The 55,815-nt window shown below is 37.9% G+C and overlaps 3 protein-coding genes across 4 annotated transcripts in view; 2 read left to right on the forward strand and 1 right to left on the reverse strand.

The window, feature by feature from the left end:
* Nucleotides 1-3,053: 3,053 nt before the first annotated feature.
* LOC103510204 (alpha-mannosidase 2x) lies at nt 3,054-38,758 on the forward strand (the record flags this gene model as incomplete). Its single annotated transcript, XM_026824321.1, is given in 5 exon segments — nt 3,054-3,226; nt 17,616-17,749; nt 35,678-36,281; nt 36,284-36,624; nt 36,774-38,758. Coding segments are annotated over 5 exon segments (3,237 nt in total), but the record flags the coding sequence as incomplete, so codon positions are not given.
* A 1,295-nt stretch (nt 38,759-40,053) lies between these two features.
* LOC103510205 (alpha-mannosidase 2-like) lies at nt 40,054-44,072 on the forward strand (the record flags this gene model as incomplete). The annotated part of the gene is made up of 4 exons (XM_026824322.1): nt 40,054-40,493; nt 42,068-42,495; nt 42,651-42,914; nt 43,115-44,072. Coding segments are annotated over 4 exons (1,848 nt in total), but the record flags the coding sequence as incomplete, so codon positions are not given.
* Nucleotides 44,073-46,241: 2,169 nt separating this feature from the next.
* Nucleotides 46,242-55,815, reverse strand: part of LOC103510203 (proteasome subunit beta type-4) — a 19,337-nt gene continuing 9,763 nt past the window's right edge. The window contains exons 2-5 of one of the 2 annotated variants that reach the window (XM_026824324.1): nt 53,201-53,362; nt 48,578-48,637; nt 47,654-47,915; nt 46,242-46,695 (exon numbers count right to left, since the gene is read on the reverse strand). In XM_026824324.1, coding sequence (XP_026680125.1) covers nt 46,553-46,695; nt 47,654-47,915; nt 48,578-48,637; nt 53,201-53,362 — 627 coding nt within the window. In that variant the 3' untranslated portion in view covers nt 46,242-46,552. Of the gene's footprint in view, nt 46,696-47,653; nt 47,916-48,577; nt 48,638-53,200; nt 53,494-55,815 lie in introns of those variants that run through there. The other variant, XM_008474850.2, reaches the window with a different exon arrangement.

Consider the following 55,815-nt stretch of genomic DNA (forward strand, 5'->3'; position numbering starts at 1 on the left):
TCACACCAACGTCCCGACATCGATTGAACATTGAAGGAAAATTAATTGAGAATTGAGTTGATTTGGACTGATTTTGGATCCACATCATGTTTTTTTTTTTTTTTTTAATAAAAAATAATAAAACTAAAAATGAAAGTACCTATGTAAAATTCAAATTTTTGAGGTAGGCAATTAAACATTTCATAAGTCACGAATTTGGCCCTATTGTTAAAGGCCTATGCATAATTATTTTGCCCATAGACGTAGAGGGGATTACATTTGGCTTGTCCATAGCTTAAATTTTACGTGTAGGTAAGCTCAAGTAATCCGTATGTCGTCAGTGGCGACTTACATGAACGAACGACGCGAGGTCTAATTTTAAGTTTCAACTTGATGTTGTTGTTTCTGCTACATTAGACTTGTGTGATCTGTTTCTCAGTATACCATCAGATGGGTGAGAGAACTATCCATTTAGGTGTTGAGTCAACACGAAAACACCAGAATGTAACCCGTTAATTTTTTTGCAATCGAAAAAAGAGTAGGTACAATTTTTGTCGAAGGTAGACATCGAACCTGGGACCTTCTGAATGACAAGGAAGCGCTTTACCACTGGAATAACCGCACCCGCATAGTATTTACCCTGCCATCCGTGACTGAGTTGTAATACCTGCATACAGTATTACAAGGAGTACAAATTTAATTACTCACAAAGTGCTGATCTGATTTTAGTCGAGGATATCTTGGTTTTAGTCCAGGATTACGGATAACTTTGTTTGAATTCTATGAGAAAGATACGCTTTCTCTATTCAAGGTGTCTGTAGGGCCATTTACTTACATTCAGTTTTGCCCTATATCCCGTTCAGGAAAAACTGACCATGTGTGGCGGAAAAAGTTTACAGGTCTTTCCTCTGTTGCTATTTGTCATTTTTATATACGTACTTATTATGTTTGTATGACATTTGTTCTTCGGGAGTTGAAATATGCAGAAATGCAACAGCCAGTTTCAGGAGAATTTGTAAAAAAAAAAAAAAATCCAGAAGAAAAGCCCAGCTTATCTTGGGCCATTTTTTCCGAAACACCCTATAAGCTGGGTGGGATTCAAACGTTAAGAATATGTAGGTTATTGATGAAAGTTTATGTACAGAGAGCTCAAGCCAGTCTCAGGAGAATTTGTAAAAAAAAATCCAGAAGAAAAGCCCAGCTTATCTTGGGCAATTTTTTCCGAAACACCCTATAAGCTGGGTGGGATTCAAACGTTAAGAATATGTAGGTTATTGATGAAAGTTTATGTACAGAGAGCTCTGTTCACCCTCAGATTGCTTTCTGCTAGATTAAAAACCATCGGTTGTTCTACTTTTAGGACGGAATGAACATATCAGTTTTCACTCAATTGGGAATGTTTTTTTTTTCCTTCTCTCTAGGAGGGTCTTTGGATGAGATTTCTAGCGTGACCCGAGCTATCCATTTACAAAAAAAAAGTAAAACGTTCTGCAAGACTGGGATTTTTATCAAACGAAATAAAGACGGAAAAGGAAAATAAGTTGACACGAGGGGAAAAAACTACACATACGAACATTAAAACGTATGAAAATAACAACACAGCAAACACACAAAGTTAAAAACATTATCATTTGTTTAAATAAAAATAAAAACGCAACATTTTTCATCCTGGTACAACATACTATCACATACCTACAACATTGTGAAATTGTGAGAAAACCAAGAAAGAAGAAGGAGGCGAAAGAAAAAAAAAAAAAAAAAAAAAAAGAAAAAAAAAAGGGGAACAAAGCTGAAAGCTGGGTGCAAAGTTTTTGCTATCGCCACTTTACGAGTAACTTTGCACCTCTCTCTCTCTCTCTCTCTCTCTCTTAATATTGTATTCAAGTCGGACTTTTTCATCCTGCTATAGCCTGTGAAAGGACTGGGCTTTTTCCCTCTCTCCTCAGCTATAACCTGTAAAAGGCCTTTTCCCTTTGTCCCGTACTCACAAAATGTTACACGGATTTCGACTGAGTTTATAATGTGAAGAGAAAACTGTGTCTATGTGGTAATGGTAGGGGTTTTCTGTTTCAACACCACAGCCCAAACAGTAACAGAAAAAGTCAACTTCTATTTTTCCTCGGAGAGTATTGTGCAATCTGCTGTGGCCACGTAAAGTTCAAGTTTCTAAACCTATTGTATCCCTCAACACATGGAAGCTATTCTATTCTTTGTGCGTTTTTCAGCTGGGTGCAAAGTTTTTGCTATCACCACTTTACGAGTAACTTTGCACCTCTCTCTCTTAATATTGTATTCAGGTCGGACTTTTTCATCCTGCTATAACCTGTGAAAGGACTGGGTTTTTTCCCTCTCTCCTCAGCTATAACCTGTAAAAGGCCTTTTCCCTTTGTCCCGTACTCACAAAATGTTACACGGATTTCGACTGAGTTTATAATGTGAAGAGAAAACTGTGTCTATGTGGTAATGGTAGGGGTTTTCTGTTTCAACACCACAGCCCAAATAGTAACAGATGGCGACAAATTGATGGGAGCCATACGCTCTCTATAGTTGTCCTACCTCAAAAGATTATAAAAGTACAGACACGAATTTCAATTTTTGTCGCAAAACATGGTGAAAAAAGAACTACTAACTATAGTACATAATTATCACACAATGGTTTTTACCACAATCTGGGGTTAAACTTGGTTGAACTATTGGACTAAACAATGCTTGACAAGCAATTTGATTGGCTAAAAAGTTTAAAATCAATCAATCCGATTGCCAAGATTACCATGTGAATTTAAATTAGACAACTGATTTCTGAATGGTTAAATTCTAATCTGAAGTTAAAAATGATGCACTCAAATTGAATCTAGTAAATTTATCTGAAATCTAGTAAATTTATCTGAAAATAATTTGATACTGAGATTGTAGTCTCGGAAATGGATTCAATAGTTTACCTTAAACCATTTTTAAATCCAGATTTTGCCTCCGACTATCATTTGTAGTAATAGAAAGTAATAGTTTAACTTAAGCCAAATTTAAACCCAGAATTGGGTGCCGACCATTGAAGCCATCTTCTCTCTCTTCCTCAGGTGTTCCTCGTACCTCACTCACACAACGACCCCGGCTGGCTGAAGACATTCGAAAGCTACTACCACTCTCAAACCAGGATGATACTGAACAATATGGTAGAGAAACTAGTGCAACATCCGAACATGACATTCATCTGGTCGGAAATATCCTTCTTCTCGCAATGGTGGGAGAGGTAAGACCTATAGAATAGAGTACAATGGAATAGAATAGAATAAGAACAACTATCACTCTTGAAGTCTCAAACCAGAATAATTATACATACGTACTCAATAATGTTGGAAAAGGGTAAGTCGTTAATACCAAGTAGATTGTAGACAAACCACTATTCGGAAACCAAAATATGACCAAAAAACTGATCATCATTATTATTATTATTATTATTACTTTCCTTATCCTATAGGAAGGAAAGTAATGTAATCGGGTCAAAATTTCGATGGTCAGTTTTTAGTGCCACGCTCTCTATGGTTGTCCTACCTCAAAAGATTATAAAAGTACGGACACGAATTTCAATTTTCGTCGCAAAACATGGTGAAAAAAGAACTACTAACTATAGTACATGGAGGAGGAGAAGAAGAAGAAGAAGAAGAACTACTAACGTTTGGTAAAGTGGCATCTATTTACACCCTCCATTCAGCCATAAGCCACCCTCCTCACATGACATCATCCAGCCAGAGTGAGGCCGGGAAAGGCCAACAGCAATAGCCCAAATTGTCACCTATCCAGATACCAACCAAACACAACGTTACTCACCTTCAGTGATCCATAACTGGTGCATTCAACGTGCCACACGCTGGCAACTAATAGACACTAGACTAGACTAGAATATACCTTGCTATACTGCCAGAATGAGTCTGAAAAGTCCCTTTATTCTCGCAGTCTAAACAAGGTCTGAAGGTCTTACATATTTATTGAAACAAATACCTTCTTCACTTTTTATTGGCATTCGTGTCAATACAACCCAACAGTTAGAATGGACCTTCACAAAGTTACCGAGTATTCAATCAAGTATTTTACATATTTGACACACACAGCATAAAACCTAATAGTATTGTCAAAAGACATGTTGCTGTTCAAAATGCACTCGACCCCATCTAACTCATACAAGAGTGTTATCTTCCTTTACAAGAGTGCTATCTTCCTTTACAAGAGTGTTATCTTCCTTTACAAGAGTGCTATCTTCCTTTACAAGAGTGTTATCTTCCTTTACAAGAGTGCTATCTTCCTTTACAAGAGTGTTATCTTCCTTTACAAGAGTGCTATCTTCCTTTACAAGAGTGTTATCTTCCTTTACAAGAGTGCTATCTTCCTTTACAAGAGTGTTATCTTCCTTTACAAGAGTGCTATCTTCCTTTACAAGAGTGTTATCTTCCTTTACAAGAGTGCTATCTTCCTTTACAAGAGTGTTATCTTCCTTTACAAGAGTTGAATACATAAAACCTAATAGTATTATCAAAAGACATGTTGCTGTTCAAAATGCACTCGACCCCATCTAACTCATACAAGAGTGTTATATTCTTTTACAAGAGTGCTATCTTCCTTTACAAGAGTGTTATCTTCCTTTACATGTGCCAAGTGTATGCAGTATGCAGGTTGCATATACTAGATTGAGTACTACAAGCTAACGAGCACGAGTAGGTTATACGAGTACATATATATAATAACTAGGTGTTGTGGTTCTCGAGATAGATAATAGGTTATACGAGTTGTATATAATAGGTTTAACAGGCACGTGCGTACGTATTGTCTCATGCCTTTTGTTTCATTTGCATGTGTTGAGACGAGTGTGTATTCTGTGTTAACATCATCTATAGAATCTCCATTCTGTGGTAACATTGTTTCTTCTCATGGGAGATGGATATGTCTTAATTGAATAGAATCGATGGAGTAACACCTTATTTATCCTGTTGGGAAAAGGCTGAAAATCCCCTTACTGCATTTATCGTGCCCTTGACCCTTTCATTTATTTTCAAATACGGATTCAAATTACGAAGCTCTTCACTTGTACAATGTGGATATAGTAAATGAAATTGTTGTTTGTTACATGTATGTAAGGATTTTTTTTTTCTCGAGTGGAAAAAATCTGGTGTGAACATCACACGACTTTCCTTATCCTATTGAATGATGCTTATTTGAGTGTTCTTTTACCCTGAACTGTTTACCAATACACTCTAACCGTTTTAGTCGTCCCTCGATCGCTCATGCTGAAAAACCGCCAAAAAACGTCTGCGCCGAGCTGAAAACCGCCAAAAAACGGTCGAAATCTGTCCAAGAGCGGTCAAAATACCGCCAAGCGCAGCAACCATCTCAACCAAGCATTTTTTGTTGCATCCTTGTCACATTTGTGAACTACATACCAAATTTCAAGTCTCTAGCTCATACCGTTCCCGAGATATTGTTTAAATTACACCGAAAACCGCCAAAAAGCGGTAAAATTCCGCCAACCGTTGCACCGATCCTAACCAAAAGTTTCGTGTCGCATCCTTGTCACATTTGACATCTACATACCAAATTTCAAGTCTTTAGCTCTTACCGTTCTCGAGATATTTTGTTTACAGACAGACAGACAGACAGACAGACAGACAGACAGACAGACAGACACACACACGGACCAATGGCTGAAATTTTGGATTTAAGCTCTAGGGACCTCAAAACGTGTTTTGGCACTAAAAACTGACCATCGAAATTTTGACCCGATTACATTACTTTCCTTCCTATATAAGCAAAGTAAAAATCATATGAGCAAAGTTTGTAAAATTGCATAATTTAGGAGTCGACGCGACACGTACAATATTTGTACCCCAAAGTTTAGATAAGTTGGATAATATAAAAATCAAACTTTTAACAATACACATACATACCTACACCACACAGTGCACCGTGAGTTCATGTGGTTGCAATATTTATGCACACGTGCGGGGAAGAACTTTGCGCGAAACTTTTAATGGGTTAAAGAACAAAGAGCATCTTCAGGCCATTGAAACCCTCTTTATGGTTCCATGGTCGGTGGTACCATGATTTAAAATGTGTAACTGCTAAGGTCTTATCGTCCAGAAAACGAAGAGAGAAGAAAGACAGGATAGGAGAAAGACCGTTCATGAACCTTGACTGTTAAAATCCGCCGCAGAAAGGAATCAATCTCGCGACTTAACGCTAGCACTACTGTCGAAAAAAAACTGAATTCCTTGGAACAGAAGATGTCCTAAACCACGCTAGATTTTCTCCGCTATTGTAACTAAACATGTTACCTTTTGGTGGCATTTTTTTTTATTTATACTCCTGTACTTTTACCCTTGACTTGGTTAACTTAAAATAACTTCTATTTACAGTAACTTGTAATGCGACGTTACCTCCCTCTTTATGGTTCCTTTGTCAGTGGTATCATGATTTAAAATGTGTAAATGCTAAGGTCTTATCGTCCAGAAAACGAAGAGAGAACAAAGACAGGATAGGAGAAAGACGGTTCATGAACAAACCTTATCTGTTGATAAAATCCGCCGCAGAAAGGAATCAATCTCGCGACTTAACGCTAGCACTACTGTCGAAAAAAAAACTGAATTCCTTGGAACAGAAGATGTCCTAAACCACGCAAGATTTTCTTCACTATTGTAACTAAACATGTTACCTTTTGGTGGCATTTTTTATTTATACTCCTGTACTTTTACCCTTGACTTGGTTAACTTAAAATAACTTCTATTTACAGTAACTTGTAATGCGACGTTACCAAATTTATAACGGAGCTAATGTTTTTTAATGGTAACAAGTGTGTACAATTAGCACGCTAACCTCTATTTTCGAAATCTCTTATACTTATAGCTTAGGAAGGTATAATTTTAATGGTTGTTCCATGGAACTGTGAAATTCATTCGGAAAAGGCTCCAAAGGTCCCGTCCCGAAATCTAATCAGCAAATGTCTTTTAGGTTTTAAAACATTTCCAAATTCTCTTAAGAGTTACAGTGAGACAAAGAGGCGAACTAAAGTAAATATCTTGTTCTCGGAACGGCTGGCTTTCTCCTATCCTGTCTTCCTTCTCTCTTCTCTTTCGGGACGATAAGACCTTACAGTTCCCTCTATCAAACCTCTTTAAAAAAAGAGCCGAAAGTTGGAATTCACTTCGTTCCATGGTCACCCTGTTAGGTGATAATGAGGGTAATTATAATTCTTGTACTAACATTGTTCACTCCCGTGTCAAATGGCCATAACCATTTTCATAAATTGGAACTTTAGCGTCCAAAGTGGGTATGTTTACCAATAACTACTAGAACTGTTTCAGTCACCTAACCTGCTAAATTATGCGACCACTGCAGCATAATGGAAAATACACACTTGTCCATAGCTCAAATTTTACGTGTAAGCTCAAGTAATCCGTATGTCGTCAGTGGCGGCTTACATGAACGAACGACGCGAGGTCTAATTTTAAGTTTTATGACAAGGAAGCGCTTTACCACTGAAATAACTGTGCCCGCTAGTATTTACCCTGCCATCCGTGACTGAGTTGTAATACCTGCATACAGTATTACAAGGAGTACAAATTTAATTACTCACAAAGTGCTGATGTTGGTACTTTGTACCTAATATTACTATACGTAGGTATGTTGGTAGATTGGTACTTAGTAGTACTTAGCTAAAAAAAAATACCTGTATATTATGTACAAAGCAAATAATTATGTTAATTTAATTTTGTGAAATATTTTCCAGTTAAATTATTACCTTTTAAATCAGCTGGGTTTTGTTGTACGTACGTACATACATACGTACAGACCATGGGCTAAAAATCACTTTTTTGTAATTACTCACAAAGTGCTGTGCCTCATGCAACGTGCATTAATTACAACACTTCTGTGAACGCGAGAAAACGTTTTTCGCGCCGCCATTTTGAATCCCCTCCTGGTACTCGAGTTGTTCTGCTTGTGTACACACGTCAGCGGTCTAGATACACTTGTAGGTAGGTAGATGTAGGTATAGGTAGGTATACCCTAGATACACTTGTAGGTACCTACCTACTGGAAACTGAAAAGGTGCTTTCTCTTTCATGTAAGAGCAAAGGGCAAGATACGAAAAGGATTTTTGTTTCTTCCTGTATACTATGTACAAAGCAAATAATTATGTTAATTTAATTTTGTGAAATATTTTCCAGTTAAATTATTACCTTTTAAATCAGCTGGGTTTTGTTGTACGCTAGTGTGTTAAGCCGTCAAAGGTCCAATAATTATTAAAATCACCATCACCATATTAAAGTCTACATATACAATTTAATTATTAAAATCTACATGTTACGTAGAATCAAAGTGTAAACGCTGCTTTAGTTTTTTCCACTTACCTACAATAGAAATCATGATTTTAATCGTTTGATTTTAAACGATTTCAATCGTTCCTTTTCCTCTTTTTTTTTCATCAGAATTTCCTCCATTTCCTTTTCTCTCTCCATCTCCCTCCTCCTCCTCCTCCTCCTCCTCCTCCTCCTCCTCCTCGCAACTATTTGTAAATCTGTTATTCTGTTTCAATCACAGCAGAAATCATGATTTTATTTCTTAGCGTTCCTTGTCCTTCTTTTTTTTTCCATCAGAATTTCCTCCATTTCCTCTTCTCTCTCCATCTCCCTCCTCCTCCTCGCAACTATTTGTAAATCTGTTATTCTGTTTCAATCACAGCAAACCCTTACAAATCCCTACTGACAATGTTTGCGAATTCCGCAAAATTGAAATTCCCCTATCTAAGAATAAAACCTAAAGAAGAACCAGTCAAATTCACTCCACCAGTAGTTTTTACTGATACCATCAGAATTTCCTCCATTTCCTCTTCTCTCTCCATCTCCCTCCTCCTCCTCGCAACTATTTGTAAATCTGTTATTTACATATACAATTTAATTATTAAAATCTACATGTTACGTAGAATCAAAGTGTAAACGCTGCTTTAGTTTTTTCCACTTACAATACTTAGAAATCATGATTTTATTTCTTAGCGTTCCTTTTCATTCTTTTTTTTTTCCATCAGAATTTCCTCCATTTCCTCTTCTCTCTCCATCTCCCTCCTCCTCCTCGCAACTATTTGTAAATCTGTTATTCTGTTTCAATCACAGCAAACCCTTACAAATCCCTACTGACAATGTTTGCAAATTCCGCAAAATTGAAATTCCCCTATCTAAGAATAAAACTTAAAGAAGAACCAGTCAAATTCACTCCACCAGTAGTTTTTTACTGATAGTTTCCGCAATTCTATTGGAACTTCTTTTTTTTCCAATTTCCCGGAAGACCCATGAAGTTAAAAAATCTTATCTCTTGACTACTGACTTGGAAGTTCTGAGAGCATTATTCGCAATTTGCATAAGTTTGTTGATTTCTTAAATTCCGCAAAATTGAAATTCCCCTATCTAAGAATAAAACCTAAAGAAGAACCAGTCAAATTCACTCCACCAGTAGTTTTTACTGATAGTTTCCGCAATTCTGTTGGAACTTCTTTTTTTTCCAATTTCCCGGAAGACTCATGAAGTTAAAAAATCTTAACTCTTGACTACTGACTTGGAAGTTCTGAGAGCATTATTCGCAATTTGCATAAGTTTGTTGACTAAAGAAGTCAGAAGTTCTTTGTCTGGAATTCGGTGAAAGCTTGAAAAACTTCCCCGTAATCGTTGGCAGCAGAGCAGGAATCTAAATGAGATTTAACTTTTTTCTCCTTTGTAATCCAAATATCCAATATTTTTCCAAATAATCAGGAAATGTCGATTAGAGCTTTTCTTTTTTTTATCCAGAAAAGTCATTTACATATTTTAATGAAATTGTTCTGAAGATTTTCTTCTTCGGAGTTTTTCTTTTGTTGCGTGTGATTACCCAGAAAAGTCATTTACATATTTTAATGAAATTGTTCTGAAGATTTTCTTCTTCGGAGTTTTTCTTTTGTTGCGTGTGAACAGCGGATAAGAAAAAAAGAAAATCGAGAAAGTGAGAGGAGTTCTGATAGAAAGAAGAGAAGAAGGAAATCGTAAAGGAGCAGAATGTGTATAAAAATAAAATTATAAAATAATCTCATTTTGTTAATATTGTTCAATAAAAGTAATATTATTACCATTTACCATTACCATAGAAGACGAGGACAACGCAATTTATTACTTGTCAATCGCCATCAATGTGAACCAACCATCCAACCTTTGCAGTTGTGTCCCATATTCCTGAGATATCCCGATTTCAGAGACATCTGTGAAAAGAAAGAAATTCGAGAAAGTGAGAGGAGTTCTGGTAGAAAGAAGAGAAGAAGGAAATCCTAAAGGAGCAGAATGTGTATAAAAATGGAAGACGAGGACAACGCAATCTATTACGTGTCAATCGCCATCAATGTGAACCAACCATCCAACCTTTGCAGTTGTGTCCCATATTCCTGAGATATCCCGATTTCAGAGACATCTGTGATTAAAAATAAATAAATGGAACCTCGATTAAAAATAAATAAATGGAACCTCTATTAAAAATAAAATAAATGAAGAAAAAAATGGCTGATGAGGTAACCTCTTAGGTTGTTTGTATCATTCAAATCTATCAAAAAACATCTTGGAAAGAGTACCTAGATTTGGGTTAGCGCTATTTGGTAGGGCATAAGGAAGGGTTACTATTATACTTGGATGTCAAACTTAACCCTTATTCAAGTCAATAGGAGAGATGAGTGAGAGAGAGAGAGAGAGAGAGGGGGGGGAAGAGGAGAGGGGACACGGAAAGAGACAAAACCAAACAGAGCTCCTCTTTTACTCTACTTTTTCCTTGATATTATTCCATGTATACTTATATTTACTCTATTTTCACGCTTCGTATTACGACGACATCTTTTGGGCATGCATTGTTCTACGAAGAGTAACAAAGGTGGAAAAAGCTTTTAGTTGTGCTCTCCTTATTTTCCCGTGATGTGACAAATTGCTTAATGGATATGTGTGTCAAGATGGGAACGAAATGAAAGCTAGTTACCTGATGCTGAATAATGTAACTCCGGAATAGCTAACCCCGAAACAGAACAAAGAGTTTTGTCTTCTGAAAAGTACATAAATACTACATACATTTTCTCTGAGAACTACATACATACTCTTACTACATAATATTCTCGTAGACTACTTGTATTAATTTTCTGAGTTGTAAATTTGGCCAGATATGGTGGTTTTGTTTTCATTCTCAAAAAAGTATCAAAAGATTGCCCACCTCTTACCAAGTAGGTGCTAGTATATCACCCAACGTCCCGACGTCGTATTGAACATTGAAGAAATGAATTGAGTATTGAGTTGAATTTTGACTGATTTTGATCCACCTAATATACCTACATCATGTAAAAAAAGGCTTTTTTTAAACAAAAAATAATAAAACGAAAAATTAAAGTACCTATGTAAAATTCAAATTTTTACTTTTTGAGGAGTGAGGTAGGCAATTAAACATTTCATAAGTCACGAATTTGGCCCTATTTTTAAAGGCCTATGCATAATTATTTTGCCCATAGACGTAGAGGGGATTACATTTGACTTGTCCACAGCTTAAATTTCACGTGTAAGCTCAAGTAATTCGTATGTCGTCAGTGGCGGCTTACATGAACGAACGACGCGAGGTCTAATTTTAAGTTTCAACCTTTCAACTCGATGTTGTTGATTTTTTTTTTTTTCTTTTTTAGTTTTAATTTCGTAGCAATGAAACAACAGTTGTTTCTGCTACATTAGACTTGTGTGGTCTGTTTCTCAGGTTAATATTAAGGTGTATTATGAGGTCCCAGATTCTTTCCGCTTAGGGCTTCAGGGCGTTTACAACCTGTAGGAAATATTCAAAACACGCCTGTCATACTGCCAAAAAGAAGCGGGAAACACATCCCCATCACAATATGACGGGAACTGAGAAGAAACGCATTGAAATTTTTTTTGGAGGTAAACACAAAATTTTCAAACAATGGAAATGTAAACAAAGTTTTCCCATGGAGCTTCTTAAGAATTTCTACCTGAAAATCATTTCTAGCAAGCAGGCTTTATAGAGTTTATAGGGACCTACCTCAACTCTTGTAACTTTTCCCCCTTTTGTACCTCTTCCCTCCACTCTTTCTTGTCTCCTACTACCGTTTCTTTATCACTCATTTCTCCACCTCCATCCTCCTCTTTACCATCCATTTCTACTACAGTTTCTTTATCACTCATTTCTCCACCTCCATCCTCCTCTTTACCATCCATTTCTACTACCGTTTCTTTATCACTCATTTCTCCACCTCCATCCTTCTCTTTACCATCCATTTCTACTACCGTTTCTTTATCACTAATTTCGTAATCTCTTCACCTCTCCTTTAACATTGCTTCTCGCTCAAATTTTCTCCCTTCATACCCAGAGAACTTTTGCCTCGTGTTCTAAACCTTTTTGTGCTGCTATTGTTTTGTTTTCTAATTATGAAAATTAAGACAATGATTTTTAGAGGGAGAGAGAAAGAGAGAGGGGGGAATTTTTAAATACTTACTTGATACTTAATTTCGTGCACCTGAATTTTAAGCTTTTTTTCAACGGACAAGGTGGAAAAGAAACATTGAACAGCGTTTGTTTTCTCTCGCTCTATCTCCTCTCTCTCTCTCCCTCTCCCTCCCTCTCTCCCTTCCTCCCTCTTCCTTTTGCCCTTTGTCCATTTTTCTTTTTCTCCTCTCTCCCTTCATGTTTCCTTCTTCCTCCCTCTTTCTCTATATCTATCTATTCTCCTCCTCCCCCTCCCTCCCCTATTTTCAATACCCTACAGTCCTAAGGGCCTCAATATTTCCAGGGAATCCTGATTTATCTGGAACACCTAATACAGTATAGCACCATCCATACCATCACCATTGGTACTCTGATAATCCTGGAAATTTCAATGCGTCAATACTTCTATTATGAATCTGCAGTTATGGAATTCTCTTTATATAGGAACATAAGGCTCACAGTAAAAGAAAAGTTCAGTAGTCAGGCGAAAGAGCTAATTCATCAGGATCAGATCCCTACCACTAATTCCATACCCTTTTTAAGGACAAAGGCGACAAAAAGCCTCTTTATTTAGTCCCACTTTTTCGGTCAGCGTTATTTTACGGCTGACGACCTGGCTACCCAAAATAGAAAAAAAATATTTTTTCCCTATTTATTTATTTTCTGCTTTTGAGTTGAATGAAAACTCCTTATTCCTTTGAATTTTCTGTAGGTAAACAAAATATTCAGCGAAAATCTGTTTGTAGTGCTTTTGTAAAAGTAAGAGGTACTTGTAAAATAGTAAAGTGCCTACTGTTGTATACTTATCGAAATATGAGTACCAGAACGGCTTAAAAAGGCCTTTTTCCTCTCTTTCTCCCGCTCTCTCCCTCCCTCTCTTAGCTCTCTCCAGCAGACTAGAATAGAAAAAGCCTCTTATTTGTGGAAAAATAAATGCACCAACTGCACAAAGTTGTTTTTTTTTCTAGACTGTCAAATTAGGACCAGTAGTCCGTTTATCTTTCAAAAGTTCCAAAGCGATCGACCCTGTTTAAAGTACGTCCAAACTTACATTTGACCCAACAAACAAACAAATGAAACATACAAACAAACGGAATGATAATCCAATTTGAATTATTTTTCCAGTGTACTTTGTATTAAGGGTCGATCTCTTCTGAAATACTTGTGTACACTACAACTTTTTTTTAATTCACCAAAATCCATTGATCCTATTTCCAGTCGATGTCGATCGGCTATGACGTTTTTTTTTAATTTTTTTTTTTTTAGAAGTAAGACAATCAGTCTGAAGATTCGAAGCCTTTGAATACCCTGCTCTTACCAGAATAATTTATTTAGTAACCAGATACCTGGGTATCTACTGCCCTAGTATGAACTACGAAGATCAAAATGGGCCCCAAACATCCTAAGATCCAATAGTCAATCCCTAGATGAGAACAGAAAGGGCTCCTGTAAATTTCCCAGGGATTAGAGAGAGAGACACAGGAGAAATCGAGAGAGACTAAGTAAATACTACCAAGAGTTGTATGGTAGACTTTATTGTGCAAATTCTCCTCCTACAAAAATCTTCAGACTCCTACCTCCCTTTACCATCGTCCTTTATCTCCTATTCCCCTTTGAAATCTCCAGTTCCCCTCTACTATCTCCAGTCCCCATTTGCGATCTCCAGTACCCCTTTGCAATCTCCATTTCCCCTTTGCAATATCTCCATTTCCCCTTTGCAATCTCCAGTCCTCCTTTGCAATCTCCAGTCCTCCTTTATGAAGTTTCTCCGAGAAATATTCTCGAGTAAATTGAAAAGTTTAAGAGAGTTCGTATTTATTTTCGTTTTTCCATCTTGTCTGATATCTAACAGAGTTCTGATAATGCTAGTATTGCTACTGACGTATAACTTCTCCATCTATTTTTAGATTTTTTAGTTCCTCATAAATTTGTAGGTACTGTCTAAGGCCAGCCGCTCACTATCAGGTAGACCTGGCAGGTACAACTGATCAGGTATACCTTACACCTGATTAGCACACACACACTATCAGGTCGACCTGACAGGCACGGCTGAAAAGGTCCATCTGTGTACGGCTGAAAAGGTCCATGATAGTGAGTGGCTAGCCTAATAGATCCTTGAGATTTTTGAATGGAGGTATGAGGGAAAATTAAAAGGAATCTGGAAAGTTTTTTTGATAAAATTCCACGATTTTCCCCCCACTGTTTTAATACACTTGATTTTTAAGTGTCTGTATTTAAATTAACTTCTATTCTTAAGAGCATTCGTATGCAGCACGCAATGTTAACATGATTGCAATAATTTCCACTCCTTGGCACTTCTCGCGATGTCTTCAATAATTCATGTTTCCAACATGATTGCAATAATTTCCACTCCTTGGCACTTCTCGCGATGTCTTCAATAATTCATGTTTCCAAGTTATTGTTTTTATATTTTTTCATTATCTAGGTTAATGCTTTTCCCTGTTCATATTTAACGAGCACTCGCTTGAACCATTTTCTCCCGGTACCCTCGTCTTTTCCTGTCGTTTTAAATACCGAACCGGAAAATATAACTTACTTCGACGCTACGAAGGGGATGCTCTTCTAGTTTTTAACCTATTTTTCAGCATTTTCCATTCATGACCATTATGCTCGGGTTATTTTCGATGAAAAAAACATCAAGTTTTACGGAAATTCCGAATTTTATGTTCACCGGCCAAGGACCCAAGGAGGGTATAGGGACAATTTATTGATTCCCTTTTTCTTGTCGCTAATTTAGTCATCCTCATCCTCTATCAAGGGCCATTGACCCATTTGTACTTATTGAGTTTACAGGAGACGCGACGTTATTATAAAAGCTAACGTCAAAGGAAGCAAAGGAAATGAAGGGGAAAAGAGAGAAATGTTGTGGAGGGTATAGGGACAATTTATTGATTCCCTTTTTCTTGTCGCTAATTTAGTCATCCTCATCCTCTATCAAGGGCCATTGACCCATTTTGTACTTATTGAGTTTACAGGAGACGCGACGTTATTATAAAAGCTAACGTCAAAGGGAGCAAAGGAAATGAAGGGGAAAAGAGAGAAATGTATTCGTGGATTTATTGGCTTGGGGATGTTTTTTATTTAATAATGTTCCATGGCAAAGCACATAATGTTATATCATATCATGATATTATCAAGGTTTTTCCCCTTTTCGTCATTGTACACCTTAGCTCCTTCTAAAAAAGCATGTAAACAGATCAGCTTCTACTTTGGTCAAAAAGCTGTTCATAGGAAAGGATAACAAGATTTCCTAGCATAAATTTCAACCTTTACAACGTATTATGTACCTCTGTATGTACATACATAGTATCAAAACCCTACCTTCTTTCTTGCATTTCAAAAGTTTAGGGTTTGGGTCAATACCTGACATTACCCTTGTAGGTATGTGCTCCTAAACTTTGAGTATCACAAAATTTTCAAACAATGGAAATGTAAACAAAGTTTTCCCATGGAGCTTCTTAAGAATTTCTACCTGAAAATCATTTCTAGCAAGCCGGCTTTATAGAGTTTATAGGGACCTACCTCAATTCTTTTGTAACTTTTTCCCCCTTTTGTACCTCTTCCCTCCACTCTTTCTTGTCTCCTACTACCCTGTCTTTATCACTCATTTCTCCACCTCCATCCTCCTCTTCGCGTTGCACTAGTTTGGACGTGTTTGCAAAGCATCGTGCAATGCAAATGATGTACCTACTATAGGCCATTACTAGTTGAGTATCGGTATTCTCGGATACATGAAAAACGTTCGCATTCGTCAGATTTGATTTTACGTGCAACGTGCAATGCAAATGCTTTGCACGTTGCTTTGGACGTTGCATTGCACAAGTCTGGACCCACCGAGACACTGAAGGTACATGAGTGTGAGTTATATTGGACACAAATGCTAAATGACTACTGAAATGGAAATTTAACTTGAATAAAAGTTACAGAATACAGAGGCATCCATCCAGATCTTATCACTCATTTCTCCACCTCCATCCTCCTCTTTACCATCCATTTCTACTACCGTTTCTTTATCACTCATTTCTCCACCTCCATCCTCCTCTTTACCATCCATTTCTACTTCCGTTTCTTTATCACTAATTTCGTAATTTCTTCACCTCTCCTTTAACATTGCTTTTTTTCTCGCTCAAATTTTCTCCCTTCATACTCAGAACTTTTGCCTCGTATTCTAAACCTTTTTGTGCTGCTATTGTTTTGTTTTCTAATTATGAAAATTAAGACAATGATTTTTTGAGAGAGAGAGAAAGAGAGAGGGAGAGAGGGGGGAATTTTTAAATACTTACTTGATACTTAATTTCGTGCACCTGAATTTTAAGCTTTTTTTCAACGGACAAGGTGGAAAAGAAACATTGAACAGCGTTTGTTTTCTCTCGCTCTATCTCCTCTCTCTCTCTCTCTCCCCCCCTCTCTCCCTTCCTCCCTCTTCCTTTTGCCCTTTGTCCATTTTTCTTTTTCTCCTCTCTCCCTTCATGTTTCCTTCTTCCTCCCTCTTTCTCTATATCTATCTATTCTCCTCCTCCCCCTCCCTCCATCTATCACACACGTAAAAATAATAACAGCAATTCCATGCAAAGTCCGTGCGGGCTTATTTTTCCAATAAAATAATAATAATAATAATAATAATAATAATAATAATAATAATAATAATAATAATAAAAATGATTTCTTGCGAATTGACGTTGATTAGAAACGATTTAAAGATTTTCTGTATGATGAACTTTAGGAGCAATGGCAGCAATTTGACTGCCTTTCTATTAAAAATAAGTTATTTTTTTCCTCTTATTTTAATTAGATTGTTTACGGAACATCACAAAATAATATAAAATTTCCCACATTTCTATGTCCGTTCCATTTCTAGCACTGTATAAATGCTAAGATCTTTAGCGACAGGTTTCACTCACAAATTTTTGTCGATGGTGGGATTCGAACCCGGGACCTTCTGCATGGCAAGCAAGCGCGTTACCACTGGACCAACCGTGCCCCACAAGTATAAATGCTAAGATCTTTAGCGACAGGTTTCATCCTTCATTTGGCTACCATCAAAATAATTTCTGCAATTATTAACATCCCATATTGTCTCTCATCTGTTACAGTGTTCATCCCACCAAGAGGAACATAGTGAAGAAGCTGATTGCTGAAGGTCGTCTAGAAATGGTCACTGGAGGCTGGGTTATGACGGATGAGGCTACGTCACATATCTTTGCCATGGTGGACCAACTTATTGAAGGTTCCCCCCAATTTTTTTTTTTTTTTTTTTTCAATTGGCGTGCAAAAAAAGAGACCTTCTCCACGTTCAGCGTTCAGTCTTCAAAAAGGCCTCCCTAACATCAGCCTCGGAATTAGTCGCTTCAAAAACAGAGTCACCATGAATAATAAATCCAGAAGTGAATTATTGCCCAAACGAGAGACTCGTGAAATTTATAAAGAGACAAAAAATATTACTGAAAAAAAATCTGGTGTGAACATCACACGACTTTCTATTACATTTACAGAATACGTAGGTGTTTGAAAAGAAACGAGAAAACGTTTTTCGCGCCGCCATTTTGAATCCCCTCCTGGTACTCGAGTTGTTCTGCTTGTGTGCACACGTCAGCGGTCTAGATACACTTGTAGGTAGGTAGATGTAGGTATAGGTAGGTATACCCTAGATACACTTGTACCCGAGAAAACGTTTTTCGCGCCGCCATTTTGAATCCCCTCCTGGTACTCGAGTTGTTCTGCTTGTGTGCACACGTCAGCGGTCTAGATATACTTGTAGGTAGGTAGATGTAGGTATAGGTAGGTATACCCTAGATACACTTGTATAGGTACCTACCTACTGGAAACTGAAAAGGTGCTTTCTCTTTCATGTAAGAGCAAAGGGCAAGATACAAAAAGGATTTTTGTTTCTTCTTTTGTGTGTTTTTACAATGGATACACTTGTAGGTACCTACCTACTGGAAACTGAAAAGGTGCTTTCTCTTTCATGTAAGAGCAAAGGGCAAGATACGAAAAGGATTTTTGTTTCTTCTTTTGTGTGTTTTTACTATGTTTTGATAGAAAAATGCGCGAAATGGTAAAAAAAAGTGCAAGATAAGAGAGATCGTAAAAAAAAAGTTTTCGTTTCTAATTCTAATGACTAATGACCAATGGTCGAAAGTTCTGACTTTGCCCCAAAATAAATAGCTTCTCCATAAGAGCATTTTGCTGAAAAGAAACGCTCTTCTCCTAGACGAGTGAGAGAGAGGGAGGAAGAAATATAAAGAGAGAGAAAAATAGGGAGAGAGAGAGAGAGCGACCAAGTCTACGCTATTTGAACTTCTTTCTCCCTCCTTTCACCCCCTCCTCCTCAATTTTTCTCGTTCTATTTATATTGTATTTCTTTATTTCCTTCCTCATTTGTGTCCCCCCTCTATATTTATTTTTCCCCTCCCCTCCCATAGTTACCTAGTACCTACCTTCCTATTTTACTACATCTCCTTCCACAAGGTTAGGTTGGTACGTAGGTAGGTACTCAGTAATAATAAAATACAGTACAAATTGTACATTTTGCATTAAAATTTAATGCGTTCTTCCCTCCCTCCCTCTTATCCTTTCCGCATTGCACAAGTCTGGACCCACCGAGACACTGAAGGTACATGAGTGTGAGTTATATTGGACACAAATGCTAAATGACTACTGAAATGAAAATTTAACTTGAATAAAAGTTACAGAATACAGAGGCATGCATCCAGATTCCAGATGTTAAATAAAAGTCTTTTAATTGAAGCTTAAGCCTTTAATGAACTGTTCACCAGTTAATTAACCAATCACAATATAAGCAGTCCTAAGACACTGCATTTTACCAGAAGAAAATTGGTCCGAAAAGTGATCTTTGACCATATCCAACTAAATTTGATCTTGACAAATCTAGAACAAAGCCAAGTTCCATTAGTCAACTATCAGGTTCTTCCTCACCTTACAGAGCTCCTCTTTTACTTTACTTCAATATTTTCCTTTATATTATTCCAAGTATACTTATATTTACTCTATTTTCATACTTCGTATTACTATACTTTTCCTTTATATTATTCCAAGTATACTTATATTTACTCTATTTTCATACTTCGTATTACTATACTTTTCCTTTATATTATTCCAAGTATACTTATATTTACTCTATTTTCATACTTCGTATTACTCTACTTTTCCTTTATATTATCCCAAGTATACTTATATTTTACTCTATTTTCATACTTCGTATTACTATACTTTTCCTTTATATTATTCCAAGTATACTTATATTTTACTCTATTTTAATTTTAAGCTTTTTTTCAACGGACAAGGTGGAAAAGAAACATTGAACAGCGTTTGTTTTCTCTCGCTCTATCTCCTCTCTCTCTCTCCCTCTCCCTCCCTCTCTCCCTTCCTCCCTCTTCCTTTTGCCCTTTGTCCATTTTTCTTTTTCTCCTCTCTCCCTTCATGTTTCCTTCTTCCTCCCTCTTTCTCTATATCTATCTATTCTCCTCCTCCCCCTCCCTCCATCTATCACACACGTAAAAATAATAACAGCAATTCATACCCTCAGAACTTTTGCCTCGTGTTCTAAACCTTTTTGTGCTGCTATTGTTTTGTTTTCTAATTATGAAAATTAAGACAATGATTTTTAGAGGGAGAGAGAAAGAGAGAGGGGGGAATTTTTAAATACTTACTTGATACTTAATTTCGTGCACCTGAATTTTAAGCTTTTTTTCAACGGACAAGGTGGAAAAGAAACATTGAACAGCGTTTGTTTTCTCTCGCTCTATCTCCTCTCTCTCTCTCTCTCCCTCCCTCTCTCCCTTCCTCCCTCTTCCTTTTGCCCTTTGTCCATTTTTCTCCTCTCTTCCTTCCTGTTTTCTTCTTCCTCCCTCTTTCTCTATATCTATCTATCCTCTCCCCCTCCCCCTCCCTCCATCTATCACACACGTAAAAATAATAACAGCAACTCCATGCAAAGTCCGTGCGGGCTTATTTTTCCAATTTGCGTATTACAAACCATTTTTTTCTGACGGAAAATAAATAAATTGAAATGATTGGGTTTTTTGTTTGACACGTACCTACGGGAAGAGAGTTATGAATACATAGCAGAGGAGGAGGGGAGAAGAGAGAGAGAGGGGAGAGGGAAAGGTTGGGTGGAAGTGAAGGGTTTGGGGGTTCGATAAATAAAAATTAAACATTCAAGTTGGGGTTGGGGGAGGTGAATTTTGCATCATCTGATCCAGGAATAAGAACCTCGATTAAAAATAAATAAATGGAACCTCTATTAAAAATAAAATAAATGGAACCTCTATTAAAAATAAATGAAGAAAAAAATGGCTGATGAGGTAACCTCTTAGGTTGTTTGTATCATTGAAATCTATCAAAAAACATCTTGGAAAGAGTACCTAGATTTGGGTTAGCGCTAATTGGTAGGGCATAAGGAAGGGTTACTATTATACTTTATTGAATGTCATACTTAACCCTTATTCAAGTTAATAGGAGAGAACTCTATTTTCATGCTTCGTATTACGACGACATCTTTGGGCATGCATTGTTCTACGAAGAGTAACAAAGGTGGAAAAAGCTTTTAGTTTTGCTCTCCTTATTTTCCCGTGATGTGACAAATTGCTTAATGGATATGTGTGTCAAGATGGGAACGAAATGAAAGCTAGTTACCTGATGCTGAATAATGTAACTCCGGAATAGCTAACCCCGAAACAGAACAAAGAGTTTTGTCTTCTGAAAAGTACATAAATACTACATACATTTTCTCTGAGAACTACATACATACTCTTACTCGTACTACATAATATTCTCGTAGACTACTTGTATTAATTTTCTGAGTTGTAAATTTGGCCAGATATACCTAGTGGTTTTGTTTTCAATCTCAAAAAAGTATCAAAAGATGGCCCACCTCTTACCAAGTAGGGAAAACTAAAATAAATGGAACCTCTATTAAAAATAAAATAAATGAAGAAAAAAATGGCTGATGAGGTAACCTCTTAGGTTGTTTGTATATCATTGAAATCTATCAAAAAGCATCTTGGAAAGAGTACCTAGATTTGGGTTAGGGCTAATTGGTAGGGCATAAGGAAGGGTTACTATTATACTTGGATGTCATACTTAACCCTTATTCAAGTCAATAGGAGAGATGAGTGAGAGAGAGAGAGTGAGGAAAAGACTTAACCCTTATTCAAGTCAATAGGAGAGATGAGTGAGAGAGAGAGTGAGTGAGGAAAAGACTTAACCCTTATTCAAGTCAATAGGACAGATGAGTGAGAGAGAGAGAGTGAGGAAAAGACTTAACCCTTATTCAAGTCAATAGGAGAGATGAGTGAGAGAGAGAGGAAAAGACTTAACCCTTATTCAAGTCAATAGGAGAGATGAGTGAGAGAGAGAGAGTGAGGAAAAGACTTAACCCTTATTCAAGTCAATAGGAGTGATGAGTGATAGAGAGAGAGAGGAAAAGGGGAGAGGGGACACGGAAAGAGACAAAACCAAGAGCAAAAAGGTCACAGAAGATTAGATTTGTAATTATTTTAGATAACGGAAGTTCAGAAACGCTCACCGAATTCTCAGAACTGGAAACAGAAATAATTAAAATAAATACCCTAAAACATGACCGACCTAAAATTTAATCCCTTTGATGCATAAATTGAAATATAAATTCAAACCAGGCAAAAGTTTTTGCTTTAATCTCTATCTAATCTCCACACAGAGTGGCGGCATTTTCCCAAACAAAGTGAATTGGAAATTCCGAAACTCCCGCACAATATTGAAAAGTTTTCTATTTGTCTTGGCGAAATTAAATTGCTACCAAACAGAATAAATACCTGACTTTCCTAGAAAGTCAAAGGGAGAGACTTAACCAAGTTTGGTAAACTCGCTTAAGCTCTGTCCACACACCACACATAGTCGACGCCGTCGATCGACGAGGTGAATCTATGTTGTCGAGGCAGTGTACTATTTCGGTCAACGTTGACTATGTGTGGACACAGCTGAATTGGAAATTCCGAAACTCCCGCACAATATTGAAAAGTTTTCTATTTGTCTTGGCGAAATTAAATTGCTACCAAACAGAATAAATAGGTACCTGACTTTCCTAGAAAGTCAAAGGGAGAGACTTAACCGAGTTTTTGTAAACTCGCTTAAGCTGTGTCCACACACCACACATAGTCGACGCCGTCGATCAACGAGGTGAATCTATGTTGTCGAGGCAGTGTACTATTTCGGTCAACGTTGACTATGTGTGGACACAGCTTTAGAACACACAGTAAGACTTCTGTAGTTATTGCCCGGTTTTGTGTATCGGTTTCTAGAATCGCGAAAAGTAGAACTGACACCTTGTCGAGTTAACGAATGCTTGTCACAAATTTAGTTCCCCATGTAACTCAACTCGATGAATTTTATGACTTTACATGGGCTGGAACCACCGACCTCTAGACCCGAAGTCCATCGTGTTAACCACTCCACCACTGAGATTGATGCTATCTTACCTTCTCTTTCTATTTCTCCATTCATTCCTCCCCCTGAAGGCCAAAAGAAGGGTAGGAAAACTAGTTCCTTTTCATATTGAATCAAATAATAACCATCAAGTTTGCCATTTCCTTTAACAATGCTGTTTGTAACAAGACGGAACATCTGTTTGTCAACGAAACTGTCAAAGCAAATCAAATAACGAGAAATACTGAAATGATGATGATGATGATGATGTCATTAAAAATGAAGAAAGAAAGAAAAGAAATGAAGGAGAAGGAAGAAGAAGAAGAGGAGGAGGAGGAGAGGAAAAAGAAGAAGAAAAAGTGTGTCAAGGTGAAATTTAACAAGCCCTTTAACACTCCTCAGTGAAGGTTATGAATTTTAAGAACTGCCCTAAAGACAGTTTGAAAGGCCATTTCCTTTAACAATGCTGTTTGTAACAAGACGGAACATCTGTTTGTCAACGAAACTGTCAAAGCAAATCAAATAACGAGAAATAATGAAATGATGATGATGGCATTAAAAATGAAAGAAAGAAAAGAAATGAAGAAGAAGAAGAAAGAAGAAATTGAAGGAGAAGAAGGGGAAGAAAGAGGAGGATGAAGAAGAAGAGGAGGAGGAGAAGAAAGAGATGAAGGAGAAGAAGGAGGAGAGGAAAAAGAAGAAGAAAAAGTGTGTCAAGGTGAAATTTAACAAGCCCTTTAACACTCCTCAGTGAAGGTTATAAATTTTAAGAACTGCCCTAAACACAGTTTGAAAAGGGTTCGTAAAAAGAACCTAAAATAGAGCGCCCTGGACTTTCTCCAAGCGTGATCAGCGGAGAACCAAATTTAAAAAGAACTTTAAGACCCGAAAACTCGGTTGTTTTTCATGCAATTTTCCCAGACTATGCCATACATAGCAGTTATAATATACCAGAGAAGAAGAAAACATTCAACTACGGGCATTGAATTGAATTGACGAATTCAATTCTTTCTCACCGGGGTAACATTTCCCGACCTCTGATTTGGAAGTCACCTACATTAGCCACCCACAAGATGGGTTTTCAACGTGAAGGATTTTCTAATGACATAAATATCAGAGCTACAGAAAAGGAGAAGGATAGAGAGGATGAGCAGAAGAAAAAGGAGATAGCGTAGGAGGAGAAGAAAGAGAATGCGGAGGAGGGTAGGAAAGAGTCGGAATAGAAAGATTAAAGAAGAGGGGGAGAAATAGAATGAGAAAAGGAGGGGAGGAATTAATGAGGAAAAGGTAGCGGAGGAGGCGAAAGAAAATAATGACAAAATAGGAAAGATGGTTAGGATTGGAAAGAGAAGGAGAAGAAAGGAGAGGGGGATAAAGAGGGAGAGGACAAATGGAAAAAGGACAAGAGGGGAAGGGGTGAAGAGAAGAAAAAGAAGATAGCGTGGGAGGGGAAGAAAGAGAATAACGACAAAGAGAGTTGGGAAGAGAAGGAGGACGAGAAGGTAAGGTACTAGTGGAAGAAATTAATGGGAAAAAGGTAGGAGAGGGAAAGAATGAAAAATGCAAGACAAATAAATGACTGGTGTAATTAAATTTTTCCCTAATCGTGTCTTTTTCCCCCAGATTGAATGGGAATACTGGTGACCCTTTTAAGTCCTCTAGTCCGAGGATTAGTAACATTCATTTTTCGAACTTTCATTTTTTTTACTATTGGAAACGTTGCAGCATAATCCAATAATCATAAAGCATAATCCAATTTGAATTATTTTTCCAGTGTACTTTGTATTAAGGGTCGATCTCTTCTGAAATACTTGTGTACACTACAACTTTTTTTTTATTTATTTATTTTTTTTATTCACCAAAATCCATTGATCCTATTTCCAGTCGATGTCGACTGGCTACGACTTTTTTTTTTTTAGAAGTAAGACAATCAGTCTGAAGATCCGAAGCCTTTGAATACCCTGCTCTTACCAGAATAATTTATTTAGTAACCGGATACCTGGGTATCTACTGCCCTAGTATGAAGTACGAAGATCAAAATGGGCCCCAAATATCCTAAGATCCAATAGTCAAATCCCTAGATGAGAACAGAAAGGGCTCCTGTAAATTTCCCAGGGATTAGAGAGAGAGACAGGAGAAATCGAGAGAGACTAAGTAAATACTACCAAGAGTTGTATGGTCGACTTTATTGTGGAAATTCTCCTCCTACAAAACTCTTCAGACTCCTACCTCCCTTTACCATCTCTAGTCGTCCTTTATCTCATATTCCCCTCTGAAATCTCCAGTTCCCCTTTACTATCTCCAGTCCCCATTTGCAATCTCTAGTACCCCTTTGCAATCTCCAGTACCCCTTTGCAATCTCCAGTACCCCTTTACAATCTCCAGTCCCCATTTGCAATTTTGGGTAAGCGGTAAGTAGGGAGGTGAGAAAAATAAGGGCTGCTCTCGTAGCTTCCATTCAGGAGACGCCACTAATGTAAGACATATTATGTATGTAAATGGCTTACAGCAAATTTCCCATTATTCCTATTCGAAGAATCTGAATATTCTGAATCTCACAATCACCTATATCTCCCCGTATTCTTAGTAAAGTTCCTTGTTTCTCCTCTTGTTAATTAATTATTGATAGGTTGTATTCATTGCCTCTAATTAGTACCTTACCTTTGCCTTTGTGAATTTGGAAATTTTAGGGTTTCCTTTGCTTGGGATGTTCTGGAAATTTCACGTTCTCTATCTGAGATTCTGAGACTGGAAATTGAATTCTGCTTGGCAAGCAAACCAATATTTCCTCTTTTTAGACATTAACCCATCTTTAGGGCTGTTTGCCCGAACACATAATCCTCAGAGTGGGCTTTTTGTCTATGTAGATTCGTAGAAGCTAAACCCATCCTTTTCAGTCATGGGTCGCGTTTGCCATAATGTTTCCCCTCATCTTATTGTAGCACCGATATAAATTTACACTTAGCAATACAGCAACTATTAAACATGATTGTTAGGGTTTCCTTTGCTTGGGATGTTCTGGAAATTTCACGTTCTCTATCTGAGATTCTGAGACTGGAAATTGAATTCTGCTTGGCAAGTAAACCAATATTTCCTCTTTCCAGTCATTAATCCATCCTTTAGGGCTGTTTGCCCCTACACCTAATCCTCGGAGTGAGATTTTTGTGTATGGTAGATTCGTAGAAGCCATCCTTTTCAGTCTGAACCCATCCTTTTCACCCATGGGTCATGTTTTTGCCATAATGTTTCCCCTTATCTTATTGTAGCACCGATATAAATTTACACTTAGCAATACAACTATTAAACATGATTGCAATAATTTCCACTCCTTGGCACTTCTCGCGATGTCTTCAATAATATTCATGTTTCAAAGTTATTGTTTTTATATTTTTTTTCATTATCTAGGTTAATGCTTTTCCCTGTTCATATTTAACGAGCACTCGCTTGAACCATTTTCTCCCGGTACCCTCGTCTTTTCCTGTCGTTTTAAATACCGAACCGGAAAATATAACTTACTTCGACGCGACGAAGGGGATGCTCTTCTAGTTTTTAACCTATTTTTCAGCATTTTCCATTCATGACCATTATGCTCGGGTTATTTTCTATGAGAAAAAACATCAAGTTTTGCGGACATTCCGAATTTTATGTTCACCGGCCAAGGACCCAAGGACGTAAGCTACTTAACTCTGTTGCACAAATAATAGCATTGAAACATAGCATTCAGCATTTAGTACGTTGCCATTCAGTCTGGGGCAGAGCGTTAGAAATCCCTGCTTCCAACACCCTTTGTATACGTTTCTCATGCAAAACCTCTATTATTTTACAAGTTAATCTTTTTGCGATGTGTGTTCCAGTTTACAACCTATCAGAATGATATACACCTGCTTTTACGTACAGGGTGGAGATTTGAGAGCCGGAGAACCCAGGTTCAATTCCCGAGAGTGTCAAAATAAAGTTTGGCTCTTTCTTTTTAAGTTTGAGTTGCAATTCGCCTCGTGAGAAAAATTCAGAAACTACACTTCATATTAGCATTAATTAGTGGTGGCATTACCTACCTACCAGTGTGAAACTCCATGGAGCCGGAAATCGCATGTTCGATTCCCGGGGGATTACGAATTTTTCCAACAGTTTCGCTCCCTCTCTAGAACGGGTTAAGTACCTACCTCCAGCAATTCCAGAGAATTCTGTTCATTCTCTTTTTTTATTGTTTTAATATAAAAAGTAGAAAAATGAACCTATTTTCAATACCCTACAGTCCTAAGGGCCTCAATATTTCCAGGGAATCCTGATTTATCTGGAACACCTAATACAGGATAGCACCATCCATACCATCACCATTGGTACTCTGATAATCCTGGAAATTTCAATGCGTCAATACTTCTATCATGAATCTGCAGTTATGGAATTCTCTTTATAGGAACATAAGGCTCACAGTAAAAGAAAAGTTCAGTAGTCAGGCGAAAGAGCTAATTCATCAGATCCCTACCACTTAAAGTTGGGGACAGAAAAGAAGAAGAAGAAAAAAAAAGTCCTAAAACCTCAATTTTTCTTAATTCCTAATAACTAAAAACCTCATTTATTATACCTATTGGCGTTAGTCTCATCACCACAAAGGTCTCTGGTGTTTCGCAGAACATTAAATCGGAACCGACACCGACTCGAAGACCATTGTGTATTCCACCCTGTACACGACAGTCTTCAGTCACACCCTGTCTACTGTTTTGAATTTTCCCTTTGAAACTGAATATGCCATTATTTGTGTTCAGATATTAAGTTTCCATGTGTTCCTCATGTCTCTATATCTTAACTTTGTATTGTATGTATTACATGTCTATATCTTAACTTTGTATTGTATCCATATCTTAAGACATGTGAATCTTAACTTTCAGATTTTTCCCTCGAATCTCATTATTGTGAGGCGTATACACATTGTAATATTTGAAATAATTTTATGTTTCAAGATATTGTGTTCGCTATGTAAAAGCAGTGCTGTGCCGCAAGATTTTCAAAAGGGGAAGCTATTTCGGCACACTTTATTTTTCTGGGTTTATAGTAGAAACTTTTTACATATGGGCTACAGTATAAACTCATATAAATTGTGCCAAAATGGGTTTATACTATAAACGTATGCTGACCTAATAGTAGTCTTATAATCCAGGTTGAATAACCAAGAATCACTTACTATTTTTTGTAATTTTTAAGGGGGGGTGAGAAAAGATAACCGTAGAGAGGAAGGGAATTGGTGCATCCCCTAGGTTCTATTCTGGAGACGCCACTGATGTAAGAGATATGTACTGATGTAAGACATATGTGTGTAGATTGCTTAGAGCAAATTTCGAAGAATCTGAATATTCTGAATCCCACAATTACCTATATCTCCCCGTATTCTTAGTAAAGTTCCTTGTTTCTCCTCTTGTTAATTAATTATTGATAGGTTGTATTCATTGCCTCTAATTAGTACCTTACCTTTGCCTTTGTGAATTTGGAAATTTTAGGGTTTCCTTTGCTTGGGATGTTCTGGAAATTTCACGTTCTCTATCTGAGATTCTGAGACTGGAAATTGAATTCTGCTTGGCAAGCAAACCAATATTTCCTCTTTTTAGACATTAACCCATCTTTAGGGCTGTTTGCCCGAACACATAATCCTCAGAGTGGGCTTTTTGTCTATGTAGATTCGTAGAAGCTAAACCCATCCTTTTCAGTCATGGGTCGCGTTTGCCATAATGTTTCCCCTCATCTTATTGTAGCACCGATATAAATTTACACTTAGCAATACAGCAACTATTAAACATGATTGCAATAATTTCCACTCCTTGGCACTTCTCGCGATGTCTTCAATAATTCATGTTTCCAAGTTATTGTTTTTATATTTTTTTTCATTATCTAGGTTAATGCTTTTCCCTGTTCATATTTAACGAGCACTCGCTTGAACCATTTTCTCCCGGTACCCTCGTCTTTTCCTGTCGTTTTAAATACCGAACCGGAAAATATAACTTACTTCGACGCTACGAAGGGGATGCTCTTCTAGTTTTTAACCTATTTTTCAGCATTTTCCATTCATGACCATTATGCTCGGGTTATTATTACGCTTTATTACATTTGTATAAATTTTTACTTGCTGAAAATTTGTAAATAACTTCGTTACTCTATTTTTTGACGTTGCCATGGACTAAAAATTTATTTTTTTCTCTTCTGGGTAATGGAAAAATATTACTTTCGCTCTTTCCCGTTAGGGCAATTTACATGAAAAAAAATTGTAGGTAAGTAAGTTATTTACAAAAGGTAGGCAAGTAAGTAAATTGTGCTCTTATATTCCACCTGATTATGTCCTAATTCACTTCTTCATATTTTTTTCTCTATCTCGTTTTCCTGGTATTTTATTTTCATGATTGCTTTTGCATGTTTTTTACACTTTCTAACAAGTTGTTTTTTCTTCTTCTTTTTTTAGCCTGAGGATCGCTTCCAGGGTTTTTGCTTCAGAACAGAAGATATTCTTCTATTCGGTTGGTCAGAAATCTTTCAAATCAGCTTTTTCGGAAACCAATCTCAGTGGTGTATTGGTTATTATTAGTTAACGCAGTGGACTTGGTTTGGTGGTTCGAGTCTTGTTCAAGTCATTAATATTAATATTATGGAATATGAGGTCCCAGATTCTTTCCGCTCAGGATTTAGGGCTTCAGGGCGTTTACAACCTGTAGAAAATATTCAAAACACGCCTGTCATACTGCCAAAAAGAATATGAGGTCCGAGATTCTTTCCGCTCAGGATTTAGGGCTTCAGGGCGTTTACAACCTGTAGAAAATATTCAAAACACGCCTGTCATACTACCAAAAAGAAGCGGGAAACACATCCCCACAATATGACGGGAACTGAGAAGAAACGCATTGAATTTTTTTTTTTTGGAGGTAAACACAAAATTTTCAAACAATGGAAATGTAAACAAAGTTTTCCCATAGAGCTTCTTAAGAATTTCTACCTGAAAATCATTTCTAGCAAGCAGGCTTTATAGAGTTTATAGGGACCTACCTCAACTCTTTTGTAACTTTTTCCCCCTTTTGTACCTCTTCCCTCCACTCTTTCTTGTCTCCTATTACCCTTTCTTTATCACTCATTTCTTCACCTCCATCCTCCTCTTTACCATCCATTTTTACTACCGTTTCTTTATCACTAATTTCGTAATTTCTTCACCTCTCCTTTAACATTGCTTTTTTTCTCGCTCAAATTTTCTCCCTTCATTCTCACCTACCCTTTCTTTATCACTCATTTCTCCACCTCCATCCTCCTCTTTACCATCCACTTCTCCTTCCGTTTCTTTATCACTAATTTCGTAATTTCTTCACCTCTCCTTTAACATTGCTTTTTTTCTCGCTCAAATTTTCTCCCTTCATTCTCAGAACTTTTGCCTCGTGTTCTAAACCTTTTTGTGCTGCTATTGTTTTGTTTTCTAATTATGAAAATTAAGACAATGATTTTTTGAGAGAGTTGGTCTGACGATGCTTTTTAATCAGCAGAAACAGTCGAGCGTTTGGGATGATTGTTTTCCAGTATTGAATAGACTAGAAAAAGAAAGGAAATAAAGGAATAGATTGCAATGGAATAGAAATAGCATATAATAGAGTTACAATAGAATAGAATGTTGCTACCTATTTTATTTATTCTGGTACTCCAAGTCCACAGTTTTATGTCGAGCATAAACATGGCATACATTGAGTAGAAAAATATCGGACCATAGTAATTTGTCATGGAGGACAGAAAAGGTTTTCCATCAGTTGGTCTGACGATGCTTTTTAATCAGGAGAAACAGTCGAGAGTTTGGGATGACTGTTTTCCAGTATTGAATAGACTAGAAATAGAAAGGAAATAAAGGAATAGATTGCAATGGAATAGAAATAGCATATAATAGAGTTAGAATAGAATAGAATGTTGCTACCTATTTAATTTATTCTGGTACTCCAAGTCCACAGTTTTATGTCGAGCATAAACATGGCATACATTGACTGAAAGTTTTATCATGGTAGACTAAATCCAAAACTTTCAACTGAAATTTACTAAAGTTAAAAATAAAAAAAATAAATGCACTCTGTAAAATTGAATTCTTTAATTCACTCTGCACTCACTAGAGGTAAAGTATTTATTTGGAAACCTGCAGATAATTTAGTGTCCCAGAGTGTTTTAATATTAAGGAATATGAGGTCCCAGATTCTTTTCGCTCAGGATTTAGGGCTTCAGGGCGTTTACAACCTGTAGAAAATATTCAAAACACGCCTGTCATACTGCCAAAAAGAAGCGGGAAACACATCCCCACACTATGACGGGAACTGAGAAGAAACGCATTGAAAATTTTTTTGGAGGTAAACACAAAATTTTCAAACAATGGAAATGTAAACAAAGTTTTCCCATGGAGCTTCTTAAGAATTTCTACCTGAAAATCATTTCTAGCAAGCCGGCTTTATAATCCAGTAGTCAATCCCTAGATGAGAACAGAAAGGGCTCCTGCAAATTTCCCAGGGATTAGAGAGAGACACAGGAGAAATCGAGAGAGACTAAGTAAATACTACCAAGAGTTGTATGGTCGACTTTATTGTGCAAATTCTCCTCCTACAAAACTCTTCAGACTCCTACCTCCCTTTATCATCTCTAGTCGTCCTTTATCTCCTATTCCCCTTTGAAATCTCCAGTTCCCCTTTACTATCTCCAGTCCCCATTTGCAATCTCCAGTACCCCTTTGCAATCTTCATTTCCCCTTTGCAATCTCCAGTCCCCATTTGCAATCTTCAGTACCCCTTTGAAATCTCCAGTACCCATTTGCAATCTCCAGTCCTCCTTTGCAATCTTCAGTACCCCTTTGCAATCTCCATTTCCCCTTTGCAATCTCCAGTCCTCCTTTGCAATCTCCAGTCCTCCTTTGCAATCTCCAGTCCTCCTTTGCAATCTGCAGTACCCCTTTGCAACCTCCATTTCCCCTTTGCAATCTCCAGTCCTCCTTTATGAAGTTTCTCCGAGAAATATTCTCGAGTAAATTGAAAAGTTTGAGAGAGTTCGTATTTATTTTCGTTTTTCCATCTTGTCTGATATCTAACAGAGTTCTGATAATGCTAAGTATTGCTACTGACGTAACTTCTCTATCTATTTTTAGATTTTTTAGTTCCTCATAAATTTGTAGGTACTGTCTAAGGCCAGCCACTCACTATCAGGTATAGACCTGGCAGGTACACCTGATCAGGTATACCTTACACCCGATGAGCACACACACTATCAGGTCGACCTGACAGGCACGGCTGAAAAGGTCCATCTGTGTACGGCTGAAAAGGTCCATGATAGTGAGTGGCTGGAGGGTTCCATATTGTGCTACCTTCCCCTGATTGTGTTGAGTTTGGCAACACTGTATAGTAGTTCGTATCGGCAACACTGTATAGTAGGGGAAGCGAGGTTCATACGTTAGGCTTGGAGCTTACGGATAAACTCAAGATTACTGGAACGGTATGTATAGGGGTTCTATATTGTGCTACCTTCCCCTGATTGTGTTGAGTTTGGCAACACTGTATAGTAGGGGAAGCGAGGTTCATACGTTAGGCTTGGAGCTTACAGATAAACTCAACATCTTGATTTTTTAACTCTGTTGCACAAATAATAGCATTGAAACATAGCATTCAGCATTTAGTACGTTGCCATTCAGTCTGGGGCAGAGCCTGCTTCCAACACCCTTTGTATACGTTTCTCATGCAAAACCTCTATTATTTTACAAGTTAATAACGCGTTCCTTTGTTTGCATTTGTTTGTTTAACCTTAATTCATAGCATATACTTGAACTTTCCTCTATTTTGCGCGTTTGGTTTGTTCTTACTTCGTCTCTTGTTCTTCTACTTTACTTCGTCTCTAGTTCTTCTACTTTCCTTCGTCTCTTGTAAAGAGTAACCAATATTTTGTTCCAGCTTTTGAACTTTCCCCCGTTTTTATTCTGAACATAATGTTCACTTAACTTTTCTTTCGTTCCTCTCTCCTTTCTGCCTGTGCTTTTTACAACCTTTCTTCTTAAATACTGTGTTTTATGTTTTTATTACGCTTTATTACATTTGTATAAATTTTTACTTGCTGAAAATTTGTAAATAACTTCGTTACTCTATTTTTTGACGTAGCCATGGACTAAAAATTTATTTTTTCTCTTCTGGGTAATGAAGAAATATTACTTTCGCTCTTTCCCGTCAGGGCAATTTACATGGAAAAAAATGTAGGTAAGTAAGTTATTTACAAAAGGTAGGCAAGTAAGTAAATTGTGCTCTTATATTCCACCTGATTATGTCCTAATTCACTTCTTCATATTTTTTCTCTCCCTCGTTTTCCTGGTATTTTATTTTCATGATTGCTTTTGCATGTTTTTTAGACTTTCTAACAAGTTGTTTTTTCTTCTTCTTTTTTTTAGCCTGAGGATCGCTGCCAGGGCTTTTGCTTCCTTTTGAACAGAAGATATTCTTCTATTCGGTTGGTCAGAAAGAAATCTTTCAAATCGGCTTTTTCGGAAACCAATCTCAGTGGTGTATTGGTTATTATTAGTTAACGCAGTGGACTTGGTTTGGTGGTTCGAGTCTTGTTCAAGTTTTTTAGCCTGAGGATCACTGCCAGGGTTTTTGCTTCTTTTTGAACAGAAGATATTCTTCTATTCGGTTGGTCAGAAATCTTTCAAATCGGCTTTTTCGGAAACCAATCTCAGTGGTGTATTGGTTATCATTAGTTAACGCAGTGGACTTGGTTTGGTGGTTCGAGTCTTGTTCAAGTCATAAAATTTATCTAAGTGTATAGGTAGCGGAACGACATGTTGTGTGGTTGGTAGTGGTAGGCATTCGCGTCACAAATAATATGACCTTCAATTTTAGGTTAAAACTCAACAATTTCGTTATGTTTATGAAAACGTATGTACAATTGTACATTATGGATCGCCTACCAGTATGACTTGCAAGTACAACATTTTTTGCATGACTTTTACAACATATTTTGCATGACTTACAACATATGACGGAACAATAAAGTGCCAAAGTGTCAGTTCTATGTAGGAGTACACATGTACAATAATTCCCGTATATACATGTACTCATGTATCGCGTATGTACACATGCATATTAAATTCGCATATTAAACATGCAAAAGGCACGTCCATGTCACTGTCTTCAAGAGGTAGTGGTAGGCATTTGCGTCACGAATAATGTGACCTTCAATTTTAGGTTAAAACTCAACAATTTCGTTATGTTTATGAAAACATGTACAATTGTACATTATGGATCGCCTACCAGTATGACTTGCAAGTACAACATATTTTGCATGACTTACAATATATGACGGAACAATAAAGTGCCAAAGTGTCAGTTCTATGTAGGAGTACACATCTACAATAATTCCCGTATGTACATGTACTCATGCATCGCGTATGTACACATGCATATTAAATTCGCATATTAAACATGCAAAAGGCACGTCCATGTCACTGTCTTCAAGACCCATTGCATGCGCGATGTATTGTCATTTGAATGTGATTGTCGTAGACACAAAGACTGATTTAGTATGCCATATAAAACATTCGTTTGTAAATAAAGGCCGGTGTACGCCACATATAAAAACGGCAATTCGTTATAAACAAAAGCTGAGTGAGGAGAAATGGATTAGTGGATTTATTGGCTTGGGTATGTTTTTTATGTAATAATGTTCCATGGCAAAGGACATAATGTTATATCATATCATGATATTATCAAGGTTTTTCCCCTTTTCGTCATTGTACACCTTAGCTCCTTCTAAAAAAGCATGTAAAAAGATCAGCTTCTACTTTGGTCAAAAAGCTGTTCATAGGAAGGATAACAAGATTTCCTAGCATAAATTTCAACCTTTACAACGTATTATATACCTCTGTATGTACATACGTAGTATCAAAACCCAACCTTCTTGTATTTCAAAAGTTTAGGGTTTGGGTCAATATCTGACATTCCCCTTGTAGGTATGTGCTCCTGAACTTTGAGTATGTGTTCAGAAAGTTTAACTCCCATTGCGTTAAACATGTTGGGAGCACACGTTGCAGATTTTGAATTGAAAGACAGAACATGTTGTCGGTGCTCTCACTAAAGCTGTTCATAGGAAGGGATAACAAGATTTCCTAGCATAAATTTCAACCTTTACAACGTATTATGTACCTCTGTATGTACATATGTACGTAGTATCAAAAACCCAACCTTCTTGTATTTCAAAAGTTTGGGGTTTGGGTCAATACCTGACATTTCCCTTGTATGTGCTCCTGAACTTTGAGTATGTGTTCAGAAAGTTTAACTCCCATTGCGTTAAACATGTTGGGAGTACACGTTGCAGATTTTGAATTGAAAGACAGAACATGTTGTTTGTGTAATAGGGAGCTTGGGATTCAAAAAGGTAAAAAAGGAAACACCTGAAAAAAAAGGCAAGGTGTATTATTTTTTAAAAACTACCTTTCCACACGCACTTGTCACGGAAGTTTCTTTTGTATGATAAAAAATAAAAGAGTTGAAAAAAGCTTCACTTTGAATAAAGCTGGTGTGAATAAATTAATGTGCTAAAGTGATTAATTCGTTTTTTCCCTTTCTTTTATGTTTTTTAAAAAATGTACAAAAGAGAATTCAAAAGGTTTTTTCCCTTCCCTTTTGACTAATTCACTGACACCATTATTGCTTCCGTTTGCCTTTGCTCTGTCATTAATTATCTTCTGTTTGTTCTGTTCCAGGTCATCAATGGTTGAAGAATAACCTTGGCATCCAACCCAGGAGTGGCTGGTCTGTCGACCCGTTCGGTCATGGTGCTACCGTTCCGTATCTGTTGAAGTCCTCGGGATTTGAAGGAGGGGCCGTCATTCAACGCATCCACTACGCATGGAAGCGATGGTTTGCGGAACAAGAGATGGGAGACTTCAAGTGGAGACAAACCTGGGATAATGACGGACATACGGACTTCCTCGTTCATAATATGCCGTTTGATATCTACTCTATCAAGCACTCGTGTGGCCCTCATCCTCAGATATGTCTCAGCTATGATTTCCGTAAAGTTCCAGGAGAATACACAGAATACTCCATGCGTTCTGTTCCCATTGATAATGAGAATGTTAAACAGAAAGCTGAAACTCTCCTGGAGGAGTATGGAAGAACTGGATCTTTGTTTCCTCACAATACAGTCATGACTCTACTTGGAGATGATTTCCGATATGATAGGGATATGGAATGGGATCAACAATATAGGAACTACAAGAAACTGTTTGACTATATCAACTCACACAAGCACATTTACAATGCTGAAGTTTCCTTTGGAACGCCATCCGATTATTTCACGAATACACAGAATACTCCATGCGTTCTGTTCCTATTGATAATGAGAATGTTAAACAGAAAGCTGAAACTCTCCTGGAGGAGTATGGAAGAACTGGATCTTTGTTCCCTCACAATACTGTCATGACTCTGTTGGGAGATGATTTCCGATATGATAGGGATATGGAATGGGATCAGCAATATAGAAACTACAAGAAACTGTTTGACTATATCAACTCACACAAGCACATTTACAATGCTGAAGTTTCCTTTGGAACGCCATCCGATTATTTCAATGCCGTGAGAGAACGAATGTCGAGTTTCAAAACGTTAAAAGGTGATTTCTTTGTTTACAGTGACATTTTTGCTGAAGGTCGACCGGCATATTGGAGTGGATATTATACGACGAGACCCTATTGGAAAATCTTGGATAGAGAACTTGAGAGCAATCTGAGGTCTGCAGAGATCTTTTGAAAGGTGATTTCTTTGTTTACAGTGACATTTTTGCTGAAGGTCGACCAGCATATTGGAGTGGATATTATACGACGAGACCCTATTGGAAAATCTTGGATAGAGAACTTGAGAGCAATCTGAGGTCTGCAGAGATCTTATACACAGTAGCTCTCAATAAAGCCCGCAAGCAATGTTACAATAACACTGTGAAAGTTCTGGAGAGGGATTACGAGAAGCTGGTAAGAGCGAGGCAAAGTCTAGGATTGTTCCAACATCACGATGCCATAACAGGAACATCCAAAGCTTACGTAATGCATGATTATGCTTTGAAATTGTATGAGGGAATTCAAGATAGCATATTTGTTCAGGGATTTTCCGCTCAGAGTTTGTTGCTTCACTCTGATAACACTCCTTCTTCTTCAAATACGTGTCTCCTCGTACCATCCTCTGATAGAGAGTCTTATGAGAAACTTCCTCATAAAATAGTGATCAATTTCCATAATGATGAACCAAAGAAAGTAGTCCTCTTTAATTCTCTTGGTCAACACCGGCAAGATGTCATTAGACTGAAAGTATCGAAACCAAATGTTCGAGTATTGAGTCCTGATGGAGGACCTGTTATCTATCAAATAAATCCAGTGTGGAATAGCTCACAACCAGAGACTACTGCAGAACAGCCAAGTGAAACAACTATTGAAATGGTTAGGAATCAGTATGAACTAGAATTTGTAGTTGAACTACCACCTTTATCCCTTATGGTGTATACCATCGAAGTCATTCCAAGAAAACAAAACCTTGAGGCGCATGCTATCGTGTATTGCAAGAAATGTCATCGCCATTCTTCATTCATCACAAAGAATATGTTAACTGGTGATATTCAACTTGAAAATCATGTACTAAAGCTTCTAATCGATGGTAACTCTGGGCTTCTCAGATCAATAACACAGAAGAAAACCAATAAAGTGACCCACTGCGGACTTGAGTTCTCTGCATACACTTCCGCCCAGTTCCACAGTGGTGCATATCTCTTCATGCCAGAACCAAACACTAGAGATTCAGAAAGAGAAATCCTCGATGACATTCCCAATCACAAAATTGTGATTACGTCAGGTCCTGTCTCTTCACAACTGATCGTACTCTATGGGAACTTACTGGTTCATACAATCACAATATATCACGTTTCAGGGCCACTTTCCCAGGGAATTTACATAGAAAACATTGTGGACTTTGATATTCCTCCCAAAAATAGAGAAACTGAACTTTTTATGAGATTCAACTCAGATCTTATGAACGGAGAACCGCCCGAGTTCTATACAGATCTAAACGGATTGAGTATGCAACGGAGAGTGAAAGTAGAACGAATCAATATTGAAGGCAACTACTTCCCCATCACAACATCAGCATTTATACAGGATCCAGACCGTCGCCTTACACTCCTGGTGAATCATGCTCAGGGAGCAGCAGCTTGGCAACCTGGCTGGCTTGAAGTTATGCTGGATAGGAGAACGCTATATGATGATGCGAGAGGTATGGGAGAGGGAATAGTTGATAACAAAAGAACCCTATGCAAGTACTGGTTGCTTTTGGAAGACATTTCAAGTGTTGATCCATCATTGTATCAAAGTCCAAGCTTGGTTGCCAACCAATTATCGAATGGTCTTAACTACCCTCCTAATATTTTCATTTTAGAATCCAGTGATACTAGTATTAAACAAGATCAGTTACGATCAGAAGTATTTCTCGTGTCCAAACCACTTCCGTGTGATGTTCACTTGATGAACTTCCGAACATTAGCTGATCAGACATTTATGCAGTTCCCTTCCAGTTCTTCCTTAATGTTATTACAGAGACAAGGCTTTGCTTGTAATGTAGGCAGTGACTATTCTATACCGAAATGTTCATTAAACACAAACCCGAAATCGAATCCTTCAGCATTTCACTCGAAAACTCTCTTCAATGATCTACATGTTTCTTCCATACGCAAAACATCTCTAACTGGACTAAGATCAGAAGAAGAGATAACCTATTTGCGACTAGTTTCTATCAATATTTGATATGTGATGTATATTTCGTCTAGAATCTCTTTTCCCATTATTACCTACCTCCCACTTTTCCCATTATAACCTTCTCATTTTTCCCCCATGTGTAATTCAACAAAACGTGTGAATGCTTTTAGAAGTCATTCAAACACAAGTACCTAATATTAAGTATAAAACGTGTATAAATGTAAATATCATTTATGTGTACATATGGAGAGAATGTCTTTGGTGTAAATATTTATAGTCAATGTTTGTTATTAAATTATATTATTTTTATATTCCACCGTGTTTTTCTTTCTCAATATCAATTTAATTTATTGGATTTTATGAAAGCCTACAAGTACACTTTTTTAGGTGCTTTAGCTCTATATCTCTCTAAGTTTTGGTATTATCTATTAACCTATGTATGAAATGTTTTGTTCGGCGACAAATATTCTAACACACATAAATTATTCAGATAGGTAGAATAAGAAATTGTGAAGAGGTGTTATTGTGACTGGAAATTTTACCTTGAAAATTTCAAGGTATTTGTTATTGTATGTATATTTTATCGTCTGTAACTCAGTCGAGAAAATGTAACCTTGAATAAATTATTCAAATGATTCAAATATCTTTTTAAAACTCCAAAAAGGCTTTCTAGTCCTATAAATCTGTTTAAAGAAGGTCTGGCACCTATTTTTTGTAGAAAAAAATAGTAAAATAGCTGTCTTTCGTTTACATGTCAAATAAACATGATTCTATAAAGAGTTTAAAACATATTTACTCTCAGTATTTATTTAGGTATGTACATACCTATATTTCGCGACTAGTTTCTATCAATATTTGATATGTGATGTATATTTCGTCTAGAATATCTTTTCCCATTATTACCTCCCACTTTTCCCATTATAACCTTCTCATTTTTCCCCCATGTGTAATTGAACAAAACGTGTGAATGCTTTTAGAAGTCATTCAAACACAAGTACCTAATATTAAGTATAAAACGTGTATAAATGTAAATATCATTTACATTTTTTCCCCATGTGTAATTCAACAAAACGTGTGAATGCTTTTAGAAGTCATTCAAACACAAGTACCTAATATTAAGTATAAAATGTGTATAAATGTAAATATCATTTATGTGTACATATGGAGAGAATGTCTTTGGTGTAAATATTTATAGTCAATGTTTGTTATTAAATTATATTATTTTTTATATTCCACCGTGTTTTTCTTTCTCAATCTCAATATCAATTTAATTTATTGGATTTTATGAAAGCCTACAAGTACACTTTTTTAGGTGCTTTAGCTCTATATCTCTCTAAGTTTTACTTGAGGAATATGGAAGGACTGGATCTTTGTTCCCTCACAACACTGTCATGACTCTGTTGGGAGATGATTTCCGATATGATAGGGATATGGAATGGGATCAACAATATAGAAACTACAAGAAACTGTTTGACTATATCAACTCACACAAGCATATTTACAATGCTGAAGTTTCCTTTGGAACGCCATCCGATTATTTCAATGCCGTGAGAGAACGAATGTCAAGTTTCAAAACGTTGAAAGGTGATTTCTTTGTTTACAGTGACATTTTTGCTGAAGGTCGACCTGCATATTGGAGTGGATATTATACGACGAGACCCTATTGGAAAATCTTGGATAGAGAACTTGAGAGCAATCTAAGGTCTGCAGAGATCTTATACACAGTAGCTCTCAATAAAGCCCGCAAGCAATGTTACAATAACACTGTGAAAGTTCTGGAGAGGGATTTCTAAGTTTTTATTTATCTTCCTTGTTTCTTTCCAATTTCTTTAATATCTCGTTTATCTTCTGGACAAATCTCAGGAATCTAATAGTTCAGTCGGTTCACTTCGCATCCGCAGATTGGTGGTTCGAGAAAATCCACCAATTCCTGTTGAAAAACCTTATTTTGTGACAAGCATTATTGCTTAACACAAAATAATAGAAGTACCTAGTTCTGTGTGCAGAAAAATTTCTTCGCATCCGCAGATTGGTGGTTCGAGAAAATCCAGCAATTCCTGTTGAAAAACCTTATTTTGTGACAAGCATTATTGCTTAACACAAAATAATAGAAGTAATGGAATAGCTCACAACCAGAGACTACTGCAGAACAACCAAGTGAAACAACTATTGAAATGGTTAGGAATCAGTATGAACTAGAATTTGTAGTTGAACTACCACCTTTATCCCTTATGGTGTATAGCAGAAAAATCCCACCTAGAGGCTTAGGTGCATGAATCAAAGGTCCCATAAGAGTGCGAAGCAGTTCGGTGGACTGCGTAAAACTTACGCCCAAAAAAGGGCTCCTCAACGGGCCCTTGACATCCCAAAGACATCTCCCCAAATATAACAAGGCCCCCCCGGAAACCTTCCCCCTTGCCACATATGGCCTTTGTTTTTACTGTCGTGGTAAAATTTGTCCTCAGGGTTACCTACCCATACCAGACCAATAACCAATATGTTTGTGTACTTATGTATGTACAAACATGGCTCTCTGGTCAGACTGGGAAGTTGGACTTTTCTTCTCCAACAGCTCTCTCGAGAAACATACTCGTGTTATTAGAGGGTTTCTTTCTCATTTGAGAAAATTGAGTCCATTCCTAATTCTATCCCGTGCCTTTTTTTTCTCAATTTAATCCGAGAATATCCACCTCTCTCTCTCTGACTTCCATTTCCCCCCTCTCTATCTACTTTTCTCTCTCGCTCTCTTCTCTTTCCCCTTCAATTCCCAACCTCTCTCGCTCCCTTCTACTTCGGCTCTACCTCCCTCTCTTCCCCTCCTCAATTCCCCATCTCTCCTTTCCACTTACTCCCCCCCCCTCTTTGTCTCTTTCCACTTGCTTCCCTCTCCCCTCTCACTCATTTGACCTTCAATAGTCTGAGTGAATCCATATTCTGGAATGTGAACCTTCTGTGGGAAGGTAGTAAGGGAGAGGTTGAGGAGTAAGAGAGGAGGAAGGAAAGGATAAAGAGGACGGAAAAAAGAGAGAAAGAGGCAGAGGCGATAGAGAGATGGGGAAAAAGAGGGAGTGGGGGGTAGAGAGGGAAGGAAAAAGTAGTCAACTCAGTCTGATATTTTTCCCCTTCTTACCGGTAGGGCGGTAGGTACAGTGTGTTCATAAAATCCCTCCCCTTGCTCCCGTTGGAAACCAATAGGGAGGAATAGACTTTGTTTTATAATCACCCTGTTGGTAAACTCACCCTGTATGACTGTACGTTCATATGTTTGTTTGTACATAAATATGTAGGTTGTATTTTAAGAGAATTGGAAAATTCGGAAATATAAACTCCTTGGGAATCGAAGGGAATATATTTAAGTGAAACAACTATTGAAATGGTTAGGAATCAGTATGAACTAGAATTTGTAGTTGAACTACCACCTTTATCCCTTATGGTGTATACCATCGAAGTCATTCCAAGAAAACAAAACCTTGAGGCGCATGCTATCGTGTATTGCAAGAAATGTCATCGCCATTCTTCATTCATCACAAAGAATATGTTAACTGGTGATATTCAACTTGAAAATCATGTACTAAAGCTTCTAATCGATGGTAACTCTGGGCTTCTCAGATCAATAACACAGAAGAAAACCAATAAAGTGACTCACTGCGGACTTGAGTTCTCTGCATACACTTCTGCCCAGTTTCACAGTGGTGCATATCTCTTTATGCCAGAACCAAACACTAGAGATTCAGAAAGAGAAATCCTCGATGACATTCCCAATCACAAGATTGTGATTACGTCAGGTCCTGTCTCTTCACAACTGATCGTACTCTATGGGAACTTACTGGTTCACACGATCACAATATATCACGTTTCAGTATGCCAGAACCAAACACTAGAGATTCAGAAAGAGAAATCCTCGATGACATTCCCAATCATAAGATCGTGATTACGTCAGGTCCTGTCTCTTCACAACTGATCGTACTCTATGGGAACTTACTGGTTCACACGATCACAATATATCACGTTTCAGGACCTCTCTCCCAGGGAATTTACATTGAAAACATTGTGGACTTTGATATTCCTCCCAAAAATAGAGAAACTGAACTTTTTATGAGATTCAACTCAGATCTTATGAACGGAGAACCGCCCGAGTTCTATACAGATCTAAACGGATTGAGTATGCAACGGAGAGTGAAAGTAGAACGAATCAATATTGAAGGCAACTACTTCCCCATCACGACATCAGCATTTATACAGAAAATATTGTGGACTTTGATATTCCCCCCAAAAATCGAGAAACTGAACTATTCATGAGATTCAACTCAGATCTTATGAACGGAGAACCGCCCGAGTTCTATACAGATCTGAACGGATTGAGTATGCAACGGAGAGTGAAAGTAGAACGAATCAATATTGAAGGCAACTACTTCCCCATCACGACATCAGCATTTATACAGGATCCAGAGCGTCGCCTTACACTCCTGGTGAATCATGCTCAGGGAGCAGCAGCTTGGCAACCTGGCTGGCTTGAAGTTATGCTGGATAGGAGAACGCTATATGATGATGCGAGAGGTATGGGAGAGGGAATAGTTGATAACAAAAGAACCCTATGCAAGTACTGGTTGCTTTTGGAAGACATTTCAAGTGTTGATCCATCATTGTACCAAAGTCCAAGCTTGGTTGCCAACCAATTATCGAATGGTCTTAACTACCCTCCTAATATTTTCATTTTAGAATCCAGTGATACTAGTATTAAACAAGATCAGTTACGATCAGGAGTATTTCTCTTGTCCAAACCACTTCCGTGTGATGTTCACTTGATGAACTTCCGAACATTAGCTGATCAGACATTCATGCAGTTCCCTTCCAGTTCTTCCTTGATGTTATTACAGAGACAAGGCTTTGCTTGTAATGTAGGTAGTGACTATTCTATACCGAAATGTTCATTAAACACAAACCCGAAATCCAATCCTTCAGCATTTCACTCCAAAACTCTCTTCAATGATCTACATGTTTCTTCCATACGCAAAACATCTCTAACTGGACTAAGATCAGAAGAAGAGATAACCTATTTGCATCAAGTTAAAATTAATCCTAATGATTTGGCCACGGTGAACATAACATTTTCCTATTAGTACAAGCTTGTACAAGCGTGAAATGAGTTACCATACCTATCCCACATTTTCCTCTTTGTCAAAAACTCCTGCTGAAAGAAATTTATTTTCATACAAAATTGTATTCATACCAGCTCTTCATTATCTATGGCAAAAACTTTTACTCCGTTTTACCTGCATGTTAATTTTAGTTTTGTCATGTTCATTCTATTGTCTATCTCCCAAACTCCCATACCATGAATGCCATCCATCTTCTCTTTTTCATCTTAGGCCTTTGTTTTTACTGTCGTGGTAAAATTTGTCCTCAGAGTTACCTACCCATACCAGACCAATAACCAATATGTTTGTGTACTTATGTATGTACAAACATGGCTCTGTGGTCAGACTGGGAAATTGGACTTTCCTTCTCCAACAGCTCTCTCGAGAAACATACTCGTGTTATTAGAGGGAAGAAACCCTCGTTTGAGAAAATTGAGTCCATTCCTAATTCTATCCCGTGCCTTTTTTTTTCTCCATTTAATCCGAGAATATCCAACTCTCTCTCTCTCTCTCTCTCTCTCTCTCTCTCTCTCTCTCTCTCTCTACAAATTTCGAGGGTCTCCCGCGTGCAAACTCGAAAAAAGACCTCTATGGAGCCCCGAAAAACCGATAAAGAGTAAGATCAAATGGGAAATTTTCCTTTTGTGTTTTGAACAGAGTTATGGGGAACACACGTCATTGAGTTAAACTCGAAAAAAGACCTCTATGGAGCCCCGAAAAACCGATAAAGAGTAAGATCAAATGGGAAATTTTCCTTTTGTGTTTTGAATAGACAAATTTCATCAAACTCAGACGAGAATATAACCTTCGCGATTTTTTTGTGGGACATATCTACAGAATACAGACAAGAAATTTACACGGAAACTTAAAGGCAAGATTGTCAAATTAAAACGTTCGTTCCAAAATTCAAATTATCTGTTCGCACCACCTACATAACTCAATAACGTTCCAATTGGAGTAAGTAATGTTCCTAGTGGGAAATCTATATCTGGAAACAAAGGAAACGCAGGTAAAGAAATTCAAATTATCTGTTCGCACCACCTACATAACTCAATAACATTCCAATTGGAGTAAGTAATGTTCCTAGTGGGAAATCTATATCTGGAAACAAAGGAAATGCAGGTAAACCTGATGTATTAAATTTATTCGCAGGTAAACCTGATGTATTAAATTTATTTGCAATAGAGAGAGAATTGAGAGCAGCTGGTGTTAGCTTATATCAAATTGTTCGAGTTTTCTCTTACAGATGGGAATTGGATGTACGTTCTGATTATTATGGTCCCGAACACACGAACTAGCACACTAGCAGGGACGTTTTCATAGTAGAAATGTGTTGTAAGCTCTAAGTCGTGAGATCGATTCCCGCCCGGAGGATTTTATCTACAGATAAGATTCGTTTACTGTACGGCTGGCTTTCTCCTTTCCTGTTTTCCCTACCCCTTCTCTTCGGGACGATAAGAACTTAGCAGTTATCGTTCCCTGTATCAAACCTCTTAAAAAATGAATAATAATAATCACTGCGGTTTACAAGGCTCAACATTTAAATGAAGGAAAAGAAGAAGCAAACAAACCCTCCTACTTTTCTACAATCTTTCCGGTAGGTAGGTTGTAGGTAGCTAAGAATATTAAGAGTAGGTAGGTAATAATAATAATAATAATAATAGTGCTTATTTATACTGCTCGCATAGGACAGAAAAGTCCCTTTACACCAGCAGTAGGCTACTACTATTATTGTGGTCAAATTCTCAAATTATATTGAGGATAAAATTCCATACCTCGGCTGGGATTGAACCCACGCCCTCCTGTTTACCAGGCGAGCGCCTTGACCACTACACCACCAATGTACCCACACTTTGCAAGTGAATAACTGTGCCAATAAGCCCTTGAGTAGAATAACTGTGCCAATAAGCCCTTGAGTAGAACACCACTACACCACCGAGGCAGGTAACTTCTAGGTAGGCTTGCCAAATATCCAAAATGTCGATTCGGGACGCGAATCCGCGAACATAATTGCCAAATCCGCGAACTCGTTCAGTCAGGCAGGTACAAAATATTTTCTTCTCTATATCAGTTCTATTGAATTTCATTATTAATAATTGATTCCTCATTTTCCAAGTTATCCCTGGAGGCTCATGATACCTACCTATATTAAGAGAAACTTGTGTGTGACAGGCTTGAGTGAAACTTACACTTGTATTTATGAACAAGAATGATCGTCTTTAGATCAGTCTCAAATGCCTTGAGACTATGCTTAGCACGAACTTAAGAGCCAGCATTTTGTTCATAAATATGGGTGTTACTGAAGGTTGAAGTTGAAGGCTAAGTTCAATGTGATTGGAAGCAAGTCTAAGTTGTATTTTATCATCGTACTTTTTATTACTCCACGTGTTAAATCCAGCCTTTGAAATAACCAAATTGTAAGGTCATCTTCTCAACTAACAAGGCCATTCTTTTAATTAACCATCTGTTAAGGCCATCTTCTGTATTAACCACCTCCAAGATGTCCTTATAAGGTCATCCTTTTAATTAACCAACTGTTAAGACCATCCTTTTAATTAACCATCTCATAAGACCATCTTCTGCATTAACCACATCCAAGATGTCCTTATAAGGTCATCCTTTTAATTAACCAACTGTTAAGACCATCCTTTTAATTAACCACCTCATAAGGCCATCTTCTGCATTAACCACCTCCAGGATGTCCTTATAAGGTGATTTTCTCAATCTTGGCTACCTTCTCGTCCACTATACCAACATAATAGCTAGGATGTGCTAGGGCATGTCTTCTGGCTAAGATCTGCATACTTTGCTTCACTAGATCCCTCGCCTCCTGTTCTTTTATTTCACCTGAAACAGTCAGTCAAATCCAATAAAATTAAAAAAAAATTACCTAAAGCTCAGAACTTTCGGGACCCTAAGCAAAGCTTAAGGTCCCGAAATCGAAGAGAGAAGGAAGACAGGATAGGAGAAAGCCAGTCGTTCCGAGAACGAACATTATCCGTTCAGGATAAAATCCGCCCCCAGGTGGAAATCGAACCCGCGGCCTAGCGCTTACAAGGCAGACGCGCTACCAACTAAGCTGGCAAAAACAGATCCTTAATTGTTCTTTCGAGGTTGAATGGTCCCCGATACAGCAACACGTGATGTCCCAAATCGTCTCCTATCCACATATCACACACAACCTCATTCGAATTCCTTACCTCTCTTAGCCAGCTCATTTTTCAAGTACGGCAAAATCATCTTTGCCGCGGGACTCTAAGCTCAGCTTAAGGTCCCGAAATCGAAGAGAGAAGGAAGACAGGATAGGAGAAAGCCAGTCGTTCCGAGAACGAACTTTATCCGTTCAGGATAAAATCCGCCCCAGGCGGAAATCGAACCCGCGGCCTAGCGCTTACAAGGCAAACGCGCTACCAACTAAGCTAACTAAGCAGGCAAAAACAGATCCTTAATTGGTCTTTCGAGGCTGAATGGTCCCCGATACAGCAACACGTGATGTCCCAAATCGTCTCTTATCCACATATCACACACAACCTCATTCGAATTCCTTACCTCTCTTAGCCAGCTCATTTTTCAAGTACGGCAAAATCATCTTTGCCGCCTCAGGATAAAATCCGCCCCAGGCGGAAATCGAACCCGCGGCCTAGCGCTTACAAGGCAGACGCGCTACCAACTAAGCTAACTAAGCTGGCAAAAACAGATCCTTATTTGGTCTTTCGAGGTTGAATGGTCCCCGATACAGCAACACGTGATGTCCCAAATCGCCTCCTATCCACATATCACACACAACCTCATTCGAATCCCTTACCTCTCTTAGCCAGCTCATTCTTCAAGTACGGCAAAATCATCTTTGCCGCAAACCCAGTCGCGGCCACACGATCGCGGCACACATAACCCCTCTGGTCTAACATACACAGGTACGGCAACCCCTTTACAATCCCGCCTAGAACCAGGTCTAACCGCAGTGGAGTAGCTTTGATGGAACGGTTGTACAGTCCGGCCCGTAAAAAATCTTCCAGGGTTACAGGGTCGAGTCCAGGGTCTCCTCGAGCTTTATCTTCCACAACACCCTGTAATTTAAGTTGAATTCGTACAACCAAACATGAAAAGTAACAAAAGTCTTCTATTTGTAGGTTCTTTGTTTCTGGAGCAACTTTCATTTGGTAGTGTCCTAATTTAGAGACTTAAAAAAGAGGTTTAATAGGGGGAACTGTAATTACTCAGGTCTTATCGTCCCGAACCCGAAATCGAAGGAAGACAGGTACAAACAAACATGAAAAGTAACAAAAGTCTTCTGTTTGTAGGTTCTTTGTGTCTGGAGCAACTTTCATTTGGTAGTGCCTTAATTTAGAGACTTAAAAAAGAGGTTTGATAGGGGGAACTGTAATTACTCAGGTCTTATCGTCCCGAACCCGAAATCGAAGAAAGAAGGAAGACAGGACAGGAGAAAGCCAGCCGTTCCTAGAACGAAACTTATCTGCCAACAACTGCTAATCCCAGTGGGTCTGTCTCAAAGTTTTGCTACTTTACTGAGATTAGGAAGAAAGCTGGGATGTCGAATACACCCCCGCAGGTTGGGATTTCGGGGGCTAAAGGTCGCCCAGGGGTGCTTGAAGAAGAAGAGTATAATACCAACAGTTTAATAGATTGATACCTATAATTTTGTTTATTACATATAATTTAAATATGAAAATAAAAAAAGTAATAGGTAATATAAAGAAGGTTTTGTTACCTGCAAATACTGGAGATCAGCAAAATTATTGCCGCCTCCCAGTAGTATAGACTCGTTGACCTTGATAAATTTATTTGAAATAGAGAGAGAATTGAGAGCAGCTGGTGTTAGCTTAAATCAAATTGTTCGAGTTTTCTCTTACAGATGGGAATTGTATGTACTGATTATTATGGTCCCGAACACACGAACTAGCACACTAGCAGGGACGTTTTCATAGTAGAAATGTGTTGTAAGCTCTAAGTTGTGAGGTGACTTGTATGTCACCGACAGTGACTTGTATGTTACCGAGAGTGATTTGTATGTTACCGACAGTGACTTGTATGTTATCGAGGTGACTTGTATGTTACCGACAGTGACTTGTATGTTACCGACAGTGACTTGTATGTTACCGACAGTGACTTGTATGTTATCTCGCCCGGAGGATTTTATCTACAGATAGGATTCGTTTACGATACGGCTGGCTTTCTCCTTTCCTGTTTTCCCTACCCCTTCTCTTCGGGACGATAAGAACTTAGCAGTTATCGTTCCCTGTATCAAACCGATGATTTTATCTACAGATAAGATTTGTTTACTGAACGGCTGGCTTTCTCCTTTCCTGTTTTCCCTACCCCTTCTCTTCGGGACGATAAGAACTTAGCAGTTATAGTTCCCTCTATCAAACCTCTTAAAAAATTAATAATAATAATCACTGCGGTTTACAAGGCTCAACATTTGAATAAAGGAAAAGAAGAAGCAAACAAACCCTCCACAATCTTTCCGGTAGGTAGGTAGCTACGAATATTAAGAGTAGGTAGGCTCTTTTCTAAGCCTTTAGTACGCCTTTGATGTGAAACAGGAGTTTAAGTTTTCCTTTTGCAGCAAAGAAAGGTGAAAATTGAGTAAATAAATAATAAAAAGAAGGATATTAAACGACTAGAAATAGAGTGACTTGTACGTTACCGATAGTAACTTGTATGTTACCGACAGTGACTTGTATGTTACCGACAGTGACTTGTATGTTACCGACAGTGACTTGTATGTATGTCACCGACAGTGACTTGTATGTATGTCACCGACAGTGACTTGTATGTATGCGACAGTGACTTGTATGTCACCGACAGTGACTTGTATGTTACCGACAGTGACTGTTATGTTACCGAGAGTGACTTGTATGTTAACGTCAGGGAGTTGTATGTTAGCACCATAACTTGACTAACTTGACTTGCCTTTAATACTATGACCAAGACACAAACGTGATCCCATGGACATGGACAAAGGAACAACAAGCTCAAGGACAAATTCAAAATCACAAGTTTCCGAAAAAAAAAAAAAAATAAATAAATAAATAAAAAGCCGGTCCAATCGACTGTCCGGCCACCACAATAGAAATTTTTTGAAAAATTCTATTTCCTTTGGTTATAATTTAATTTTAATTCATAATATTTATTTTATTTAAATCATAATTCTATTCCATTGTAGTCTATAAGTCTACTTATATGTACATAAAAGTGTTCTAATCAAGTCCAAGATTTACATAAAAGCTTTCCGGACGGGAAATTGCCGGCGGCTTTTCACGATCGACGTCCTCTTCGTCAGATCTCTAACTTGGGATGTCAGGGCTCTCAAGGATCGCGCTCCCAGGGTGTTGTCCTTGACACAATCCTTACTCAGGATCTCCAGCACCAGGATCCCACAGGATAACAAGATGGCGAGGAAGTAAACAAACAGGACGCCGGCAATGTGGTCCATCCGGACTTCACTACTGATGAGGTCTTTGGATTCTGGCATGGCGCGGGATAACCACTTCTTCTGCAGGTAGTCCAGAATACCGGCCGAGTGCATGCGGAAAATTCTGGAATAACAAAACATTAGCCTAGTTAGCTTGGTTTGCTAGCGCGTCTGCCTTGAAAGCGCTAGGCCGCGGTTTCGATTCCCGCCCGGGGTGGATTTCATCCTGAACGGATAATGTTCTTTCTCGGAACGGCTGGCATTCTCCTATCCCGTCTACCTTCTCTCTTCGATCTTAAGACGATAAGTCCTTAGCAGTTACAGTTCCCTCTATCAAACATGAAGAGTAGTGTAATTTTGTCAATAATCCTAAGAGTGGAGCCGGGAAAAGCCAACCAGTATGCGATTGTCCAGATCCGGTCACCCATTTGGAGCAACTTTGCTTAATTAACTTCAGTGATCCATTTGGGAACTCCAGCTTGTCTTTGAACAGGTCAACAGGACCTTGGCTAGTATTATTTTGTATGAATGCCGTGTAACTATTTAAGTATGCAATGTGCAACATACAAATTAGTGGAGATGTCTAGAGTTCATTTGCTTCTTTACGAGTAGGTATACTAGGTATACTGCTATACTCCTATAAAGCTAGTTACCTAGGTCAGTCTTCGTTAATTTTCGAAGAGTGTAGTAGGTACGAGAAGGTATAAGTTTAAAAAGAAATCTCTTATTTTGCAAGGAAAAGAGAACATTTTCTTCTTAATAAGCGACCTTTGGGTTTCGAAATACCTCAGAAGTCTCCCCATTAAATGTTAATTAAAATTTTTAATGTGTGCACGTAGCTTGATCATTAATTTAGTTTCAAAGGACATTTTTTTTTTTTTTCTTCTTTATCTTTGAACAGGATCTTGGCTAATAGTATTATTTTGTATGAATGCCGTGTAACTATTTAAGTATGCAATGTGCAACATACAAATTAGTGGAGATGTCTAGTTCATTAATTTGTTTCTTTACGAGTAGGTATTACCTAACTAGGTAGTGCTTGCTGGAGCCAGCCTAGTTAGCTTAGTTGGTAGTGCGTCTGCCTTGTAAGCGCTAGGCCGCGGGTTCGATTCCTGCCCGGGGCGGATTTTATATCAAATTTTATAATATTATTTAAACATTTTAATTTATTGTATTTTCCTTTCGAAGTTACTTTCCGTATTTTATTTTTGTAACAAATCGAACAATATCAGTATTTACAATTCCCATGACAAATTATTTGGAAATATTTTCCAATCCTTGTGAGTCGTATTATTTTTTATACAATTTTTATTTTTATTCCTTTTATTTTCTCCGACCTGATAGATGTATTTTATTTAAACCGTACCTACATATTTAAAGAGCATTTAATGATCCTATATACTTTTGTTATTTTTCCCGATGATCTCTTAAATGGCCGCTATGCATTATAGTAATTTTCTTTTCACTAGACACTATCCTAACGGTTGATTTGATAAATTATTTATTAAAAAAAAAGTTCCAACTTAAAACCATCAGTAGATATCCGTATTTGTATACTAATGAAATTAACTATCCTAATAAATTACTGTAGGTAAGTGTTACCCATTTGGTAGTTCTGAACTGTAATAACTCTCCTTCGGACTTTATGATTGTCCTCATTATTACCTCCAGTATTCAGCGTCTGCAACTCCATTTTTCTCTCTCGCTTTTTTTATCTATCCAATTTATTTGCATTTTCTAACGAAAAAACAGTGCTTTCATGCTTTGAGAAGTACAAACTTATCTTTTGTTTGTTTTATAGGACTTTAAGCTCAGCTTAAGGTCCCGAAATCGAAGAGAGAAGGAAGACAGGATAGGAGAAAGCCAGTCGTTCCGAGAACGAACATTATCCGCTCAGGATAAAATCCGCCCCAGGCGGAAATCGAACCCGCGGCCTAGCGCTTACAAGGCAGACGCGCTACCAACTAAGCTAACTAAGCTGGCAAAAACAGATCCTTATTTGGTCTTTCGAGGTTGAATGGTCCCCGATACAGCAACACGTGATGTCCCAAATCGCCTCCTATCCACATATCACACACAACCTCATTCGAATCCCTTACCTCTCTTAGCCAGCTCATTCTTCAAGTACGGCAAAATCATCTTTGCCGCAAATCCAGTCGCGGCCACACGATCGCGGCACACATAACCCCTCTGATCTAACATACACAGGTACGGCAACCCCTTTACAATCCCGCCTAGAACCAGGTCTAACCGGAGTGGAGTAGCTTTGATGGAACGGTTGTACAGTCCGGCCCGTAAGAAATCTTCCAGGGTTACAGGGTCGAGTCCAGGGTCTCCTCGAGCTTTATCTTCCACAACACCCTGTAATTTAAGTTGAATTCGTACAACCAAACATGAAAAGTAACAAAAGTCTTCTATTTGTAGGTTCTTTGTTTCTGGAGCAACTTTCATTTGGTAGTGTCCTAATTTAGAGACTTAAAAAAGAGGTTTAATAGGGGGAACTGTAATTACTCAGGTCTTATCGTCCCAAACCCCAAATCGAAGGAAGACAGGATAGGAGAAAGCCAGCCGTTCCTAGAACGAAACTTGTCTGCCAACAACTGCTAATCCCAGTGGGTCTGTCTCAAAGTTTTGCTACTTTACTGAGATTAGGAAGAAAGCTGGGATGTCGAATACACCCCCGCAGGCTGGGATTTTTGGGGCTAAAGGTCGCCCAGGGGTGCTTGAAGAAGAAGAAGAGTATAATACCAACAGTTCAATAGAGCACCTCTTCATTGATACCTATAATTTTGTTTATTACATATAATTTAAATATGAAAATACAAAAAAGTAATAATATAAAGAAGGTTTTGTTACCTGCAAATACTGGAGATCAGCAAAATTATTGCCGCCTCCCAGTAGTATAGACTCGTTGACCTTGACAATCCTCTGAGCGTTGCAGAATAGAGCAAGACCCTCAAACGACACCAGAGAATCGGCCGCTAACAGTACACCCCGGTCAAATTGGAGGCCGAACACAGAAGCACAGCTGAGTGGCTGAGGAGGTTGGACGGCCGGTTTGGCCTTTTTACAGTCCGCCTTGTCACACATTGGGCGAACTTTTTCGACGGTGGATTCGAGAAAATTTGGGAAATTTTGGGTTTTTCGAAAGTGGAGTTGAGGATAACGGAATATTTCTTTCTTTTTCCTAACGGTGAATTTGCGATGAATAGAAGAGAAAAGTGGAGTTGAGGATAACGGAATATTTCTTTCTTTTTCCTAACGGTGAATTTGCGATGAATAGAAGAGTTTGGACCTTTGTTTATTTAACACTTTTATTTATTTACACGCTAAGCAACAATTTTACACTTTTTTGACAATTGAAATTTTTGTTTTAGAGGCCAATAAAAAATTAACGTAAATAATTATAATATGGCAATGGCCAAATTATGAAATATAGCCGAATATAAACAAGCTTTTCAGTGTACCATTACCAATCCTTTTGAGAGAATTACCAGTCTATCTTTTCCCATCTTTCTACTTCTCTTCTATCCCTTCCCATTTCTCTACTTTTATCTAACTCTACTGTTTCTCAACTCTCATCCATCTCTTCCCATTTCTCTACTTTTATCTAACTCTACTCTACTGTTTCTCTACTCTTAATTCATCTCTCCCAACTCCATTTTATACTAACTTTTGGTCTACTCTACTGCTATTATTTCTACTCTTTCATCTATTACCCCCTTTTTCTGTCTAGTAATTTTCTAAATTTCTAATTTTCTAGTAGTTCTATCATTCTTGTCTCTCTCTCCTCTTTTACTATACCCTTTCTAAATTTCTACCCCATTCACAGTTTATTTTCAAGCCACGTTCTTCTTCCTCTTCCTCTTTTTTTCCTTTTCATTCAAAAATGTACAATCCAGTTCGCTCGAGAAATACATTTTCGTTGCCGATTTCAAAAATTTTTACTCTACGATTTTTTTCATCTTCTTCCTTTACATACCCACATGTTGTTTCGAATGTTGGATTATCTATGCAGACAATGGGTTTTGTCTCAATTGAGCTCCTGCACTGAATTTCAGAAGAAATTCGTAATGTCGAAAATATCCCTGCAGGCTTGGATTTTAAAGAATGTGCACGGGACACAAAAGCTACACGAGACGAAAACTTTCATGTGGTTGGGAAACATGAAAAAGAGAACATGAAGAAGAATTATGTCAAAGAGAACATGCGAGGATGAGAAAGGACCGAAAAAGAGTTGAAAATAAGGCACTTTGGAGGGTACATATTTATAAAGTACATGCCTATGTACAATTGTACATATATATTACCTATCTATATCTTAAGCACAAAGAATAGGTACTTGAGTTTGGAATTTTGATACCTGCTTTCAGCTTAATTTCAGTCAGGTGTTGTAACGTCAAAGAAGAATTTCAACTTGAGTGGCAACACGTGTAGAATGGTGTGTGTACACAAAAATGATTGATGAGTGGATGTTTTAGAGTCTCTCACTCAAAGAGAACTCAATTATTTCCATAACTCTCCTTTTTTCAGAGGTTTGATAGAGGGATCTGTAACTGCTAAGGTCTTTTCATCTCGAAAGCGAAGTTAGAAGGCAGGATAGGAGAAAGCCAGCCGTTCCGAGAACGAACCTTATCTGTTTAGGAGAAAATTCGCCCCGGGCGGGATCGAACCTGCGACCTAGCGCATAGAAGGGAGACGCACTACCCTTTAAGTTAACTAGGCTGGCCCTCTTACTTGTCTCCCTTCTATCAGCATTTATTTATTATTTATTTTATAAGTTTCCATTTATTAGTTTTTCAATACAATTCTCTCAGTTAAATAAATAGGCAACAAATGGTATACCCATCCGTAAAAGCCGGAGCTTGTGCCGGAGCATGATAGATAATAGACGAAAGACAAGAAACCAACTCTACTTAACAATGTATAAATCAAGAAATGTAAGACACAACATCATGTTTGTCCATTTTGAACTCTCTTCTGGCTGCACACAACTTCATTTCTGCTCTTCAAAACATCTACAAAACACAATTTCTACAAATAACAAATAACTTCATCTTCGAGATAACTACAGGGAAGGGTGCACACAGTTCTATTTGTTTCTATGGGAAACTATTACTTTTCTTTTTCTTCATTTCAGGGCCGCCCGAGGCATCCTGGATTTTGTCGAGGGTTTGGACTCTCAATTAAATCCTATAGTTACGGGCCTGCCTCATTTTCCGTCCATACAGGGCTGTATTTAGGGGGCCCGAAGGGGCCTTGTGTCCCCCTAGACCTTTTAATGTGCTCTTTTACTGTGGGGCCGGACAGAAAAAATTTCGGCATTCATCCCCTCGATACACCACTGGTTTTAATCTTGGACCCCCCTCAATAAAATCCTAGGTTCGGACCTGCTTCCTGCTTCATTTGCCATTCCGACATTTATCTCAAGAACGTGTTTCCATATGAAGAGACTCCCCCAAGGCTCTTGCTTGAAATGGAAGATAGAACAGTGCTGGTAAAACTCCGAGATGCGAAAACAGTGATGTGCT

Source organism: Diaphorina citri, unplaced genomic scaffold (genome assembly GCF_000475195.1).
Source record: "Diaphorina citri unplaced genomic scaffold, Diaci psyllid genome assembly version 1.1 scaffold573, whole genome shotgun sequence".
NCBI classification, from domain to species: domain Eukaryota; kingdom Metazoa; phylum Arthropoda; class Insecta; order Hemiptera; family Psyllidae; genus Diaphorina; species Diaphorina citri.